The following is a 72,089-nucleotide window of genomic DNA, read 5'->3' as shown; positions in this document are numbered from 1 at the left end:
CTTGTAGATAGATTCTTAGTTTTGCTTAGTTTACCCATTTATCGATTATGAAGCTCTTTGAGATTTCCTGTTCTACAGAAGAGTCTAAATTCAACTTGAACCTTCTTGGGCCCAGGTCTCACATCCTTTCCCCAGGGAAGGTGTGAAAGCCCAGACTCTGTTTCGTAGAGTGGTGTTTTGTCCCACCCAGAGTAGTCATAGCCCCCTCAACAATGTGCTGACCAAACTGGTCTTTGCTCTTCCACATTCCTGGCACCAAGGGTCTTAATCTACTTTCATTTATTTGAGACTGGTCATTTAAAGAAATGTTAAAATTGTGTGTAACATTTCTAGATATTTGCAGTGGGAAGAACTTTTGGCTACCTATTGACAGGTTGCTGGAACCAGAAGTTTTTCTTTGGATATTATTTAATGGTTTTCTTTTGAGTTTCATTTTCTACATTAATTAGTCATTCAAGTTCATTGTTTCTTGGAGTAATTTTGGTAATATATGCTTTACAAGAAATCTTCCAATTTTTCAGAATTCTAATATCATCTGCCATCTTTAACATGGCATTGTTGTGGTTTACGGTGATGTTGATTTGATAATGTGTTTTTCTCATGCTTCTTGTCTTGTGTTATGACATGGCTACCACAGAGCAAGGAAACTCAAGAAGAGGAGAAATGTGAAGTCAGGTAGTCTTCTCTTGCTTCTATTTCTTTTAAAAGCAAAATATTTTTCTGGACGCCTTCCATAAGACATTTGCGTATACCTTATTTCCCAGAACTCTCATATAATCCATTCCAACTCAGAGGAGGTATAATATTGAACAGCAGGAAGAGAAGAGTAGAATTATCAAAAATGGTTTAAAGCATGGGTTGGCAAACGTTTTATGCAAAGGACCACAGAGTAGTATTTTAGGCTTTGCAAGCCACACAGTCTTCATTGCAACTACTCGGCTCTGCCTAGTGTAGTATGAATGCAGCTATAGATGTTATGTAAATGAATGATCATGGCTGCAATCCAACAACAATTTATTTATAAAAACATGTAATGGGTAGATGATTTGGCCTATACATTTTGCAATTAGGGCTAATTATGATTTTTTCCCCAGAGCAGGGCAAATTGTTGCTTCAAAAAGGCTAAAAGAGAACGAAGGACAGAAAAAAGGAAAGAAGATATTTCTGCTCTCAAGATCAGAGTGTTGGTGGCAAGGGATATGAACACAAGTACTAAATTTAAATAAATTTATTTTTAGTTTTGGTTCATTTATGGCAAAGGATTAAAGATGATACATTTTAGTTTCTCATTATGAGTAAACATTCTGTATAAAATTATTTTCTTTTATAGCTTTCCAGATTATTTATTTTCTAGTTTTATTTATTTTTGGTGTAAGTTATTGAGAATGGACTTTTCCATTTTCCAATTGTAGAATTCTTTGTTCTGCATCTTATTTAATTGGAATGTGTGATGGTCAGATAATGTGTCTTGTATATATTAGTTTTGGACATTTAAAAAAACATTTCATTGTATGTGAGTATATTAAATATTTAAATCATTTGTAAATGCTTCATAAGTCTGTACAAAAGAAAACTATACATTTTTACCTATGTGTGTCTATGTTTGTGTAGGTATATATAAAAATTTTATATGTATGTAAATATATTCTAGTAAATTTAAAATTTTTCTACTAAAATAGAATGTGTTTAAAATGAAACTTCATCTATATGATTTGATGAAAAACATCTTAAAATTAAGTGACCAAAAGGTTTTATGCAAGAAGCACATGTATACATGCCTGGGATATTATTTGTTTTACCTGTAATATATCCCACCTATTCTATTCTCCTCTGCTGTAGCAGTGACCAGAAAGGTATGAACGCATTTCCCCATCTCTTCTGTAGCTAGGAATAGCTACTATAAATACAGCACAGTGACAGAATTTGGGTGTCATATTCTTGCATTATATAATTTGTATAATGAAATGTGGAATATTATTGTGGAATCTAAAAAAATAAACAAAATGGGAATAGACTAGTAAATATGGAGTACAAACTGGTGGTTTCCCTAAGGCAGGAAGGATTGGGGAAATAGGGAGAGGACAAGGGTACAAACTTCCAGTTATAAAATAAATCAATAATGAGGATAAAAGGTACAGCATAGGGAATATAGTCAATAATATTGTAGTATCTTTGTATGGTGACAGATGGTAACTACAGTTGTTGTGGTGAGCATTTCCTTATGTATTTAATAGTTGAATCACTATGTGTACACCTGAACTAATAAAATACAGTGTATCAACTGTACCTCAAGGAAAACTTCTCAGTACATAATACGGCTCCTTATTCTGTTCAGTTCTTTATCTACTGATTTCTTTAAACTTGCATTTTCCTGGTCTCTTTCCTCAACTGTATCAGTCCTATTGCAATGCTGAAAACCATTGTATTTCAAGGGACTTTGGTGATTGACCACAGTCAGAAAAGCTAGGTGAGAGGAAGTCAAGTAACTACCACAAGAGCCTTATTTTCAAGGTTAATTGGCCCTCATGGTAATCTGGAATCTAGGAAACTAACTACTGCTGCTTCTACTCTCACCACTGTTCTTCACACTTACAATCCTGGTGTGTGGACACTGTAACTGAAGCCCAGGAACCAGAAATACAGCTATTAAAGTTTGATTGCCGGACACCACAGCTGCAGGAAGATGGCTCCTGCTGTACTTTCAATTTTTGTGTCATTTGTTCATAGAAACTATGTCACAACAGAACTTTAACTGCAAGAGAGGATGGGAAATGTGTTTTTACTCCTCCAGTCACTGCTGTACAGGAGGAAATGGAATAGATGGGATTTGGGGAGAGTGAAACAAGTAGTACGTAGTGCCCATGCTCCTTACATCCAGCTCTTTGGTATCACACAGTCTGGTTCTTGTAAATGTCATAACTGATGTTAATTTTTAACCTCAATCTGACAGTTTTTCTCATTTAATAGGAAAATTCAGTCTTTTCACTTTTGGAATGATATGGTAAATTGACATTATTTGTTTCATGTTATGTTGCAAATAAGATGAGTTATATGAACATGGTATTTTCTATTTCTCTTTGCCTTGTTATCAGTGATATATTCAAATTACTCTTCTTCTCAATCTGTGACTCATACTTATTTCATGTGAAGACACCAGCCATTTCCCTCACTAATCGTCTGTAGGCCTCCTCCCACAGTAAGGTGTGTCCCGTGTGAATGATGCTTCTCATGCTCCTTGTCTCCAAGGGAGACCTTTTAAGAGTTTAAAATTCTCTCAGCCTTATTCTCTTTGCCCTTTCATCTTCTACTTCATTTTCCTGTTTTCCTCCTACCCCTCCCTCTCTTTCCCCATCACCTCCAACTCCATGCTTTTTTTGAGATAGTGAAGTACTTTTAGCTCTAAAATAAGTGTTTAGCACTTACATTAGGCATTCCTAGAGTCTATTACTAATCATTTAGAGGAAGTAATACAGAGATTCTACTTTAAGAACCCCACTTGAAACTTATGTGATCCATTCATAGGGAGTATATTGTCCATTTAGATTTTATAATAGTTGGATGGATTGATAGCAGCACTCATTGACCATCACTGCTTCTCCTCTACATGCAAATTAGTAAATAGCTGACTATGAACATAAACAGCAAATTAAGTAAAGTTCAGTATACTGAGTCCACATAGGTACCAAAAACCAGATATTAGAATAGTTTAAATACACATATGAATCAAGAATTAAGGAATGAGAGAGTTGGGAGGAAAAGAATGATCAGTCTAGCAGGGGTAGGTCATAATTTGAGATCGTTATTGCCAGTGATATGCAGGTTAATGTGTGCCCCTGACAGAGGGTTGCTGAAATGGACTGGATATTAAATAACTTGGTGTGAGGAGACTATCAATACAATTATTTTAAAAAGGGTTTTGTAAATTGTAAAATGACATAATATACAAAACAATATTTAATCTTCCTCTCCTTTGCTCTTTTCTTCTCTATTTTCTAATCTTATTAGGATATTATTATTTAATTATTGTATTTCCAGAGCAAAATAACAATACCAATATTTAGTTATCAGTATTAATATCAGTGTGCTATTTGATAGTTTAATTAAATATTAAATGCCTTTTGCAAATAACTTATAAACATATTATAGAACACAAAGTAGAAGTGTAACTATGAAACATAAACTTTAGCATGCACTATCATTCTCATACAAATATTAACAGCAAAGTGCACACAATGTAAATTCCATGTAAATGAAAAACATTTCACCATAAAATGGTAAATGAGAAGATATTGTGTAACTGTATTGTGGTCCTTGGGTATAAATTTGTCATTTGTGTCATAATCAGATTTGGAGCATATTTTTTACTAATTTTCCAGCTGCCAAACAAGTTCTTTCTAACTCTACTCTAGAAGAGTCTTGATGATGAATTGGTTAAAATCTAATTCCAAATACTATCTCCTTGACTTCTTCATCTTCAAATAATCCCATCTTTTCCTTGATATTTTTTAGATACTCAGATTTATTTTGTACAGGTGGATATTTCAGAGTATTTCAGGTCTTGTAATTTACACTTTTTATCTTTTATTCTTCCTTTTGAAAATTCTGAAAATATAAGATAATGCACATTTGCTTGATACACAATTTTAGTGTGTACATATCGATTGGTAAATGTTTATGTTTCATATATTTGGAATAAGTAGATAGATATAATGAAATTTTATGCTACAAATTATGGGTACTATATAAACTGTAATGTGTGCTGGAACTTAGGATTTTTTAAAAATAGTACAATCATTATATTCACTACTGTGATCATCATTATTATTTGATATATTTATTGTTGATAAACAACAGGTGAAAGGGATCATGACTGAGATATACAGCTTTTCTGAAAGAGGAAAAAGTAGTCAAGAATTCAATTAGAAAAAAGGACTGTAAATATAGAGACAATAGGTCTTTACTAAAACAGATATTGATAATCTCTCTGTATCACAGATCATTTGCCTATCTATTTATCTATACTTATTTTTGCACCAATGTTTTCTCAGTCTTTGAAAATGAGACATGAGGAGACTATAAAACTTTTATTTTTATGATTTGGTATCATGTGAACATACATATAATGTATAATAGTAGGATTGCTACTTAACTGTGTGAAATAGGCACAAGACTTATGTTCATTTATTTCTCATGTCAAGATACCACCTGTACCCCTTTTATATACAGCTACACAGAACCACAAATACACACCCACACACACAATGTAAACTTTGGCAGCAACTTTTTGCTGGCTGATCTACCCACATTTATTACCTTCTTTTCCTTAATCATCTTTCAGCTAAGGATGGTCAGGTGACATATTTCTGGAAAATGAAATACAGGTGAACATCACACTCAGATTATTTTAATAGAAGTCAAATTTACCTATGTGTACTATTCCAGTGCATTTTCTGCATCACAGTTATTTTAAAGTTGTTAATCTGATTCTATCCACCTAAACCAAAAAGTGATATTGTAAATAAAATGAACTAAGTAGTATTGGTAGACATTTTTAAGGCAGGAACAAAAGCATGCAGTTACTAATTAGATAAAAATGTGGGGTGAGGATCAGGATCCAGATGGAGAGTGAACAGGCAAAGGCAAAATAAGGTTTTCTGATTTCGAACAACTCTCTCAATTGTGATTCCACAAGGTAAAATCAACAACTCAGAAGCAGAAATAATTTGGAGAAAAGATAATAACTTATGATTGGAATATGTTAAAATTTAACTTCGGGGGAACAAAACAGCAGCAGACTCACAGAACCCAAGAATGGACTAACAGTTACCAAAGGGAAAGGGACTGAGGAGGATGGGTGGGAAGGGAGGGATAAGGGGGAAAATGGGGCATTATGATTAGCAGACATACTGTAGGTAGGGGAGACAAGGGAAAAGCAATATATACAGAGAACACAAGTAATGATTCTATAGCATCTTACTATGCTGATGGACAGTGACTGTTAGGGGGTATGTGGGGGGACTTGATAATAGCGGGAGTCTAGTAACTATAATGTTGTTCAAGTAATTGTACATTAATGATATCAAAATAAAATTTAAAAAAATTTAACTTCAGGGAATCCAAAGACAGACCTATTAGGTAATTTTGTATACAGTCTAAATTTTCAGAATGAGGTTTGCATTTGGAATATACATTTAGAAATTGTGATAATTGAATACATAGGATTATGTATCTTCCTGATAAAGATGTGACATGGCATGAAGAGAAAACATAGTCTAAAGGAAAACCTGAACTGTAGCTACATATTTGAGATGTAAGGAAAAAACTGAGTCAGCAAAGAAGGATGAAGAGGAATGGCCAAAATTATAGGTGTCATGGAAGGAAGGGAAGTGATGGTTTCAGGAAAGAAGGAAATTATGAAGGTAATGAATGGTCCTCATTGGATATTGGGAACCAGAAGTAATTTGTGACCTTAGCAAGAAAATTGTGTATGAAGTAATAGGGTAGAAGAGTCTGTCAAGATTTGAGGGGTATCTGGGTAGCGGAAATTGAAAATAATGATAGTGGAGATGCCTTTTAGATTATTGAGTGTTAAAGTATGTTGGGTGCAGGAAAGGGAATGGAAGCAAACCAAGGATTTTGTGTTCACTTGTTTTTAAGATGTGACAAATGTGAACATCATTGAATGTATATGGAAACAAAAAGGAAAAGAAAAAAGATAATATAGAGAGAAGAAATTGGATAAAAAATATGCAATTGATAGAATGAGTAGCTAGAAAAAGTGGGAGGTTAAATGATCTAGAATAGCAAAGTTGGAGAGTTAAGACTTGGACAAATAGTGATATTTTTTCAACATTAAAGGAGTTGAAAATAAAATAGATGTGTCTATGTAAGAATATGCAGGGATATTTGTAGATTTGTGTGAAATAACTCCTGTCTTACAGCTTCTATTTTGTCTCAGATGGAAATAGTGCTCTCTGTGAATGGGAAATGGATGCCGTAGAAGGTCCAGGGGCTTGCATGTTTGATAGGCAATGTGGAGAATTGGGTGTGGATTGTAGGAACATAGTTGAATTTCCTGATATCAGGGAGAATCCATTTGAAGCTGCAGATTTTGACTTTAAATTGGTCCTATATTCAGTGTCATATGACTTTCCCCAAGTATGCTCAATAGTGCAAGGTTGAATAAGGCACAGACTTAGATCAAGGCTATTAATTTTTTTTTTATCTTTTGAGGGCCATTTCAAGTAAGATATCTGATATATAAGATATCAGATAAGAAATTATCTGATACATATCTTCACCTATACTAAAGTCATCATCTTCCTCTTTTTGTGTTTCCTTTACAGTCTGTATTTCATGCCATAGTCTTTTCTTAGTGGATTAGACATATTTCTTTATGTCCTACCTAAGCTGATAAAATAACAAGCCCTTATTCATGCCTGTAGTTCCAGTGTTCAGCACTTTTCCTTGCATTCTCCTTAGTGCTGGTTAAACATTGACAACCTGAAAGAAAATACTCCTGAAATTTTATCAAGATAGATTGTGTAAAGAAATGTTTTTTCAGACATCTGCTGGGTGCCTAAGGGAAAGCCTGGAGTGAATGTTTATGATGGATCACAACGAGAACATTTATATGGTGAATACTAGATACTACATTCACTGAGATATCTAAAATATAAAACTCTGCTGCCTAATACATTAGTCAGTAAGCCATATAATGGTAGTAAGCACTTGAAATACAGCTGTTTCAAATTAAGATGTGCTTTAAAAATAAGATAGTTTTTAAGAATTAGTTTTTAAAGATTAGTTTTTAAGACTAGTTCTTAAGAATTAGTATGAAGAAAAGGATCTTATGCACTTAATATTTTATGCTGATGACACATTAAATTATTTAGATATATTGAAATAAATAAATGTATCATTAAAATCAAATTCACCTCTTTCTGTGGCTATCAAGTGTATATTTGTATTAATAGAAAATAATACCAAACTAAAATTTATAGTTGTGCTGTTTTTTATAATACTGTTACTTTTCAATAATGGTATAAACTGTCTAATATCTTGGACAATTCGATTTATAATGGTGACTGAAGAGTTTCTGTATTCTTCATATGATATACCACAAAATATAGTTGGCCCTTGAACAATGCAGAGGTTGGGGTGCCAAACCCCATGTATCTGAGAGTCCAGACACCTTCGGACACCCTGAAACCTAAACTACTAATAGCTTATTGTTGGCCAGAAGCCTTACTGAAACACAAACAGTGATTAACACATATTTTATATGTTATATGTATCATATATTATGTTCTTATAATTAAGTGGAGAGAAGAAAATTGTTGCAAATCTCCAAAAAAATTTCCAATATATTTATTGAAAATAATACATGTGTAAGTGGACCTGTGCAGTTTAAACCCATGTGTTCAAGGCTCAACTGTAATTAAATTTCTACATGAAATTAATTTAAATAATTGCCAGAATTGCAATAAGAATATCATAGTAGGATTATCAATATCAGCATTTTGTTCCCTTAAGTCACTGAATTTCTAATTGCAATATAGAAAAAAATTGTGAATATTTAGCAACATAATATATAATTATATATAATATATAATACATTTAGTAGTATATAATGTATTTAGTAATATATAATGTATTCAGCAATAAGCAATATAATATAATTAATATAATATAATATAATATAATTAATATAATATAATTGATATAATTTACTCCTATTCAGGATAATAACTAAAATATCTTCTGCAACTGAATATTTTTAAAATTTAAATATGAAAATCCTGTAGTGGTTATCAGGTTTTACAATAAAATACACATTTATAAATCTTATGTATTAAATAGTAACAAGGCTAACATATATGACAGAAATAAAAATTATATGAATGCCAATATAAATTACAGGAGACCCTGTTTTCAATATTCTGCATTGATTCTCATGGACAGTTAAATATTAACAAGGTCTATCCTATAGCTTAATGCAATGTTAATGAAAAATGTTAGTTATTTTATGAAAGAATATCTTTGTCTTTATTTGTATTTACAAGGAATGAGCTGAATATTTAGCACTGCTACTGCTGCTATGAAAAACTTCATTTAGATATTTGGAAGCAATAATCTGAAATTCAGTTAGATTTTCATAATATTTCTTAAGCTTGGCTTTCATTTTTCCTTATACTTATCATTTGTCCATAATGTTATTAAATGTGTTCAAAGTACTCTGCTACCAGGAGAGAAACCACAAACACAACGTAGAAACAATTTATAGAAATGTTTTGGATGAAGAATTCATATATGTTTATATTCAAAGACCCTTGATTTCTTTGTATTTATACTTATAATTTTTATAAGAAAATGTTATGACATGGAAAATATTACTCAAATTGTCTATCCTAAAATATGTTATTAATCATACTGCATAGCCAATGAATTTTTATTTTATAGATACTTGTAATATTTCACCATAAGGAGTATAGTTTTGTATATATATGGTCAGTTGATAGCATATCAATAGAAAGAATGCAGATATTATTTAGTTAATAACAAATTATTTAGCAGAATCATACTTTATTCACTTTTAATATCAAGAGTAGATGCAACACATATAGTGCTTTAGGTTTTCTCTTATAAACTAGTGCAATCAGAACAAACAGATCCATGCAAACCAGAAATAGAAGCTCTGTTCTGTGGAGAAACAAGACATATAAAAATTCTAGAAAAATAGGCATTTGCAAATACCTGTTATAGTGATCATTTGCATCATTTGTGGTCATCCAATATTTGTGACTACTTAAACTTTTCATTGGTATTTCCTACATTTTGTGTTACAAGTGGTCAGAGAAACCAAGTTATACAGCTCAATAAAGAAATAGGCTTGGGGTTTATTAATGATTATGCATTGAGTGCCCTATACAGAATTTTATTGTTGTTAACAACCATTTGACCAATAAATATGAGAGATACCCTCTCAAAAAAAAAAAATCTCAGAAGTAGTTTTACCTGGAGAATTCTTGTACTATTTAGCATATCCAATTCAGCATGTCTAAAAACAACATTTGGGCAGACAATTCAATTTAAAAATTTTAAATCTCTGCTGTAAAATACATTTTATTTAGCATTCTAAACAAGGGTAAACATTTTGCTAATTGCTTTTACCAATGGATTCCAATTAGGAATTCAATGATTTGGAAGAGCAAAATGCAAATATTTGATTATATGAAATATATGGGAATTATTTTGTGAATAATATTATTCTGAAGATTATTGAATAATTGGTTTATGGCATCCTTATACATCCTAAAAATGTTTAAATAAATAACATGAGAACTAAGTTATATTATGTGCTATATCATATGGGAAATATAGAATCTTTTCAGTCACCTTTGTACATTGGATTATTAGAAAATTAACCTTTACCATTGAAAATAAATGTGACCATTAAAGAAAATAAGTATGAACAATAAAATGTAACTAACATAATTAAAACAAATTTTAATTCAGTATTATTCTCTATATCAGGACTGACCAATAGAAATAAAATGTGAGACACAATGTGAGTCGACTATGTAATTTTAAACTTTCTAAAAGCCACATTTAAGAGGCAAGAGGAATCAGATGATATTAACAATACATTTTAATATATCCAAAATATATTCATTTTAAAGTGTAATCAACATAAAATGTTAGAGATTGCACACTTTCTTTTGGTACTAGGACTTCTAAATATATGTTGTTGTTGTTTTTTAATACTGACAGTGCATCTCAATCCATGCTAGACTTATTTCAAGCTCAATAACACCATGGGGCTAGTGTCTGCTACTCTAGTCATGGCAGCTTTTGCTCAGAAAAGTACACCTTCATAATTATATATGTATGCGCCCATTCATATGTGTAGATTATATATTATTAATTCATGAAGCAAAGAGAAATGCTTCTGGAGAAAAAAAAATGTGCAAGGGTTTGAGGAAGATAGGAAGAAATGACCTTTGTTTCCTACAGAATCACATGGTTTTGTTTGGAGCCCATGCTAATTGGAGGAGTAGCTTCAGAAGCTGATGGAAATTCTTGGTGAAAATCAGGGCTCAATAATCAGCCCTGAAACAGAATTATGAAGGTGTGCTTTCTCTCTAGCTTTGCATAGAATTTGTTACTCTCTAAGACCTTGAAGAAATTAAGCTATGACAGAGTAAAGACATTACATCATAACCAAGCACAAAGCTTTCTTTTCAGGAAAGCCAGAGAGGTTTTGCAAGAAGTTTTACACAGACAACAGATATTAGAAAAATTAGACTGGAGTAGAAAAGGAGGAATAGGGCAGACATTTAGCGGAGACTCTAACTGACTTACGGTTGAGGAGCTATTAGTCAGGAATTCTTTGAGGCTTTCAAAAAAAGAAAGAAAGAAAGAAAAAGAAAGAAGGAAAGAAGGAAAGAAAGAAAGAAAGAAAGAAAGAAAGAAAGAAAGAAAGAAAGAAAGAAAGAAAGAAAGAAAGACATTTTGGTGTGGGAGTGAGGAAGGTAGAAATCTTGCTACTAAGAATGTGGGGAATATTAAGCACATAGATATTTATGCTATGTGTAGTTGAAATTAATAAAAAAATTTTATATTACTCACTTAACAGTAAATGCAGTGTTTGAAAATGGTCCCATATAACATATCTAATGTTGTGACCTTACATTTCTGTCACTAATTTACTAATGCATGATAACTCCATGGCCTATAAGACACTTTGTTGTTGCTGAAGTACCACTAATTTTTAAAATAATATGTATAAACAAATAACACAAAGCTAAAAAGTGTGTTACCAGCAAAAGTAGAGAAGTGAAAACAATGTCATATTCAAAAGTCCTCTTTTAAAAAGCCCTCCAATGGGGCTCCACCATTTTGGAGCAGTAACCCGAGCCAGGCCACGCACACAGCAACAGTGGAGACAAACACCATAGCAGCCGGGCAGGAATCAGAAGCCCTGTCTGCGTGCAGCTGCCCAGCACAAGCCACTAGAGGTTGCTGTTCTCCCAGGAGAGGAAGGCCACAAACCAACAAGAAGGAAAGTTCTTCCAGCTGTCACTCGTCACAGCTCTGCAAAATATTTCTATTAACATGAAAAGGCAAAATTACAGGCAAACCAAGATCACAGAGACAACACCAGAGAAGGAAGCAAACCTCTCCACTCTTCCTGAAAAAGAATTCAAAATAAAAATTGTAAACATGCTGACAGAGATGCAGAGAAATATGCAAGAAATAAGGGATGAAGTCCGGAGGGAGATCACAGATGCCAGGAAGGAGATTACAGAAGTGAAAAAAACTCTGGAAGATTTATAAGCAGAATGGATAACATGCAAGAGGCCATTGATGGAATAGAAACCAGAGAACAGGAATGCATATAAGCTGACATAGAGAGAGATAAAAGGATCTCCAGGAATGAAACAATATTAAGAGAACTGTGTGACCAATCCAAAAGGAACAATATCCATATTATAAGGGTACAAGAAGAAGAAGAGAGAGAAAAAGGGATAGAAAGTGTCTTTGAAGAAATAATTGCTGAAAACTTCCCCAAACTGGGGTAGAAAATAATTGAACAGACCACGGAAATACACAGAACTCCCAACAGAAAGGACCCAAGGAGGACAACACCAAGACACATAATAATTAAAATGGCAAAGATCAAGGACATGGAAAGAGTTTTAAAAGCAGCTAGAGAGAAAAAGATCACCTATAAAGGAAAACCCATCAGGCTATCATCAGACTTCTCGACAGAAACCCTACAGGCCAGAAGAGAATGTCATGATATATTTAATGCAATGAAACAGAAGGCCATGAACCAAGGATACTGTATCCAGCACAATTATCATTTAAATTTGATGGAGGGATTAAACAATTCCCAGACAAGCAAAAGTTGAGGGAATTAGCCTCCCACAAACCACCTCTACAGGGCATCTTACAGGAACTGCTCTAGATGGCAGAACTCCTAAGAAAAGCACAGAACAAAACACCCAACATATGAAGAATGGAGGAGGAGTAATAAGAAGGGAGAGAAGAAAAGAGTCTCCAGACAGTGAATATAACAGCTCAATAAGGGAGCTAAGTTAGGCAGTAAGATACTAAAGAGGCTAACATTGAACCTTTGGTAACCACGAATCTAAAGCCTGCAACGGCAATAAGTACATATCTTTCAATAGTCATCCTAAATGTAAATGGACTGAATGCACCAATCAAAAGACACAGAGTAATAGAATGGATAAAAAAGCAAGACCCATCTATATGCTGCTTACAAGAAACTCACCTTAAACCCAAAGATAAGCATAGACTAAAAGTCAAGGGATGGAAAAACATATTTCAGGCAAACAACAGTGAGAAGAAAGCAGGGGTTGCAGTACTAATATCAGATAAAATAGACTTCAAAACAAAGAAAGTACCAAGAGTAAAGAAGGACATTACATAAAGAAAAAAGGCTGAGTCCAACAAGAGGATATAACAATTCTAAATATATATGCACCCAACACAGGAGCACCAGCATATGTGAAACAAATACTAACAGAACTAAAGAGGGAAATAGACTGCAATGCATTCATTTTAGGAGACTTCTACACGCCACTCACCCAAAAGGATAGATCCACCAGGCAGAAAATAAGTAAGGACACAGAGGCACTGAAGAACACACTAGAACAGATGGACCTAATAAACATCTATAGAACTCAACAACCAAAAGCAACAGGACACACATTATTCTCAAGTGCACATGGAACATTCTACAGAATAGACAACATACTAGGCCACAAAAAGAGCCTCAGTAAATTCCAAAAGATTGACATTCTACCAACCAACTTTTCAGACCAAGAAGGTATAAAACTAGAAATAAATTCTACAAAGAAAAAAAAAGGCTCACAAACATATGCAGGCTTAACAACATGCTCCTAAATAATCAACAGATCAATGAAGAAATTAAAATAGAGATCAAGGAATATATGGAAACAAATAACAACAACAATACAAAGCCCCAACTTCTGTGGGATGCAGCAAAAGCAGTCTTAAGAGGAAAGTATATAGTGATCCAGGCACACTTGAAGAAGGAAGAACAATTCCAAATGAATAGACTAACATCACAATTATCAAAACTGGAAAAAGAAGAATGAGACCTAAACTCAGCAGATGGAAGAACATAATAAAGATCAGAGAAGAAATAAACAAAATTGAGAAGAATAAAACAATAGCAAAAATCAAATGAAACCAAGAGCTGGTTCTTTGAGAAAATAATCAAAATACATAAGCCTCTAGCCAAACTTATTAACAGAAAAAGAGAATCAACACAAATCAACAGAATCAGAAATGAGAATGGAATAATCACGACAGACTCCACAGAAATACAAAGAATTATTAGAGAGTACTATGAAAACCTATATGCCAACAAGCTGGAAAACCTAGAAGAAATGGACAACTTCCTAGAAAAATACAACCGTCCAAGACTGACCAAGGAAGAAACACAAAAGTTAAACAAACCAATTACGAGCAAAGAAATTGAAACGGTAATCAAAAAATCACCCAATAACAAAACCCCTGGGCAGGATGGTTTTACCTCGGAATTTTATCAGACACACAGAGAAGACATAATACCAATTCTCCTTAAAGTTTTCCAAAAAACAGAAGAGGAGGGAATACTCCCAAGCTCATTCTATGAAGCCAACATCACCGTAATACCAAAACCAGGCAAAGACCCCACCAAAAAAGAAAATTACAGACCAATATCCCTGATGAATGTGGATGCAAAAACACTCAATAAAATATTAGCAAACCGAATTCAAAAATATATCAAAAGGATCAAACAACATGACCAACTGGGATTCATCCCAGGGATACAAGGATGGTACAACATTCAAAAATCCATCAACATCATCCCCCACATCAACAAAAAGAAGGACAAAAACCACATGATCATCTCCATAGATTTTGAAAAAGCATTTGACAAAATTCAACATCCATTCATGAAAAAAACTCTGAACAAAATGGGTATAGAGGGCAAGTGCCTCAACATAATAAAGGCCATATATGATAAACCCACAGCCAACATCATACTGAACAGCAAGAAGCTGAAAGCTTTTCCTCTAAGATCGAGAACTAGACAGGAATGCCCACTCTCCCCACTGTTATTTAACAAAGTACTGGAGGTCCTAGCCACGGCAATCAGACAAAACAAAAAAATACAAGGAATCCAGATTGGTAAAGAAGAAATTAAACTGTCACTATTTGCAGATGACATGATACTGTACATAAAAAACCCTAAAGACTCCACCCCAAAACTGCTAGAACTGATATCGGAATACAGCAAAGTTGCAGGATACAAAATCAACACACAGAAATCTGTGGCTTTCCTATACACTGACAATGAACCAACAGAAAGAGAAATCAGGAAAACAACTCCATTCACAATTGTATCAAAAAAATGAAATAACTAGGAATAAACCTAACTAAAGAAGTGAAAGACTTATAATCTGAAAACTACAAGTCACTCTTAAGAGAAATCTAAGGGGACACTAACAGATGGAAACGCATCCCATACTCCTGGCTAGGAAGAATTAATATCGTCAAAATGGCCTTCCAGTCCAAGGCAATATACAGATTTGATGCAATCCCTATCAAATTACCAGCAACATTCTTCAATGAACTGGAACAAATAGTGCAAAAATTCATATGGAAACACCAAAGACCCCGAATAGCCAAAGCAATCCTGAGAAAGAAGAATAAATTCAGGGGGATCTCACTCCCCAACTTCAAGCTCTACTACAAAGCCATAGTAATCAATACAATTTGGTATTGGCACAAGAAGAGAGTCACAGATCAGTGGAACAGATTAGAGACTCCAGACATTAACCCAAACATATATGGTCAATTAATATTTGATAAAGGAGTCATGGACATACAATGGTGAAATGGCAGTCTCTTCAACAGATGGTGCTGGCAAAACTGGACAGCTACATGTAGGAGAATGAAACTGGACCATTGCCTAACCCCATAAACAAAAGTGAATTCAAAATGTATCAAAGACCAGATGTAAGTCATGAAACCATAAAACTCTAAGAAAAAAACATAGGCCAAAACCTCTTAGACATAAACATGAGTGACCTCTTCTTCAACATATCTCCCCAGGCAAGGAAAACAACAGCAAACATGAACAAGTGGGAATATATTAAGCTGAAAAGCTTCTGTACAGCAAAAGACACCATTAATAAAACAAAAAGGTACCCTACAGTCTGGGAGAATATATTTGTAAATGACAGATCCGATAAAGGCTTGACGTCCAAAATATATAAAGAGCTCACCCACGTCAACAAACAAAAAGCAAATAATCCAATTAAAAATTGGGCAGAGGAACTGAACAGACAGTTCTCCAAAAAAGAACTACCGATGGCCAACAGACACATGAAAAGATGCTCCACACCGCTAATTATTAGAGAAATGAAAATTAAAACCACAATGAGGTATCACCTCACACTGGTAAGGATGGCTACCATCCAAAAGACAAACAACAACAAATGTTGGCGAGGTTGTGGAGAAAGGGGAACCCTCCTACACTGCTGGTGGGAATGTAAATTAGTTCAACCATTGTGGAAAGCAGTATGGAGGTTCCTCAAAATGCTCAAAATAGACTTACCATTTGTCCCAGGAATTCCACTACTAGAAATTTACCCAGAATTCAGCAGCCCAGTTTGAGAAAGACATATACACCCCTATGTTTATCGTAGCGCTGTTTACAATAGCCAAGAAATGGAAGCAACCTAAGTGTCCATCAGTAGATGAATGGATAAAGAAGATGTGGTACATATACACAATGGAATATTACTCAGCCATAAGAAGAAAACAAATCCTACCATTTGCAACAACATGGATGGAGCTAGAGGGTATTATACTCAGTGAAAGAAGCCAAGCGGAGAAAGAGAAATACCAAATGATTTCACTCATGTGTGGAGTATAAGAACAAAGGAAAAACTGAAGGAACAAAACAGCAGCAGAATCACAGAACCCAACAATGGCCTAACAGTTACCAAAGGGAAAAGGACTGGGAAGGATGGGTGGGTAGGGAGGGATAAGGGGAGGGGAAGAAGAAATGGGGTATTATGATTAGCATCCATAATGGGGGGGTGGGAGAAAGGAGAGGGCTGTACAACACAGAGAAGACAAGTATTGATTCTACAACATTTGCTATGCTGATAGACAGTGACTGTAAAGGGGTTTGTGGGGGGGACCTGGTATAGGGGAGAGCCTAGGAAACATAATATTCTTCATGTAATTGTAGAATAATGATAACAAAAAAAAAAGAAAGAAAAGGGGGATTACTTCCTGTTAGGATAAAATTAACTGTAAATCAATGATTAATACATGCATTAAATATCCTTAATTTTGATCATTTAAAGGGTGTCAGATGATCAACTATGGAAATACACTTTTCTGATAATATTCCTTTCTCTTTAAAAAAAAAAAGCAGTTCCTGTGTGGTGATATCCAATAAGTTCTAAACAATGGTATAAAGGGCATATCAAAGTGTGGGCAAAGGGTTTGTTTGTGTTTATACAGAGGATCAAAGGCTAATTTTGCTACCCAGAAAACGAATTAAGTTACGATATGAAGTAGAACTTCCAACATCAATATTCTCTGGAAGAGTCATTCCAGAAGATGATCATCAAAAAATTTCAACAAAGATCCTGGCACTGTTGCAGTTGTACCTGCATTCATCCCACCGGTTGCTGTACTTGCCATTGGAATGAAGAAGGAGAAATCTAAGCTGGCCTGTGCATACAGTAAAACAACAAATTTGACTGGATCTATACTGTCAGAACTCAACCAGGAATTAGGAGAAGTGCAAGTTGCCACGCTCCAAAATCTTGCAACTATAGACTATCTACTGTTAAAAGAACATATGGTATAGAAACAGTTCCCAGGAATGTGTTGTTTTAATTTGTCTGATTTTTCTCAAACTATTCAAATTCAGTTAGACAATATCCATCATATCATTGATAAGTTTTCACAAATGCCTAGGGTGCCTAACTGGTTTTTCTGGTTTCACTGGAGATGGCTGGTAATTGTAGGTCTGCTTTGGTTATGTAGCTGTATTCCTATTATATTAATGTGTGTATGCAATTTAATTAGTAGTTTAGAACCTATACATGCTTATGTTACTCTACAAGAAGATATGTCAAAGAAATAATCAATCTTCCCATGTTTTCTTCCATCTGCTACCTCTATAGCTTTTCTTCTTCCTTCCTAATTACAACCCTTAAGTAGAATTCGTGCCTCATATCAAAATTACCGAGTATCAGAATTCTTCCAAGTGGTAAAGATACCTCAAGACAAATGCTGGGCATAGAAGCCACAGGGCATAAATCTGCAAAGAAGTAAAAAGCTAACCTTTTCAACCAATATTGCTTCTCTCTCACTTACCAACTTTACATTTCCCTGTATGGCCCCGGAAGATGACTGTTTAGCAGAGACAGGTAAGATTCCTCAAGGGAGGAACAACCTAAGACAGGCACAGTCGCAGGAGGGCCATCAGGTGAGAAATTGGGGATCAACAGAGGTGAGGCTTAGAACCTCACGCCCCCCCCCCTGTTTTGAGAGAAATCTTCTGCATCCGTGGATGTTTTGTTGCCCTTGTCTAGCTTGGATTAATACTTAGTCTATAGGCACAGACCTGATCATCTACATATGCCCTCTTACAGCACTAAACTATGTTTTCTACCTTTATCTTGCATCTACCTACCACTTCAGCATTTTATTAAAAATAATAATAGTAATAATAATAATAAGGGAGAAATGTGGGATTCACATATAAATCAAGTGTAAAAATCAAACAAATATTCATATTTAAACTGATTGTTTATAGTTCATAATGCGTGATCAAAATTGAAAGTTTCTGTGATGACTGCCCTTGCACTGTTCACCATGTAAGAACTTATTCACTATGTAAGAATTTGTTCACCATGTAAGAACTTGTTCGTTATGCTTTAGAAGATTGGAGACTGTTGAGTATTAGGTTTGGGGTTGATTAATGATTGTGCATTGAATCCCTTATACAGAATTTTATTGTTGTTAACAACCATTTGATCAATAAATATGAGATGCCCTCTCAAAAAATAAAAAAGAGAGAACATCATTAAGAAAAAATAAGGCCCCAATCAGGTTCAGAATTATCATTAATCAGTAGACAATGGTCTAGAGAAACAGTAGCTTCATATTGTGTAAGGAGAAGATTCAATATGAATTCTGTCCAAAAATATTCAAAACATGGCTTACAATACAGTGCAATAATCTTAAAGTGCTGAGGAACTACTTAAAAGAAACAAGTACAGACACCTCTTTGAATGCAGTGTATTGTACTCTGAGTAATCAACTGCAAATTAAAATGACATATTTTTAATAACATTTTCCTATAGAAAGAATACCAGAATATAGTTCCTGTCTTTATCCAAAACTTCATGAATGTCTAAGCACATAATATTTAATAACATAAATAAAAGAATGTACAATATGTAGTATTTCCAGTGACAAGCAAATAATTAAGTAGGAAAGTCAAGTAACTAATTATATGGGTTTTATTTAGTTCAAAGATAATTCGATGAGCACTCCTTATCTCCATGGCTCTGCACTAAGTTTTGTAAGGTAAATGAAAATGAATAAATGCATGATTGTACCTTCAAAGATCATACAGCATAGAATTAAATATATCTGATTAATAGTTTCATAAAATAAACTGTACAAGAAGTGAAAAGAATGGAAATGATGCATTTATATAAATCATAGCAAAGCAAAGCATAGCTAGTGCTTCTTTATTACAAGCCTGGCTAGGAACAATAAGGAAGGATGCTCCTCATGATATTGTAAGGATGCTGCCTCTCTGGTTTGCAGCTGCCAAGCTGGGAGAAAGACAGCTGTAGCTGGGACATCAAATACTGGTGCTGTGTTGCTTGCCAACTCACACCAGTCCATTAGTACTGACTTTCTGGTTCACTGGTACAGAGATGATAATAGGTAGAGCCAAGAGGAATAACCAGTTCTCTCTGACTCCAGAGCTGGGCACTGAAATAATGTGCAATCTGTCTCTGCTGTGGTCTAGTAGCATGAACATGTGCATATTATGAACTGACATGAAGAAAGTAGGAAATAAGTGGATAATTTTGCAATTGTAATAAAAGCAACAGGAAAGGATTCTGTGATGTGGTTGCTAAAGGAATAATATTTTATTCATATAGTACTATAATGCACTCTAACGTTTCAAGTTTACATTTTGTGCAATTTGTCTTTCTTGAAAAAATCCAGATATCAGAAATAAAATGGTTCTTTAATAAGTTTATTGAATTAAGAATAGCTTTCTTAAGGACACTTTGCCAAGCAGCTCCAGCAATACACCTGGGAAAACATTTACTCAATGGTTTTTTGAGAAAATGAAACAGAGCACATATTTTGTTCTCCTTTTATTCTCATTTTAGAAATCACTCCAGCAACTGGAAGTATTAATAGTAATTAAATAGATGTTCTTTTTTCTAAGTTCAATGTTGTGATATCTTTCTGTATATATTTTTGGGCAATCCATGTTAATTTATATTCTTGCTAAAAGAGTGGTTTTAGCAAATCCATAGGTATAATTGGATGAGCACTGTGTGGATCTCCCTAATTAGAATTTTTAGTAAGTTGAGCAGAACTGCTTCTATTCTGATATGCATGTGTAGTTTCCACTGAAGTGAGCAAGTATAACTAAGAAGAGTGTTTTCCCCTTTGAGCACTTTTAATTCTATGTGCTCCAGATGCTAGGGAGACTCATACGACTCTTCACTTATTCTGTTGATTTGTTATGGCAATGTAATTCCTTATGAAATCACTTTTGTTTGTTTAAATGAAGTTTTAGACCCCTCCAAAGTAATATAAGTTCTGGTTATGGAGGCTTTAACTTTTCAGTGATGGAGGAAATATTTGCTAAGTGAAATGAAAATATTTGTCAAGGCCATGATCCTTCTCATTTGATGATTCTGGACAGGATGCTGATACTCGCTGGCAGCAAGATATGAACATCCCTGCAGATTAAAATGCAAATTTTATTGCTGAAAACAGGAATGCACAGGAAAGCCACAGAGCCTTTCAGCTTTCTGACAGCAGCTTGCAGAATCAGTGCACTGAATCACTCAATATCTTTAAGTGTTTATCCTATTCTGGAACTCTCGTAAACATCTGCCTGAACTGTACCCAAGCCAAGTCTCAGTTTTAAGGATATACAAGCTTCAAGATTGAATAACTGTTTAGCTAAGAGCTTTCTCTAGAGTAGATTGTGATTGAATACATACTTAATTAAAGAAAGAAGTTGGGAAAAGTAAAAGGTGATAGTGCAGTATATAGAGATCTAGGTGCTGGATATGTAATTCCTATTCTAAAAAATCAGAATTTGAACTGATTTTTTTACTGAATTGGAATGTTATATTGCATGTAAGAAATAAAATACTTTAATTCTGCAATGGAAAGAAGAAACTCAAGGGTTTGTTCAACAAATAGTTACTAAATGATACCAAAGCCTCTAGTAGGTTGAGTGAATACAGAGAGAAGAGGGAAATAGTCTGCCCTTCAAACACTTAGAGTTCAGCAGGGACATAGCCCCATGAACAACTAACTCCAGGAAAATGTAATAATACTTTGCTTAAAGAGTGTCGCCTTTTGTCCTCAAGACTGATTTTGTTGTAATCACTCAATTTTGAGAAGCCAGTCTTCCCTAGTGGAAAAAAAAATTTGATTTTAAGTTGATCCTTGGTGGCACACATTGAGAAAAAATAGAGTATATTAGATGATCACAAAATCTAATGCTGTCATCATCTTATAATACCAATCATTCTTCAGAATAGAACTATTGAGAACAGCAAACTGCATCTTGGCCAATGTCGGAAACATGGTAATAAATTTGGGTCTCCTTTTTAGGCTTCATGTGTACTTTATTTGTGAGATAGTCAGTGAAGTTTAATAAGATGTTCATTAATAAAATTTTAGGGGGGGAAATATTTTTTTTCTAGAAATCACTGATCTCATTCTTTTCATTTCTGCAAATCAAATTCTTAAAAGAAGACTTTAATTTCAAACATGTAATATACCTGATCACTGCTCCGTGTACTTCAAATAAGGTCAGGTTTTTGCTTTTGCCTGAATTATGAAGAATACAATTGAAGCTGAGCCATATGTAGACATTTAGTATGTAACATTCTATATTCAGTGTTTTCCAATCAACCAATATAATTATAGGTTACTATAAATCATCCATCTATTAATTTAATATGGCTAGGGAAAGTACAACTATGACGGTATTATATATATATATATATATATATATATATATATATATATAATATATATTATATATATATTATATATATTATATATTATATATTATATATTATATATTATATTATATATTATATATAATATATTATATATATAATAATATATATATTATATATATATTTATATAAATTATATATAATATATATATAATATATAATATATAATAAATAAAATATATATATATATAATAATAATATATATAATAATATATTATATAATATATATAATATATTAATATATTATATATATTATATATATATATATATAATATATATAATAATATATATATATATATATATATATATATATATATATATATATAATACACTCTTTATAATATACAAAAGGTGACACTCTTTATATATATATATATATATATATATATATAAATGCTTGCATATATGTTTTATTCAAATTAAAATGATTAGGGAAGTTTTCATTTAGTTATTTACTTTTTAGTTTTATTCATACCTCTTTTTTTCTACATCACTTCCAATAATCTAGAGTTAATTGTATTTGCCTTTTTCTTAATTCCACTTTTGTGTGCTTTAATATTCCTTCTTTCTTCTAATATCTCTAACTTTATTTGTTTTATAACATTATTTTACTCAGCATAAATAAGAGTTTGTAAAGCATATCTCTGGCATTTTCTGAGAGTGCTCTTTGGGTCTAATATTTTCCTACTGTATTTCTACTGATTCTGAAGAGTATGAAACATGCATCGAATTTTACAAACCCATTTCTAGTTTACATGTAGCATAAATCATTCCATGCACTAAATAGCCCAGAGAGAGATTAGAAAACAAATACACAATATATGATTATTGTTTAATACCTAAGCCTGTGTAGATTCCCCTTACAGGTGGAAAGAGGTATTATGAAAGATAAGAGGGCTGAGTATGACCTTCTAATCTGAGGATAGAAAATGCCATGAAAGAATCATCACAAACCAAAGTTGATTCAATTTGTTCATTCTGTGGAGGAGTTTGAGTATTAGAGATTAAAAAATGCTAGCCTTAGGCACTAGAGACTATAGTAAAACAAACTATGCATGGATGTGCTAGATGGTTCCAGTATAGCCTTGCAGACTTAATAATTTTTTATAATTAAAACTGCTGAAAAGGGGAATAAATTTTCAAGTCGCCATGCATACGAGAGCTGTGAGAGCTGTGCTTAGTGCCACCAGCCAGAATTGATGGGAGAGAAAAGGTCTAAAAAAATAGTCTTTTTCTACAGATCCTTATATAAAGAATAGCTTGCTGAACACCAAGAATTAAACAAAGATAATTTTTAAACCAATTTTGGGGTTTCATATATCTCTGATATTTAAAAATGGTAATGTGTGGATGGAGAACCTGCACTCAGCTAATGACCTTTCCTTATGAAGCCAAACTCATGTCTCTTCAAATCTGTGAGTTGGAGAAAACACACACGTATACACTACAACATGTGTATTTAAATTCTAGTGGTCAGGGCTTCATTGAATATTTGTCCTCCCCCCACTTTTTATTGATTTTTTTACTTAGCCTTAATATTCTCATTTATCCAGCTGATCTGCTTGAAAAGAGGACAGTAGCCAAGCCTCCCACCACCAGAGAATTCATTGTTCCCAGACCCAGAAAAACCCTGGTCACATTTCAACAACTGTAACTCTAATCATGCAATTGTTACAAGTCGTTAACATAGCAACAGATGGCTGATATGTTTTGAATGATAATCTTTCCATTTCTGTCTTAAGGATCCAAAGGATGCTTACCGCCTCAGGCAAAGCTTTTCCTACAAAATTATGTGGCTTCACTATTCTATTTGAAAGTGTTATTACATATAAGACATGAAATACATTCCCTGTTTTCAAGGGAATTCAGTGGACAGAGGCACATATTTGATAAATTTGTGCACATATTTGATAAATTTTTTAGATACAATATTTAATAAAAATAATCTATAGTTGATTTAGGAAAATATGATGGATATGGGTATGAAAGATATATATTTATATAGTTTTTACAGAAAACAATTTGTCAAAAGACAATGCATGGAAGTCAAGTGGTGGTATATGAATGAATATGTGATGATACTATATATTATATTTATATACAATATTTAATGTATGGTACTTGCCACTATTTACTGTTTACTAGGCACTGGACTAAGATATTCATACTGTTCTAACTTTACAAAATCTTGTAAGTTATGTAATAAGTTCCATGAGTCCAGAATTTGGAGAGATTTTCCTGTGATGAATGGCCTAAAATTACTTGTGAAAGGTGGGTGGGAAATTTGAAATGTATCCTTAAATGTCTATTTACTAGTACTTGAAATTTCATCATCCTAAAGCCTAAAATAAGTGATAAATAAACAGCCTGCTTTGGGAAAAGGTGTGGCTACAGATCTGTGATGACATCATTTAGAAAATGATGACAAGATCAGTTCGGGGTTGGGAAATAGTGAACGCAATGTATGGGAATTGGTATAATTTTGGAATGAGGTTTTCAGAGGATTTTGTCCCTTTAGTTAAGACTGCTAATCTTATGAATTACTTAATACATGACCTATTGTGTGAAAGGCTGTACATGTAAGAAATAATAATGCATTTTATACCTGTAAGAGCCATATTAAATAAGTACTTTTATTATTTTCACTTTACCATTGACTTGCCCAAGGTCACACAAAGTGTAAGTGGCAAATGAATTTTCTCAGGTACCAAATGCTGAGACTTGGTATCTGATTAAGTTATATGGGAGAGGGAAGAATTAAAGAATAAGGACTACTGAGTTTTTGAGACTAGTCAAATGGGTAAATAATATTGTCACTGTCAAAATGGAAAGTCAAAAGGGTCTACAATAGTAAGGACTTATCTGAAATAAGTTTCTTCTGTCATTTTCAAGGTATGAAGGAACCAGGGTAAAATTCTCAAGGGTACTATTATGAAAATTGAATCAAAACTATTTTTTTTTATTTTACTTGACTCTCCCAAAGACAGAATCACCATAAGCATGTTAAACATCCTCAAAGGAATAGTTTTGGATGACGTATTTTTAGAAATTAATATCTGGTTTACATGTAAGTGTCAGACTTTGGTACAGAGCCAATTTATTTACATTTTCTCAAGTTATAAAGTGACAGCATGGTCTCAGGAGAAGAAAATCCTGATAGTAGATTACATTAAGAAGAATAATGCTAACCACAGGTCGTTTATGTATTATAGTCCAGTTGTTGGAAGGATTGCATGCTAGGGTGTTAGCAGAGGATCTGGCATTTCCTGTGGAGCAGCATCAAGGTTATGATTTATGGAGAGAAAATTCTTAACTTCAAATCTGGCTCAAGTACTTACTAATTTGACATCAGACACATATGTTTTAGAGTCTCAATATCTTCATTTTAAACACGTGAATAATTTAAAGGTTGCCAGAGTATTAATCAAATGAGATTGTACATGTAAATGTACTTTGTAAATTATTATATAATCGTGGAAAGTTTGTATTAAAAGTCAGTTTCTATGGGTGACTCACATAAATGGCAGTCAGATATCATTAATGGCAGGAGAGGATGACACACTGAAGTTCTCTTCATTGGATGAAGGAAACCGGTCTCATTATGACACTAAATTGCCTGGGTTTTGAGTTACATATTGTAGAATATAGGCAACATTAGGTAATCAACTTTAACAACTAATTAATACTGGTCAATCTGATTTAACTTTTGAGGAAATTGCCTGGATTATCCTGTGTTTTATTTTAAAGAAGAACAATTAAAAACAACTTATTTTCTACATTGCCCTAGCTATTGGGAAGAAAAAAAATGAAAGCAAAAACGTCTGTGTGTGTGTGATACTATGTGTGCCTACTGAATTTGTAGGTTGATCAAAATAAATAATAAATTGTTTCTGTAATCTCATTCTTTCAATCTGGTCCCCCATTTCCTCAATATTTTATTTCCTGGTTCTTCTAATAATTTTATTGCAGCATATTTACATTGGATTCGAATTTGAAAGTCATTTGACTATTTAGTATGATTTAAAATGTTTCATTATTTATTCATTTAATCTTAGTAGCCATCCAGAGCTTTCCAATTTGGAATCTCTATAGTTAAGAATTAATTATAAAAATGGTATTATAATGTTAGAACTTCAGTTTTAAAAAACATAATGACTAACCAGGTAGGAATGCCATTGGAGAAATCTCCTTGACAGCTACATTATCAGACAATATCAGCTGGGTTAGCAAAGTTTAAGACTGACAATTACCTCTGGATCCTGCTTAAATGTTTACTGTGCATCCTGGCATTTTTTTTTTCATTTTATTTCAAAGGAATGAGTTTAAGTATACAAAGTAATTACGTGAAGACTGAACAGATTGGATTGGACACTGCATCCTCATCAGAATTCATCAGCAGTGTAAAAGAATGAAAATGAGCACAAAATTGGAAGGAAATAAAAGATAAGCATAGAGAAAGAAAAAGAAAATCTGTTATTCCTTAATTGATACAAGGAAGAAAGGGAATTAGCATGATCTTAAATTTTGTTTTTCCATACCTTTTTAGGTGGGCAATAACTATAAAGTTACTTGATTTGAAGTTTTCTAGTTATCATTCATGAAACCTTAAAGAACCAAGTCTAGTCAGAAAGTAAGCAGATGGAGAGTGCACTGCCCTATACCCTTCTCTGAGCTTTTTCACTACATTGTCATTCAAAGCATAAATCCACAGAGTTAAAATAGCATCACAGAAAGGACGCACCACCCATCATAATTGAGCTAGATACACTGTGTCAAAAGCAGAGCAAAATTTTTTATAAAGAGCCTCAACATATTCTGTCAGGTGATTTTCATTAAAAAGATCTGAATGAATCCAGCTTATATTAAAAGAAAACAAATGTTTTATTTTGTATTTACTAATATGTGGATTGACACCTAATTTTACATGTGAGCCTGGATATAAATATGTACTGCCATTTGTTTCCCTGAATCAAAAAAAAATTTACAAGTAGAACAAGTAATAAATAGAACAATTCTTCTTTACAGAAAATTTGATACTGTCACCAATTTCTAAGCCTTGAAATCATCTGAATGGAGAACATTAAATGTAGTTGACCTTTGGGGGATAACTTCATGACTGAGCTATGGTGAATGGGTTTTTAGTGTCTGAAATTGTCCTTTGAATATACACATAGCCATAAGAGAAAAAAATCAGCTTGAGACATGTGATGGTTGTGAGACTAACCCAAGACAAGCAGTGTAAAACAGAGTAAGAAAATTATACTTCCTAAAGATGCATAGTACAGCCAGTTGCATAACAAATAATAGAGAGATATACATATATAAATTATTTGTAGTATTCTTGGTAATAGAATGAAATAAATATCCATGAATACAAGGTTGCTAAAAAATCTATAAGATTCCTATAAGATGAAGTAATATATAGTCCTGAAAAAGAAAAAAGACAGTGCATATACAGTTAACATAAAAGGTTTTTTATTATATATACATAATTTAGCATAGGATTTCTAGTATTTGTATATAAATAATAAAAATATATTTCTAAAATTAGTAACTAAAATTTTAAATATAAGTGTTAGAAGAAAAAGGCAGAGACTGCAATTACCTCTAGGAATCAACAAATAGGAATAGATATAGAGAGGACCTTCTAATATTTTCCTTATGGTCTTTTGTAAAGTTTGGAAATTTTAGCTGATAAAAGATGAATGATAAATTATTGCACGTATTATAATAAAACAAAATGTGTTTTTTAAAAAGATTACTGCTCCAACTCACTTCACCCCAATTGTGTTCATCTTTCATAATCTCTGGCTTCATAAATCCTTAGTCATTCAAAGAATCCAAAATACTCCTTGAGGATATATATCAAGGACTTCCTAGTGGTTTTTTTATGTTATACTGATAATAAACACTCTTTTTGAAGAAAATTTCTAAATTGAATTCACCTGATTAGAAAACTATTTCTGGGGAAAATTTTAGTGTTCCTGTTTTAAATCAATTAAAACATGGTAATTATGTACATTCAGTCTAAATCTCTCTCTTAGAAAACATGTCTAATGATTTTTTAATGCCTATTGTAAAAGCATTTTCAATATTTTAAATTATTTAGTTTAATATTTCTTCAAATTTAATTACCATTTTTTATTATCTATATTGTAGAATGCTGCATATACAATGGCATAAAGGAAATCGTTTATGTCTTAGATTAAATGTTTATCCAAATGGAGGTAATTGGTGACCATTGTACAACATGAATGGATTTCCCCTTGTAGATCAATCTTTAGTTTTCTTATTTATTTGTGTGATTATGTCTTCAAGTATTTACTAATGAGGCAATATTGCTTATTGAATAGGTTCTAAATCTAAATCTATATTACAGAGAAAGAGAAATATGTAGTTTTCAAACATTAAAAACAGCTTTGAAAAAACATATCAAGCTAGTGTCATCTTTCACTTATTTATGTTTCTCATAAGGACTGGGAGAACTCAGCAGAAGTTGTCACTCTGCACTCTTGCAAATTTCAGTCAAAGTTTCAGAGATATTAAAGTTGTTGAAACAAAATATTTGTGAACTAACTTAGGAGAGTCCTACCTCGTTCTTGCAATGAGATTTGTAGTGATACATTTACTGCAAATGATGAAGTTGAGGGAGATGGGTTTGAGGTTAATACTCTTTAGCTTGTCATTCTTTGCTTTTAAAGGCTGTGGACAAGTGGAGACATTTATTGAATATAAATAAGAAACAAAGAGTTGTAATTGAAGCTGAAAGAAAACTAGACTTGAGATGCATTTGCCGTCTTCAGTGAGTTTGGACCACCCAGGGTAAAATATGTAAAGGAAAAAGAGTAGAGGATGATGCTGAAATTTGCAAAGGAGCCCCAGAAAGGGACTAAGAGATAAGTGAGCTTGAATGAAGAAACCCTAGTAAGAGTTTCATAATGAAAAACAATTGTAGAATTTTTAAGGCAGGGTGCACAACAATGTTAAATGCAGCAGTGAATTATGGATAAAGACTAAAGATGCTTGTTTATGATATTTTTCTATAACCCTGATTTCCTGTCAATACTCTTTTACTGACTAATATTTGTGAAGCTCTTAAAACAGTGACTTATAAGTGCTAAACTCTGTGGGAGTGTTTGGTAGAGTCATAGTGCATTTAGAATTAGATCACAAGCGATCTCTATGCTAAACAGATTCAGTAGAAGTCAGATTTCAATACATTGAGAACGAAAAGTAGAGATAGCAAATGTACATTCTTCTTTCAAAAAGATTTCATATGAAACATAAAAGAAGAAGATATATTAGTAGGCTGACATTAAGATACTGGAGAATTAAGGGTTAATAAAAGTTTGGTGACAGAAGTTTGAGAGTTTATACATAATGGTCCTAATTTTATCAGTTAAATTGGATAAAAAGGTCATCTCCAGGGGCATCATGGGACTTGCATTTAGTGATAAAGATATGGAAACATTACTGGGTAGAATTAAGCTTTACAAAGGAAAAGTAAAAAATCTTCCTATGGCTGAAAAAGGCCTTAACATCATGCTTCTGTCCTCTGATTCTATCCTGAAACTTCTGCTGGCCCCGTGTAAGGTGGATGAAGGAGAAAATTCTCCTGTCCCAGGTGTAGGTATGCACAGTTGTACTAGCCTATCTCTGTTAAAATGGTAGTGCCCATGTGCTCAATTACCATTAAGAAAGTAAAAGGAGTCCAAAATATTTTAAATCTATGTATATGCCTCCAACAAATGCAAGGAGTAGTCTTATTTTCATGGCAGAAAAAAATAGGTAAAAGAGATTTAGTGTCTAATCTAAGCTCAAAGTTGCTGGCGATGTAGTTTCAGGACACAGGCCTTCAGGGTTTCCTAGTAGAATTTGCCACCTGCCACTGGTTATGTAGGTAAACATTTTGGTATGAAAATGAGTCACTTCAGCTTTTGTAAGACTTTTTGTTTGTTTGTTTTTATTATTCAATTGCCATGTTGATAAAGGAATACAAAGGTAGGTATTTAAAACACCTATGAAGTGATAATTAAAGACAGTTTAGTAGTCATGAGTTTTCTTGCACAAAATTTATTTATCCCGTTTTTAGATGCACTAAGAATTAATTATCTGCAACTCTTTATGATGAACATAGAAAATGAACTCTTCCAAATTATGACATATCAGAGAAAGATAGTATAGCATCACTTCCAACTGAGATGCAAGTGCTGGAATGCAAGCATCCTGTACCTGTGCTGATGGTTTGGTCAGAAATGACACAGTGCAACATAAGTAAGAGGGTAGAATTAATTTAGAAATAGTCAATAAAAGTCATAAATCACTTCATGAAAGGCTAGAATGAAATGCTCTATGCTGTTCCATGACAGAAAACATAGCGTGCCTCATTGCCACATTGAATACTGGAGAAGCTTCCTAAAAACACATCCTTCCTTCAGTAGATTATCTCATAGAGAAAAAAAAAAATCAACCTCTCCAAAACCCTGAACATGAAATGAGAAATCTTATTGAAAACAGCTGCAGCTGCTTTTTCATGACAGAGGAGGTGATGATGTGGTGACATATGTACCACTTCTCCCTCAGCGGCAAAGCATATTGGTGATTTCAAGTAGGGCTGGCATCTCAGAGAAAGCAATTTGGTTCTTTGTGAGTGATGGTGGTAAAGAAACCAGAGTAATTAGGACAGATTAAAGCAAAGAAAGATAAATTTCTTGCCCAAACAGAGGTCGAAGCTACATGACCACAACTACTTTGGCAGGAAACAGAGCAGTATGTGTGGTCACGGGCCGCAGTGCTATAATGTTCCAACTGTATACTTTATATAAAATGATTACTAAAAGCCTTTAATTTAATATGTCATATGTAGTCACATCAAGGAATTATATTTGGTGAAAATATTTGCTGATGGACTTTTAAAAGAGACTGTATAGGTATATTTCAAAGCTACTGTTTTTGAAAGGAACTGTTAAATTTTATACCATCAGGACACTTAGAACAGACTCTAGGAGATCAGTTAAGAGTTTGAAACTTTTCCTCTAATTTTTATAGATATAGTTGGATTCTAGAAAACATTTTATTTTCAGTACACTTGCTTATTTCTTCATTGTTACTACTCTGCTATGATGTAGGAAGTCCTGTATATTATTCGTGGGAGAATTACAGGTGTACAGGCAATTACATGTAAAATTATTTAGGTCAGGTATTGCAACCAAAATATACACCTAAAAGAGTGGCTTAGCCATAGGTTTTGTGTGTGTGTGTGTGTGTGTGTGTGTGTGTGTGTGTGTGTGTGTGTGTGTGTACATGGTCTTAAAACCAAAATTAAACATGATAGTGACTCTATATTTCTAAAATTAGAAAACTGAGGAGTTAAATATAGTTTGAGCTATTGTCAAAGGCACAGATTAATAAACCAGCCTCCTTCAACAGGAATTAAATTTTCATACTCTCTATCATGGCCTGCTTTATGTGGATATAAATAATTCTTATCTGTCAGAGAATTCCAGACCCTTCTCTGATAGCATGCCCCTTCCATCCCCACTGCTCAACATTGGTGAGTCATCGAGTTGGAGCTGAAGATTCTAGAATATGCTTAGTTAATCCAAGGATTTAGGAATTTATCCTGAAACTACTTAGGAAGAATAGACTAAAAATAAAGTGGAAAAGGCCATTTGTTTGTGCTGTTACTTTTATTAATTATTCTTATGACTCATTTTAAAATGGTTGCTCCACAAAATGGAGTTACTCAGGCTAAAATATAGTAGTTAAAATGCCATGCATATCAACCTGCCAAGAAGAAAGGTGTTAATGCACATGCTTCCTACTTGAACAACTGGACTAAGAGATCCTGCCTAAAATCTGACTGTCCAAAGGGTGTGGACATATTCTTGGACAGCCGAGAAACAAAGTGGATATACCTAAGCGTGAACATAAAACTGCACCGAAACTCAGAACCACGATATCTTGCAGCTTGCACCTCATTTGGAGGTTTCACTCTGCCTGGCACCGGCAGCCGGGGACTGCCTCAGTGAACAGCTATGCCCTGTAGTGCGACCTCCAAACATTGGATGTCTGGACGGAGGCAGAGATGCAAATACTGAATATACATCTTTATATCCAAGGATAAATAAGCATAAGAAAGCAAATAAAAAATACACCACATAGCTAATAAAATGATAATATATCACAAGGAAAAAGCAACATTGCTTGAAAATTCAGAGGAAAACCATATAATTTTTTCTTTTTTTTTTCTTCTTGGTAGTAAAAACAAAAAAGCATAAAAGCCATGTGCCTGGTATCTACAAAGAGAAGCATAATCGAATGACTTCAGTAAAACAAGAAAAAATGTAATAGTGAGAGAAAAAATTTAAAACAGATACATTTCTACTTTCTAAGACAATAGAAAATATTAAAACATAAACAATCACTGCAGCTAAAGGAGAGTGAACCATAAATAAAGTACAAAATCACACATTGATATGTCATAAAATAAGACTATACAAGGATTATTTATTTTTATTTGTGTACTCACTCATACATTTAATAAATATATGAAAAAATATGTGTGAAGAGATTAATTAAACACTAAAGATATGATAAATGAGTAAAAAAAGGATTCTTAAGTCTAAAATCTAAAGACAGAGGTTTATTTTAATCAATCAATGACAGATTAAGTTAAGCATTAAAACTGTCACTGGTTTTGGACAAGAGCAACACACGGTGACCTGATGGCATGAAACATGGAGATTTGATTTGGTTTAGAAAGGTTTCCCCAGAGTGATGATACTGCTGAGAGCTGAAAGTTTAATGAGGCACGAACAAAAAGGGAAGGGGCACAAGCTAAGAGAAATAGCATTTGCAAAAACAAAAATAGCATTTGCACAAGAAAAAAGAAAGTAATGACTAGATAGCATGTACTCAGGAATGAAGTTATTCAACACTCAGCATCAAAAATTATGATACAAAACTACAAAAAAATTAAACAAATGAAAATGTAATGATTAATAAATAAATAAAACACAAACATATCTCCTGGCTATTATACTTTGAGAAACCCAGTCAAAAATTTTATCTTTGTTTTTTATAGACATGACACATAATACATTGTGACTGCACATTTAGCTTGAAACATAACTTGCTCCCCTCCTAAATCCATCCTTTTTATTGTAAGCTGTAATATAGTAAACTGTGAAGCATTCAATTCTGGGAAGATCTCCTGGTCCTGAAACTTGTAATTATTTTAATGTATTTTGTGGATTTTACTTTTCTTATTACATTTGTTTGTGTTGGCTTTGATTCGTTTTCCTGCCTATTCAAATTTTTAATGTTCCCAGGTCTGTATTCACAAATTCAATTAGTGTTTCTTGGATGTTCCCATTCTGGTTTTAAGTTTTAGGAAAAAATATTGACCCTCATATTAATAGACCAGAAAACCTTCCAGGTGTTTCTCTAGAGCTTTATTTCATATGCCTGCAAAGTTCAGTGCTAAAATTATTGATCAAAGTTTTAAAAGATCGTACTAAATAAAAGCTGGGATAATCAAAAAAAGTTTTCAGAAGAAAGTAGAATTTGAGTTGTGCTTCCACATCTTGCAAAATGTTGGAATGGATTTTCATGCTGGGCATGAAAATTCTCTCTGAACTGTATTGTAAATTGTGCTGAAGACTTGTTTCCTCTCTCTTTCTCTCACCTCCACCCCCCCATCCCCTCTCTTTTCAATCATGGAAAATTAAACTTGAAAACAAACTGAGCACATTTCAGTTAAAAAATAGTCAGAAAACATGCCTCTGTGTACATCTGATTTTTTAGAGAAAATGAAGTCTAATATATAAAGATAGATTTACAGCTTAGTTTAAATTATTTTTACTTTTATTTTTTTAACATTTACTTCAGCTAGGAAGGCATGAGGAAGAAACAGAGAGGATCAAATATTCAAGGAAGTGAAGACAACTCCTTGGGACCCCCTTATTCCTCAAGGGGGCGCTTCTGAAATTCAATGGTCTTAGCAGCTAACGTGCAGAGAGGCTCTGGGAAAGATGAACCCAGAAATGCATGCTACCTGCTGTCTTCTTTTACATTTATGCCCTGTTCAGGGTGGGGCACTTGCCAGCATATCTAACACAGGCATAATATCTGAGGTTTATAATTTCTTACTGTTCCAGTCTCAAAACCCAGCTTGAAAAGGTTTACAAAGTATGTATTCCCCAACTACTTCTGGACTATATATTTTATTCCTTGCTGCACCACACACTTATTTTCTGATTCGGTGTAGCAGGACTCTGCTGCCTATTGCAGACTGGCATCAAGATCTTTCTCCTTCAAACAAGAACTCTGAGGTTGAGAAAGACTATAGAATTGACCTAAAGCTAGCAATTATTGAAGTCTGATATAAACCAAAGGTCCAAGCCAGTGATTCTTTTATAATTCCTGTTGTAGCTTATATAATTCGAATACTTTATGTGCTAGTAATTTTTTCACTAGAATTAAGTTTAAAAGTCCTTTCACAAAGCCTTTCTTAAAAGAGGTGATTGTGTTCAAATGGAACTAATGATTACTTCACAACTATATTGCTCCTATTAGATATTTTTAAGTCTGCATCTGATTTAATAAGGGTGAAGAACTTTTTATACAATCTCAAAAGAAATGCTTTTATAATAATTATTTATTTATCATTATTATTATTATTAACTAATTAAATTCAATTAGCAAAGCATGTATTAACACAATTGGAGAAAATGGTAAGCTAAATAATTTGATTTTATTTTAATTTACTCTGCTTATGTAATATGGCTTGGATTTTAGTAAATTTGTCATCGCTCATAAAACAAAATTAGTGGAGAGATTAGTTGATATTCTTTTTCTTTAATATCAGTCAAAGTTCAAGTTAATAGATAAAAATATTTATATTTTGAGAAAATTATCTTTTTCAGTCCCGTTTCATTTAGATGTTCAGATACACAAGTAAAAGACAATTTTTGTTTGGGTATCTGCTTATAGAGCTGCCTTGCCAGTGCTAGAAGGTCTCTATTGCTGGAGCTAGCACGCATAAAATGAAACATAGTCGACAAAAGAATAGCAAGTCCAAAGCGTAGATTATGTTCTCAGAAAAAACAGCATGTAGAAGAGATAAGGCAAGGAAAATAGAAGTGGATATCTAGATTCAGTGGCTGGTGCTGCATTATGAATTCTTAAGAGCTGTTGCTGAACATATTAAAGGCATTACAGGCTTTCAATTTGTGAAAAAGGGAAAATTATGATGTTATCTTCAAGGAAGGAGGCTTAAAGTCTTGTAGGCTTAATTTCCAATTGTTTTTCTTTAGATCTTGTTAAAGATAATGTTTTATCACTTGCATCTCCTAATAGTCCTTAAGCGATATATATTTTTTTGAGTTGTTGAAACACTACCAGTGAAAAGATGACACATAGAGCTGATAAATAAGTTGAAAAATTCCTGCCTTTTCTTAGCCACTGACTTTGCAGTTTGAACAAGTAGTTTCTCCCACCCCCATTCATTTGGAGCAGACATTCAATATTATGTAGCAGGGGCCTCATATTGCAAGAAAAATAAGTTACATAGAATACCTGAAATTGTGTTTTTGCTATAATTATTTTTACTTTTCTGAAATATACAATTATAAGCTTATGATTTATATCATTCCACACAGAGTTCCAGCTTGGTTGTTTAATTGTCCATACATTACATAGACAAATCTGGGCCTAAGCCTATTGAAATGTTTGTATCTCTGCACATTTTTACTGTACTCTTTCCCCATATTAAAAAATGCTTAGAATTCCATTTATCTCTTACTCTATACTTATCCTTCTATATTCTCTTTCCATTAGTTTTTGTATGTTTTTCCATACTAAATTCAGAAGGGATTAATCAAAAAAGGACTGAAAGTTTTCCTGATCCATCTAATAAGACACCCTTATTTACTCCTCCCACTGGCCCTCTTCTTAGCATAAATCTTTAAGTTAAATATTAGTTCATTTCCATATATGGTATGATGTTACAAAAGTGATATTCTAAAATGTCTATGAATGGAAAATAACATGAAAAGGAAAATGATCTGCTATTTTATTCATTAATCTAGTATCAATAACAAAACCAAAAACCCAACACAGTATTCAATTCCATAAGCATATATACACAGTAAAAAGCTGGCCTCTACAGATATTCACCATTATCACATGCTAGATGAGACAATTACCCAAAAAACTGTCTAAAATACTGACAAGATGTTGGTAAATTTTTTATAGTACGACAAAATTTTGTTCTTGTCTAGTTAGTTTTTATCAATTTTTTTATTAATTTCACTATTCAAATTATAACAGATAAGAACAGTCTATGGAAACATGCAAAATCCATGTAGGAAGTGAAATGACATTATATATTTCTACTTGCTTTCATTTTATTACATACTGCCTTTTAAGTGCAATAATATATAAAAGGGGCTCTGAAAGGGATGCAAAATCAATAGTCCAAGCAGGTTTATTGCTGAACCTGAGAGGAACCCCTCTGTCCTGGCCAGCAGAACAAAGGTGGAGAGTCTCTAACAGGTCAAGAGGCTTTTTATGGCCAGGGCTTTGGTGAGCTCTTTGAGGGGAGGGGTCAGGAGAAAGGTAGGCTTGTGGCTTGCTGATGTGTCCTCCGGAGAATGCTTATATCCTAGGTAAGATGACATCTAGGTCTTTCTGAGATGGTGGGTGGGCTTATTTGAAAGGTGGTACTCAGGTCCAGATTCTATCAGGCTCTTTTAACTAATAAAATAAAAAAGAGAAGACAAATTACATTCCAAATTAGCAATACTTATTTTTCCCTTAGGTCCTATGTATAATGTTTATTCTCTTTTGTAGTGTAGCACAATTTTGGAAAGTACAAAAATTACAGAGCTGTTATTAATAACATTCTTCTGTTCTTCTAAACACTGCTGAAGGTAACCTTATCCATTACTGTCTGGATGTTAAATACACATCTAAAATGTTCCTTTCACTTTAAGGCAACAAAGTGTGTTTTAGATTTTGGAGTTAGCTGTGAGGTTCCAAAAAAAAATTTATACTCAAGTTACTCAGTCTATTATCATAAGTTGGAACCAAGTCAGTCTTCCCTACTCTGAGGGTTGCTGATCCTTTTTTGACAATATTGTAATCAATGAGTATCTCAAATTACTCTTACAACAAATGTTTGCTAAGACCCTACAATGTGCCCTATTCTAAAACTTGGGAATGTAGCACTGAAAAGAGAACTACATAAGAGGAGAAAGCTTATAATTCAATAACTATATAAATACCTGCAAAGAAATTGGACCAGATATTCAAGTGCTATATGGAAAGCAAATTAGGGTGATGTGATAAAATAAAAGAGTGGCCCCAGTAGGTTGTCTGTCTGAGAGGGTAAAACACATTCCCTAAATTAGAATTATTCATGGGAAGATAAAGTAGAATGATATTCCAAGGAAAGACTTGAAAATAAAAATGTGCTTCATGCATTCAAGAAACCAAAAGAAGGGCAATGTGACTGGACCACAGAAGCAAAACATTATAGGGTAAGATCATCTTTCAGAACTTGTGAAGAAGGCAGATGCCATGGAGCTGTTTTAGCCATAAGAAAGTCTGGAGTTTATTTCAAGTGCCAGTGGAAGATAATTTGAATAATTTTATGCAACTTTGGAGAGTAGTTTGTAGTGGTAAAATCTGATAGTGGATGGAACACATAAGCCAACTAATTATTCCAAATAGAAATTATGGTGGTTAGCTCAGTGATAGTTGAGCTATTAGACATGAAGACAGATTTTGAACATAGGAAAGACTAAGAGTTACTTAGGATGAAAAGAATGTAGCAATCAAAGACCATTCCTCAATTTGTGACTTGAGCAACATTGGAAGTCATGATCTGTATTGAGCTGGGGAAGATTAAAAGAGAGTGGGTGGGATATTGGAGCGTCAGGAACAGGAATCGAGACATTGTTCCCCTGTTAACTTAGAGATTGCTCTAAGAGATCTATATGAGCATGTTGAATAAGATGTCTTGAGACTCAGGAAATTCAGATATAGAAAGACCATTTATAAGGATCACTGACATACCAACCATATTGAAAAGCCAGTTGAAATGGAGAAACTGATAATCTAGGAGAGTGTAGGAACAACTTTTTGAAAAAGGGAGAGGCAGGAGTCCAGAGTGAAGGGACTAACCTTTTAAGTGCAGGGATATATCACCCATTGTATCAAGACGGAAGGCAGAGAATGAACATCAATGTGCGTTTCCTTTAGATAACATGAGATAGTCCATTCAGATTGTTTCCGTTTGCTCAATGAAGCATGAGCCAAGGCCATTAGCTGAGAATGAGTAAAGCACAGGTAAAAAGAAAAAAAGTGATATGGAAAATAAGCAATAGAGACTTTGGGTGGTAAGAAATTAATGAAAATTAAAAATGAACTCAGATTTATGAGTAGTACAAAGTGATCATTTGAAATCTGTAGTCTTGAATATAAGGTAAGATAAGTCTGGTGTGATGTGAGTAGTGATGGAGAAGGCAGAAAATTGAGTTTAATTAAGTATCAGATAAAACAGATGGAGAAGGGGAAAGGGAGTTAAAAGTGTTTGCAAGGGTGTTGTTACAATTATGAAACAGAGAATCTATGTTGAATAGGAAATGAAATGAGGACAGGGGCTGGAAAAAGAATAGTTCCTAGAAAAAAATCAATTGGAGTTTTCTATAAGGCCAAAATACTGGTAGAAAAAAACTGGATTAGAATGATAGGAAACATGTTCAGAGAATGGTATTTTGTTTTCTTTTTTCTTTTCTTTTACTTATCTCTGAGTTCTAATTTAAGTGGTGATTAAAGAAAAACAAAACGAAAACAAAAATATGTTCATTTGATAGGGTTTTAGAGATAGCAGTGTTGTCAGGATACATCTGTGTTTCTGTTATAAAGGGGTAGATACGAATGAAGAAATAGTTTGAACACATGAAGAAATTTGCTGATTGTAGACTGTAGCTCCAGGGGGAAGGGTGTTGCCACTCCAGGCAAAATCCCCTATGAAACCAAAATAAGTTGAGGGAAAGGGTAGGGGGAGAGAAACTGTTTTTATTGCTCACAGCTTACTCGAATTCACTGGCCAGGTTTTGCACTGTGCATGTCCTCTGGCCATGGCTCACCCTGTCCAGCCACAATGCTCTCTACTTCCCATGCACCCTTTCTGGGAGGAACTCCATTGGCACGTCCATGGTGAATGGCAGATGCCAGGCCAGTTATGTACCAGGAATGGAGGGGAGGAATGAATGGATGTTTTCTCTCCACCTCTTACCCCAGATTGATGGAAGGCTCTGGAGCAGTCAACTCCCTATTGATACGTAAATAAATTAAGGCTAGACATGACATTCTGGAAATTCTGTCATTTACCCCACAATCCACCCCTCCAGAACTCTTGCTTCCCAATCTATGTACCCTCAATCTTCTGCAATGGCTCCTGTGTGAGAAAATTGGAGTACTGCAACCAGAAAAATGTACAATAACAGGAATCGTGATGCAGATAGTAATAATATCATGATAATCCTCAAGTCTGAAGATCCAGCTGGATTCAAAGTCCTACTCAGATTAAGTCCATAGCTAACCCATGCCACAGGAGGAGAGCAGCTGAACCAGTAGGGAGCCACATGTTCACTCAGCAAGCAGCAGCTGAGGCTAGGAGGTTGGACCAATCTGCAAGGACTATAGAAGAAAATAACCTTAAGGGTGATAAGATATGTATTTTAATAACAACAAGATAAGCAAATCCTGTCCATCAGGTAGGATACATGCAAGAGACTGGTCCTGTGATAGGACCATGGCAGGAATGAAGTCTCATCCTGGTCTAGCATACTAGACCTTCACCTCTCTCCCTGTGGGAGTTACGGATGAGTCAATATATAGGACTATGGGAGGTACATGCACTGTCCATAAAGATAAAACAAAACTTTCCCATAAGATACCTTTACCTCCTGGCCATTTAGGCATACTACCATGATCTTTGGGGGTCACTCTGCTGTTACTCCAGGAACACACAGGAGGCCACCTTCCAGGCCTTTTCCTCAATGTTCTAGAAGGGCCAACCATTGCTGGTACATGTGTCAAAATGTCTAGAACCATGTTCACCCAACAGAGTTTCCAGGGTTTAGCAAGGATGGTGCAGGCAGCAGGATGCTGCTCTGCTAGCCATATCCTGGCTTCAATAATTCCTTTTTGGTTTGCATACACAGCTGTATAGGAGACATAGCAATGTGTTTTAGCCTTTCCACAGAGCTCAGTGTCCCCCTCCAGGGGTTCTCATTTAAACACCATAGTACTGTCTATAAGCAGACTGACCAGCTCCATAGACTATTGGTGTATGACTTTAGGCCAGATTTTAAGAAACCATTGTATGTCTCTATCATTCCTGCCCCAGTAGAGTTATATGGTGCATGAAACATACACTTTATTCCTACTTGTTGCACTGATCCGATTCTTGAAATGAATATCCAGTAAAGTGGGTGCCTTGATTGCTCTCAATCACCTGCAGCTGGCCATAGGCTGCAAAGAGATGCTCTAGGCTCCTCTTGGTGGTTTGCTGATCTGCACATTATGCAGGAAAAGAAACCAACAGTCCATTAGCCGTGTCCACACAAGTCATGGCATACTGATACCCTTCTGATATGGGCAGAGGCCCAATATAGTCTATCTGCCACCTGACAAGGGGTATCAGTCCCTTTAGTATTTTCCCATGTTGCTTAAGGTCTTGGTGTAAGTGCCTCTTAGAGCACACAAGGCACTCCCAGCATGCTCTGCTGACTTCTTCAAAGGAAGCCCCCCTGATGAGCTGCAGCCCACATTGTCTTTTGCCCCACATGCAACCAATCCTGGTGTAACCATTGGGCCACATAAGAGGCAGGCTTTCCTTCTAGACAGCACACCTGGGCCAGTGTGTCTGCTTCATCATTCCCTGGGGATGCCAAAGGCAAATGGCCAGTCACATGATATACAGTTAACAGTCTTAGTCTGACCAGAGGCTCATAGGTCTTGCCAAACTCTTGACTCCAAAGGGGCCAGTGACCAATCATCCAGTGGTATGGTACCATGTTGATAGTCTCAGGGTCAAACTCCAATAGGCAGCCCAGTTGTCCATAGAGACAACTATTGGGGAGGGTTACTGGGCAATCATGAGCCATACGGCCTTCAACTCTGTCTGTTGAGTGCTCTTCCCCTCCCCACCCTCCATCCCTATTGTCTCAATCCTAGGATGAAAACACACATCCCTCCACTCCAGGGGCTGCCCACGACTAGAGTTATCTATATATCAAGCATCGTCAGGCACAGGGGCTCTTCCCTCCTAACAAGAGCTCCCTCTTACTAATCGCTCAAATGCAAGTTCTTCCTGCTTTCCACTGGTGTTTGTCACTGGCCCCTGCAAGCACTGGATTTCTCCACTAAAGTGCTCATGGAGAGAGTGCTACACTAGTGCAAATATGCACCCCATTTGGCTAATGTGGACATATTTTTCACAACACTCTGTGCCCTTGGGGCCAGTCTCGCACCCACCATGGGTTGGGATGGCAGGCTATTACCTTGGTTGGCACTGTTCTGGTGATGGGCTCCATAGCCAGCAAGGTGTGGTACACAGCTGCAAGTTGCTCTCTATCAAGATATACTAGACCTCTGATCCTCTCCAGGTGTTGTGACCAGAATCCAATAAGTTGTTGGGTCCATTCAAGTTGTTGCCAGTGGCCCCATCCATAACCATCTTTGGTTACATAAACATCTAGCTCACAGAACTTTGAAGGGTCCATTACACTCAAGGCCTGCACAGCTTTGACTGCTCACTTAGCAGCAGAAATAGCAGCTGCACATGTTTCACCCCAGTGCCACCTGATGCCCTTTCATGCCAACCAGTAAAAAGACCTCAGAGTTTGTGCTAAGTGCAGGATCAACACTCTCCAGTCACCCAAAAGATCCAAAAAATTGTGTAATGCCGCCAGAGTGGTAGGGATAGGGATAGCCTGGGCTTTATCTAAGACTGCTTCTGGGATAACTTTAGTCTTACCTGACCAAACAACCCCCAAGAACTTTACTGACAATCCAGGTCCCTGAACCTTGGTGCTGTTCACAGTTGATCCTTTCTCCTGCACACCTACTAGATCTGTAAAAGAACCAGATGTGGGCATAATGTCATCAGTATAATGGTTCAGCCACATCATAGGTGGTTTCTCCTATGCTGCCAAGTCCTGGGCTACAAGTCCATGACAGATGATGGGACTGTGGAGGTATCCCAGTGAAAGGACAGTGAATCTCCACTGCTGGCCTCCCCACATGAAGACAAACAGTTCCTCACTCTCCTGTGCTATGCCAATAGAGGCAAAAGCATTAGCAAGGTCTATAACATAACGATATGTCCCTAGTTCATGACTGAGGGTATCCATAAGGACTGCTAGAGAGGAGATGGCAGCATGCAGAGGGGGTGTGACTTTATTCATTTCTCTGTAATTCACAGTCATATTTCAGGAGTCATTCTACTTTTTCACTGGCCACATCCGGGAATTAAAAGGACTATGAGAAGGTTTTATGTTTTCCACCTTCTCCAGTTCCTGTAGAGTTTCTCCAATTTCCTTGTGCCCCCAGGCGATTTATATTGTTTGTTGTTTGTCACCCACAGACGTACGGGCAGAGCTACAGGTGGGTGCTTAACATGTCCCCTCAGAATTGTTTTTGCCACACATATCTTCAGTCTGAACTCACCTGCAGTAGTCTATAACCACAGGCCCTACAGAATATCGACCCCCAAAATATATTCATGGATGGGAGAAATATACACATACTAATTTGGGAGTAAACATTGTATTCTTTTTTTTCTTTTTGGTATCATTAATCTACAATTACATGAAGGACATTATGTTTACTAGGCTCCCCCCCTTTACAAAGTCCCCCCCACATCCCCGTTCACAGTTACTGTCCATCAACATAGTAAGATGCTGTAAAATCACTACTAGTCACCAAGTTCACAGTCACTGTCCTTCAACATAGTAAGATGCTGTAAAATCACTACTTGTCTTCTCTGTGTTGCACAGCCCTCCCGGTGCACCCTCAACACTATACATGCTAATCGTAATGCCCCCTTTCTTTTCTTCCCGCCTTTATCCCTCCCTTCCCACCCGCCCTCCCCAGTCCCTTTCCCTTTGGTAACTATTAGTCCATTCTTGGATTCTGTGCTTCTGCTGCTGTTCTGTTCCTTTAGTTTTCTTTTGTTCTTATACTCCACATATGAGTGAAATCATTTGGCACTTGTCTTTCTCTGCCTGGCTTATTTCAATGAGCATAATGCCCTCTAGCTCCATCCATGTTGTTGCGAATGGTAGGATTTGCTTTTTTCCTATGGCTACGTAATGTTCCATTGCATATATGTACCACATCTTCTTTATCCATTCATCTACTGATGGACATTTAGGTTGCTTCCATATCTTGGCTATTGTAAATAGTGCAGCGATAAACATAGGGGTGCATCTGTCTTTTTCAAACTGGAATGCTGCATTCTTAGGGTAAATTCCTAGAAGTGGAATTCCTGGGTCAAATGGTATTTCTATTTTGAGGAACCTCCATACTGCTTTCCATAATGGTTGAACTAATTTACATTCCCACCAGCAGTGTAGGAGGGTTCCCCTTTCTCCACAACCTCGCCAACATTTGTTGTTGTTTGTCTTTTGGATGGTAGCCATCCTTACTGGTAAGAGATGATATTTCATTGCGGTTTTAATTTGCATTTCTCTGATGACAAGCGATGTGGAGCATCTATTCATGTGTCTGTTGGCCATCTGAATTTCTTCTTTAGAGAACTGTCTATTCAGCTCCACTGCCCATTTCTTAATTGGATTATTTGCTTTTTGTTTGTTGAGGTGTGTGACCTCTTTATATATTCTGGATGTCAAGCCTTTATCAGATCTGTCATTTTCAAATATATTCTCCCATACTGTAGGGTTCCTTTTTGTTCTATTGATGGTGTCTTTTGCTGTACAGAAGCCTTTCAGCTTGATATAGTCCCATTTGTTCATCTTTGCTTTTGTTTCCCTTGCCCGGGGAGATATGTTCAAGAAGAAGTCACTCATGTTTATGATTAAGAGATTTTTGCCTATGTTTTTCTCTAAGAGTTTTATGGTTTCATGACTTACATTCAAGTCTTTGATCCATTTCAAATTTACTTTTGTGTATGGGGTTAGACAGTGATCCAGTTTCATTCTCTTACATGTAGCTGTCCAGTTTTGCCAGTACCATCTCTTGAGGAGACTGTCATTTCCCCATTGTATGACCATGGCCCCTTTATCAAATATTAGTTGACCATATATGTTTGGGTTAATTTCTGGAGTCTCTATTCTGTTCCATTGGTCTGTGGCTCTGTTCTTGTGCCAGTACCAAATTGTCTTGATTACTGTGGCTTTTTAGTAGAGCTTGAAGTTGGGGAGTGAGATCCCCCCAACTTTATTCGTCCTTCTCAGGATTGCTTTAGCTATTCGGGGTCTTTGGTCTTACCATATGAATTTTTAAACTATTTGTTCCAGTTCATTGAATAAAGCTGTTGGTAATTTGATAGGGATTGTATCAAATCTGTATATTGCTTTGGGCAGGATGGCCATTTTGACTATATTAATTCTTCCTTGCCAAGAGCATGGGATGAGTTTCCATTTGTTAGTGTCCTCTTTAATTTCTCTTAAGAGTGTCTTATAGTTTTCAGAGTATAGGTCTTTCACTTCCTTGGTTAGGTTTATTTCTAGGTATTTTATTCTTTTTGATGCTATTGTGAATGGAATTGTCTTCCTGATTTCTCTTTCTATTAGTTTATTGTTAGTGTATATATAGGAAAGCCACAGATTTCTGTGTGTTAATTTTGTATGCTGCAACTTTGCTGAATTCGATATTAGCTGTAATAGTTTCGGAGTGGAGTCTTTAGGGTTTTTTATGTACAATATCATGTCGTCTGCAAATAGTGACAATTTAACTTCTTCTTTACCAATCTAGATTCCTTGTATTTCTTTGTTTTGTCTAATTGCCGTGGCTAGGACCTCCAGTACTATGTTGAATAACAATGGGGATAGTGGGCATCGATGTGTTGTTCCTGATCGCAGAGGAAAAGCTTTCACCTTCTCGCTGTTAAGTATGTTGTTGGCTGTGTGTTTATTATATATGGCCTTTATTCTGTTGAGGTACTTGCCCTCTATACCCATTTTGCTGAGAGTTTTTATCATGAATGGTTGTTGAATTTTGTCGAATGCTTTTTAAGCATCTGTGGAGATGATCATGTGGTTTTGTCTTTCTTTTTGTTGATGTGGTGGATGATGTTGATGGATTTTCGAATGTTGTATTATCCTTGCATCCCTGGGATGAATCCCACTTGGTCATGGTGTATGATCCTTTTGATGTGTTTTTGAATTCGGTTTGTAATATTTTGTTGAGTATTTTTGCATCTATGTTCATCAGGGATACTGGTCTGTAGTTTTCTTTTTTGGTGGGGTCTTTGTGTGGTTTTGGTATTACAGTGATGTTGGCTTCATAGAATGGGTTTGGGAGTATTCCCTCCTCTTCTATTTTTTGGAAAACTTTAAGGAGAATGGGTATTATGTCTTCTCTGTAAGTCTGATAAATTCTGAGGTAAATCCATCTGGCCCAGGGGTTTTGTTCTTTGGTAGTTTTTTGATTACTGCTTCAATTTCATTGCTGATAATTGGTCTGTTTAGATTTTCTGATTCTTTCTGGGTTAGTCTTGGAAGGTTGTATTTTTCTAGGAAGTTGTCCATTTCTCCTAGGTTTCCCAGCTTGTTAGCATATAGGTTTTCATAGTACTCTCTAATAATTCTTTGTATTTCTGTGGGGTCCGTTGTGATTTTTCCTTTCTTGTTTCTGATTCTGTTGATTTGTGTTGACTCTCTTTTCCTCTTAATAAGTCTGGCTAGAGGCTTATCTATTTTGTTTATTTTCTCAAAGAAACAGCTCTTGGTTTCATTGATTTTTGCTATTGTTTTATTCTTCTCAATTTTATTTATTTCTTCTCTGATCTTTATTATGTCCCTCCTTCTGCTGACCTGAGGCCTCTTTTGTTCTTCTTTTTCCAATTTCAATAATTGTGACATTAGACCATTCATTTGGGATTTTTCTTCCTTCTTTAAATATGCCTGGATTGCTATATACTTTCCTCTGAAGACTGCTTTTGCTGTATCCCATAGTAGTTGGGGTTTTGTGCATTGTTGTTGTTTGTTTCCATATATTGCTGGATCTCCATTTTGATTTGATCATTGATCCATTGACTACTTAGGAGCATGTTGTTAAGCTTCCATGTGTTTGTGAGCCTTTTTGCTTTCTTTGTACAGTTTTTTTCTAGTTTTATGCCTTTGTGGTCTGAAAAGTTGGTTGGTAGGATTTCAATCTTTTGGAATTTACTAGGCTCTTTTTGTGGCCTAGTATGTCATCTATTCTGGAGAATGTTCCAGGGACACCCGTGAAGACACAACTCAGGTTCACTGGATCCTGCTGACTCATGCTAGATGTAGCTCCTGCAGGGAAGGGTGTCCCTGGCCCAGGGCGAGTCCCGCTATGAAACTAGTAAAACTGAAAGAATCAAGGGAAAGGATAGGCCGGCAGAAATGATTTTTATTGCTCACAGCCTGCTCAGATTTGCTGGCCAGACTCAGCACCGTCCGTCTCCTCCAGCTGCAGCTTGCCCTCTCCAGCCACAGTGCACTCTCTACCTCCCTTACTACCTTCTGGGGAGGAACCTCATTGACAGGTCCTGGTAACTGGCAGATGCCAGACCAATTATGTGCTAGGAGCAGAGGGGAAGACACAATGGCTTTTTTCTCTCTACACTTTGCCCCAGATGGATGGGAGGCTCTGCAGTGGTAAACACCTACTGATATGTAAATAAACCAAGGCTTAGAGGGAGATTCTGGAAATTCTGTCATTTATCCCACATAGATCTTGTCAAAATATATCATAGGACAGTTTTGAGGGTTGTATAAGTCTAAGACATTATGCCATATTAATGGGTGTGTATAATGGGAAGCAGCCCAGAGGCTTGGTTTTCTCATGGTGTATGAGGTACATGAGGTGTCTGCACTGTGTGAGTCTCTAATGGTGCAGTGGGCTGGTTGAGGATCATGAGGTTCATCATAGAAGCCACCTGAGGAGAGGCAGGAAACCAGCTCAGTATCGACAGTGTGGGACCTGAGCAATTTTTATTTTAGTTCTAGGGGACTGGTACCCAAGGTGATGAGTGTGACTAAGGGCTCACTCAAGGCATGGCTTCTTTAGGCCACCAGTTCTTCTGAGGACTTTTTTTATCCAACAACCCTACTCTATGGGACACAGCCATTCATCCAGTAAGAGCTAAGGAACTTTCTCTTTTCTAAAGCAGCAGAGCATTGTTGTGGCTGGACTGATGGGCGGGGGAGCAGGGCTGAGTTGCTGCTGCTTCTCTTTACAACAATGCTGTGAAGAGTAATATATAATAGTTTTTTCCCAACAAATAGCATGCCATATAAGCTTTTCAGAACATGGATATGCCATTTCGGAGATCACTCAGTATATTCACAGTTTAAGAAACCCACTATCAAAATAATGTTGAACTAATTCAGAATTAGATTTCAATATTCTAGTATATTCAAATTATGTAATAAAAAGATATATTTCATTTTTGTGAAAAATCTTAGGACAATTCTCTAACTCACAAAACAGAGTAGAATGAACCTATGCAATGTAATATATGTATTTTTATGGAGATTAAGCTTATTTTCAGCCTTTTGAAGTCTGGTTTTTGAATGTACTGTTTAATATAGAATATCTTTGTTTGCCTGTGACTGCTATCAGAGTTAACATGTATGCAATTTAAATGTTTTCAAATGCTCTAGTTTCTATCTGTAAACATAGATCTAACACGTGTCATAGTATAGAATCTTCTCTGATTCTTCTAAGTCTTCATATTCATTCTCCTTTTTTATCTCCATTGTCCCTACTTGATTTAAAAGCCAGTCATCTCATATTCTGTTTGCTTCAATAGCTTTCTTTTCTACCTACCCACACTCTTTCTCCTTTGACCCATCTGTGACCCATTACCACATTTCTACTCTAAACTTAGTTCGTATACTCTAGTTCTTAATACCTGATTACTAAGGTGCTGCTGATAGTTATTACATTGAATTCTAATCCTCAGCAAACGTTTAGAGTACTCAAAACCTTTTCAAAAATCACTTGGTTTTCTATTATCAATTTCATCTTCCTCTGTATACAAACATAGGGACTTTATTCCAAAAGTTTCAATCTCCTATTTTACCCATTTTATTTATTATTATATATCTTGTTCGATTTGACCATTCAGATTTCTTTTATGAGTCAATCTGTTTATTATGGTGAAAAAAAAATTTCCCCAAGTTTCTCTTTAAGAAAGCAATATAATTATTTGTAAGAAATAAGCTTACGTGAGAGAAGAACCATGAGCATGCTCAAAGACACAAAGATGAACTCTAAAACTGTACTCAATGGAGGACAGAGCCCATAAAATGGAAGCACTTTTGTTTGGTGCAAACTTAGTGGTAAGACATGGGCTCAGGATAAGGTGTTCTGTATAACAGGAGATTTGAATGGCTCTGGGAAGTCCAGAAGAAAGAAAAAAATTTTCTGGCAAAGTTACTGCTCTATAGGAAATATATAAGAAAAACATCCGAGTAAGGATATTGGATATTAGAAAATAGATATGTCTAAGGAGATTTCCTATTAATTTATGTTGTAGATATGTACAAAATAAATGTTTTCCTCTATACACCTGTTTTAGCAAAATATGTGTATGTCTTTATAAAAGAAAGGATGAAAGCTTCACTGGAATCTTAGCTAGACAAAATTTTCCTGTGAAGTCCATCTTAGGTACCATCTCTTAAAAGTATCCTTCCTTTATCCTTCCACCTTAAAATGCTCCTTTTTTTTCTAACTTTCCTATGTAATTATTGTTTAAGTAAATAGTATAGCACTTGTTTATGTACCAACATATATATTACTCCAATTATGCTATTTTATACATCTTGTTTTATCCATTATGCTACAAAAAGTTTAAAGGCAAGAAAATGCAATCTATATTTTCTTTAATGCTTCAGAGGCAAACATTTTGACACTGAACCTTTTATAACACTAGTGTGTTAGAGGCTAATAACTGAATGTATTTGCATAGTGTTTTTTCATTGATGTATCATTTATAAGAAATAGCTTTGTTTATTAAATAGTAAAAATATTTAAACAATAAATCTCAACATTGATCACTTGTTATTTTATGCTTTATTCTTTATATTTAAATAAAATTGATAGAAGAGTGTGCACATTACATGCAAGACATATTACTAAAGAAACTAAAACTTTGCATTGTCTTCATTTATATTTTAAGCTTGTATTTTACAAGTTTTTGACAACACAAAAAATCATCAAATAAGGATCCTGAGGATAATTTGCTGTGGACAGGTTCATAAATGTTAACATAACAATTTGAAGAATTCAACAGGGTTCATAGTTGGTAGTAATACCCCCATCCCATCATCAGAAAGTTTTGTGTATCAGAAAATGTCATCACAATTAAACAAAGACCATTGTCTAAATCCTGGCCACCAATGTTATCACTGTGATTGCAACATCCTAATTAACTTTTTGGGTATTGTTTGAATTGCTTGACTTCACTCATTGTTTCTTTCCCTCCACTTCTTTTCTAAAAGTGAAGGTGAAACTAAACTAAACAATTCATTAAGTTTAATTGTGAAAAGAAGAAACAAATGTATAAGCATAAATGACACAATCAATTACACTTGGTTAAGAAAAATATACCAAAATCTCTTCTTTACTACGTTAAAGATTAGTGAATATATACTAACAAATCAAGTTGCCAAGGACAGGTAATAGATATTAGAATTATGTAGAGGATCTATCTTCAAAGAATGAACTATATTATGAAATTTTAGGCAAGTTTTTCAGTTTTATATTTTTATTTCACAGTAAAATATATAGGGACAATGCTTAAAAATTAGTGAACTTTTTATTGATATTAAAATTTTGCTGCAGTGGAAAATCAACTCATTTCCAGGTTATCATCATTCATTAAGAACAGGAATTCTAGACCTCTCATTACTAATATTAGTTATTTTTATTTTCTAGTATGTAACTGTACAAAAAGAATAAAATTTAATAATATATTGAATAATTGACTAAATATTGTTTATAACATAAACTGTCAAGCACCACAAATGAACCATTGACTAGAATGTATGGGACCATATGATAGCTCAGTATTAGTTAATTAATGTATGAAAATCTGCAATGAACCTAAGCAATGGTCTTAAGGGTTCATAAACTGAAGGGAAATCTTTGAAAGTAGAATTAAAATGCCAAGAAAAATATATATTGATAATAATGAACCATACTGTTTCTCATCAATTTATCCCAACATTTGTTGAACTTTCTCAAGCAGTTAAGTGGTTTTACCGATAAACTTCAAACACATTTTGCTACCCAATTTACCACCTAATTGGTTTTATTTAGCAATTGTGTCATATTTTTTGTTGAAAATGTATGACTTTGATCATCAGAATCTTGCGGATTCTTTATATAGTAATATTATTTCAGACAAATATTTTCCCAAATGCAGAAAAGTAATAGAGGTCATGAGTAAAACACTAGCCACCGTCATTTTTATTTCTGTTTTTGAATTCATTAAACAATGATAAAGAGGATTATAGAAGTAGCAACCAGGTTCTAAAACTGCCAGAAGGAACATAAATGCCTACTAATGAGCCTGTAACTACTGGATGGATTGCTGTATTCCATTACTTGATTTTACTCTTTTCCTTTCTCCCAAGTTGCTATATAATTACAGTTTCCAGGAATGAGTTTAAAATGGATTAACATTCTTCTTAAATATATTGCCAATATAAACTGGCAGCCTTTTTTTTTTGGATTTAGATGACATCTTTTAAAATGAAACATTAATGATTTCATATTTAAACTAAATTATAGTTATTTGAGAGTCACAATTTGGTTTAGAAGAGAAATTGATCACATTCTTAGAAAATGGTGATATATCATAGATCTAATAATTGTCCAATAAATAAAAAATGAGTAGTACACAGAGACAGACATAATGAGCACACTCACCAGTATAGATATATTTACTATAAAAATACCTATGTTATTTTTAAGTTTTCTCTATATCTAATAAGAGGACATAAAGCTCTTGAATTACTGACCAGTGATTTTTTTATGGCATTTTAATGATTTTGATTAAAAGGATGTTTATCCCTTCCATCAAACTTCTTTATAACTGTAGACTTTTTGTGAAAGATTCATGTTTATATTTATCATTTATCTATGTGTCTAATCAGTAATGTTTATTTTCAAAAGTGATAGAAAAATGAGTTGAATATGATACTCATTACTGGAATAATTGCTCCACCATTCAAAAAAATTTAGAGTCTTTTAGGAAAAACAAACAATTATTTTGAAATACTATTTACTGATTTTGAAATAAAATAAATTGAAAAAATATTAAATTGCTCTACATATCAATATAAGATAAAGCCCTTAATGCAACTAATATGAAACACTGCTGATTTTGGTTGTAAAGTTTTTATAAACAGGCCTGAAACAAACTGTAGATACCCAAGATTGATATGGATGGAATAACCTTGACACAGGTAGTAGCAGTGCCACAGATCAAACAAATCATCCAACATTTTTCAATGGACAGGCCGCCTGAAGCAGCGTATTAAAAAGACCTCAGTGCTACTTAATACTTTGAAATGTTAACAGTTCCATAGTCTTTACCACATTGCTTACTTCTTCCTAACAATGCTTTTAATATTAGATGATTAGGCTATTTTCAGCACTACACACTTTATGGCTCTAGTACTGCTATATTACTCACTAAAAGCATTTACATTTGGAAATATTCATGTTGGCTGTATTTTAAGTTTATGGTGAGAAATTACCTCAGATTAGTTTTACCTTCATTGCTTTGTGACCTTGTTAAATATACCAGGTCTCACCTCTTCCTCACTAAACAACCAGTTCCTGTGTCATTAGTGCAATTCCACATGTCCAAACTCCTTAGCAAAAGCTGCTGCCCATGAGCCTCTAATGTTTTAGATAATAGAAAAAGAGCTTCTATAAAAATTCCATCCTTCAATTATACTTATGGTACATTCTCATTGCCATTTTTGAGTTAATGGCTTCTCTGTTAATAAATGCTGTATGTCTTTACAAGTATCTTGGGCTTCCTGTCCTTTAAACTCACAACAAATATATAGCAGTCTTCTCCAAACTCTTATACGCAAGTCATATTAATCAATTAATTGAATTAAAACTTTTTGACAAAAACTTACTAAGTACCTAGTACAGTTTTAGTATGGAAATCATAAATAAAACTAAAATAACTCCCAAATCTATATTTATAATACTAACCAAACAAGGTATTTTTTAATATTTATTTTGAATTGGCAGACATGCAAATCCTTCAACCAATGATTAACCACAAAGAAAACAGAATATAAGATCCAGTCATCCAACATCAAAGTATTAGGCAAGCTGTGTTATGTCTGCCATGATAATAATTCATTTTCAGAAATTCAAAAGCTTCAACTATAATATATTTTAGAGATAAGGATGTGCTACACACTGCTTGGGTGACCTTATTTTAGAAATATGCCCTTGCTTTACTTTCAAACAGGAAAATCCTGCTGTATTATTTTATATTATTTGCCTTAGCACAAATAAATTTAATAAGTTGAATGAGGCTTTTGTTGTCTTTTAGTGTTTGTTAGGTTAAACTCTTATAAGCTGAATTATTTTCTTCTCATTCATTCACCTTTTCAACGACTACCTGTTGAGTGCCTATAGTGTGAAATTTTGTTAGAAGTTGTTTGAAATATTTATAATGTGGATCATTATCCTTGCCATCTGGGAGATTTAGGGTAATAAGAGCAAGCAATACTGCAAAAATAATCATAGAAAGTTAATAGACAATAAATCAGTATACATCTAGTCTCTTCAAAACTACCAATTAGATATTAAGCATGGGTAAACTTAATCCTTCTGACTCTTTCTCACCTAATATATCAAAATAAGTTAGATTAAGTTATTAGCAACCATGCAGGCACAGTCACAAGGCATGCTCTTAGCTAGTTCCATGAGCTGAGCTCTCCAGTATGGATCATTTGATTACAGCTTTCTCTTTCATAATTAAGAAGACAGGGCTGACCTTTCTTACCCTAAGTAGCTACAATCCTAAGGCATCTTATGACCACAACAGAATAATTTGTTGTAGAAAGGAGGACACAAAGTATGCCTTTTTACCAAGGACTGCATTTAAGATATCTAGATATGACTAGCTTTTATTTTAAGTTAAATATGTAGAGAGGTCTTGAATTTTATTCTATCACTGTCAGATAAAATCTTTAGTTGTAAAATTGTCCTGAAAAAAATTTTTTGCTTTATAATCTTGTCAATTAATTACTAGTAAATGGGGTCTTTGTTATGACAATTTGGGAATCTAATTTTTGAAACACTGATTGATAACACACTCATCTATCAATCATCATTTAAAACATTGTATAGCCAAGAATTTCTCAAGCTTTGTGTTACATTTATACTTTTTTAATCTTGATATTCCAAACCTATATCCTTTTCAGCAGATACCTTCCTGGGAGTCTTCAGCACAAATAATTATAATGACCTTAGACTGGTCATATATAAATGCTTAGAGGAGTTGGTATTTCAATTTACACATAGATATGGATACAGATACAGGTGTGGACAGACAGGTTATTTTCACATTTATTGCCCCAGGTCAATTAAAGTCCTTGGGGCTTTTCCCTCAGGATGCATTCTAATGTAGCTCATCAGAGCTATTTCCAGAAATGGTGATCTTCTCCCCAACTCCACACTCTTGTTTTTCAGGAAATTCCCAGATGGTAGTGTATCAGACATATCCTAAGGTGTTCTCTAGTGAGTTGCACTTTTGTGTAATTCCATCCCCTTGCATGCAAGTATAATCTGTTATTTGCTTTTAACCTGTAGAAAATGGAAAAGGTGAAGATATTTTTAGAATGTACTTAAGATAACAGATCAGCTGACTATAAGTCATTTAAAAGGGATGAAAATATAGCGAAGAGATTATAGTCAATATCTTTTTAGGTTGACAGTAACTACCCTAATTTGGGTAAGCATTTAATAATATACATTACTATTGAATTACTTCCTTGTATACTTGAACCCAATAAAATATTGTATATTAACTATATTTCAATTTTTAGAAAGTGGGGAATGTTCAGTGTAGGCCTCACTTCATCAGATTAAAGCCCATAAAAGAGGGACTGGTTCTTCCTTGAGATCAGAGAGATTCTTCTTCTGGACTTGAAGAAGCAAATAGCCATGTTTGAAATTGCTAGGGAATGGGACACATGGTATCCCTAAGGACATGTGCTGGCTGAAAGACAGAAGGAAAATTGGAACCACAGTAAATTCTGTCAACAATCTGCAGGAGCTGGTCAGGAGTGGATCCCTCTAGGGTCAAGCCTCTAGTGAGCTCTCAACCTCAACTGATACCTGGAGGAAAAACCCTGGGAAGGCTGAACATAAAACCCAGCTAATACAGCTCATAATCCACAGAAACTGTGAGACTACCAATGGGTTCAATTTAAGGTGCTAAGTCTGGTAAATTTGTTATATAGCAATAGAAAACAAATAGGGGTAGTATCTGTGGAGACCAGCTCCACAAAACAGCTGAACCTGAGAGGAGTGGGTGGAATTTTAAGAAAAACACAGAGATAGCAAGAAAGACACTAAAGCCAAAGCTTAAGTGCCATAGCTGCAGTAACAGTGGTGATGAGAGTAGAAATAGCAGCTACTAATCCAGCAGTTAGGAGTCCAATAGCTCTCTGGCTCCTGGAGAGCTCATTTCTCATTTCTATAAGGGCCTGTGTCCCAGGATCATCATGCCATGGTTCAGATAGATTGGAGGGCAGCATATATATGGTGGTTGGGAAAGGACTAGGACATTCTTTCCTTTGTTTCAGATAGATGCACTTGTGGTTGGGTTGCAGTTTACGCAGGTAATGTGATACAGGTTTTTCTGAAAAGATGCTAAAAAGTCCTACAAGTAACACATACAGAGCTCTAGAGGGAGCTTCCAAGCAGCAGCACAGCAGCAGCAGCTTTTACTCCATAGTGATGTACAAGATTTGGATTATATGTTGAGGAGGAGGAAAAGTTAACATAGTCTGTGGCAGCCCAAGTGCACCACAACTAGCACTGCATCGTATGCTGCGAGCTGGTGAGGACGGATGATACGTATCCTCCAGGTGTAATCCAGCCTTGAGTGGGCCCAGTTAAGCGATGGGACCAATCGAACATGAGTCTGAAGAATGACTAAGAGTGTGTTGGGTGGCCAGAGGGTGAGCACAGTCTACCCAATGGATGAATTTTTCCAATTCTATATTGGTGCCATTTGTGCAACAGGGTAAGGGAGGATGAGTTGGGGCCACAACAGTTCTGGTATTAGGTAGCCCAATAAAAGAGACAGTGGATATGTATTTGCCAATATCCCAAGGCCCACTAATGGTTGCTACTTGGGCACCTCCTGCAGCAGTTTTATCAATTCATCCTAGCAACAAGCATCCGTCCATGGGTTGTTGAACTCCACACAAAGGAGGGTCTACCGCCCGTCCAGAGTAACTGAATAGTGCTGATTGCTGCCGACGTGACTCATCTGATCCTGGGTGTCCTCCCAGAATCCAGGAGTTATTAACAGACACCAGGACCAATTCATCACCCCATGTAACTGGGTGTAACACTGGGGGATTTGGATAAAATGTCCAATAGGCCTCTCCTTGTATTAATCCCACCCGGACGGTGACAGTGGCTAGTATCACCAGGAACGGCTACATATCAGGTGTTAGAGTCAAATCCTGTTGTTTGACCATCTCCTCTCCCTCCTGAGTCAGCCTCTTGAGTTGTCTCTGCATCAGAGGATGGGCTCTCCACATTTGTTGTGATGTTGGATGTTGAGGGATGTGGACTTACAGGGTGGTCCTCATCCTCGTCCTGCGAGTTGACTGCTGTATGATGTTTGACCAGCCGTTCAGGGAGCCAATGAGGATCTGCAGCAGACTTAGGGAAAAGAGAAACAAGGCCTCCCCCAGATAAGCACTGGCTCAGGTCCTTTCCAAAGACCTGTGTGGGGTATTTTTAAAGGATAGAATGTGGGTAATGTCCATTTGCCAGATTTGATTTGGAACTAGGCCTCAAGGGCTGACAACAAGGGGTGCTGTAGGCATCAAGGAGTGGCAGCTTTGGCATGTATGAGCTATCTGTCTAGCTTGTTTCTAAGTGATTCCAAATTGTTTTTTAAGAGTTCTGGAATTTTGGTGAAGTGATTGGTGAGAGTGTTGAGCTGCTGAGACTGGAGAGTCTGGGATTGAAACCCTCTAGAGGGAGCTTCCAAGCAGCAGCACAGCAGCAGCAGCAGCCGCATTGCCGGGATCCAGAGGTCCAGGAAGACTGGTGTGTGCACGGAGATGTCCAACATGCACTGGAGGGGTCCTTCACCTGAGAGCTACCTGAGCTTTATAAAAAAACATGAAGGACCTCTTTGGCATTGGCATTAGAAATAATGGCCGTTTCCACAGCATGAAATACTGTGAACATATATTTACTATCAGTGTAAGTATTAAGAGATTGTTCTGGGTACAACTCGAATGCCCAAAGCACTGCCTCTGGCTCTACCTTTGGGTGGAGCAGTGATGAGTGCAGCGGGAGTGAGTGCTGTCAGGGATGTGAACAGAAGCAGTACCCGACCTGGATCCATCACTGTAGATGGTGACTACTGCACTGGACATAGGTTTGTTGCATATAATTCTACGAAAGATTACAGGAGTGTCTTTAAGAAATTGTAAGAGCTTATTAGACAGATAGTGACAATCAATCTTCCCAGGGAAACTAGTGAAGGCTAGTTGCCTTTCCTCAGAAATGGACCACAGCCAAGCCTATTGCTGGGTGCTATACAGAATAAGGATGAAAGAAGTTTCAGAAGCCATAAGCTGTCTAAACCAAGCTCCGGCTTTATGAACCACATCACACACCAGGACATGATAAGGAGTAAGATGTTGGTTGAGGAGGAGAATTTGGCATAAAACACCTGTAGGAGTTGGACTGGTGGTACAAACAATAATTGAGACAGGTTCTAACTGCCCTGTGGTAAGTTTTAAGAATGGTCTTAGTCAACTGAGGTCTCCAAGTAGTTTTTGGAAATCATTCAGGGTATGTAAATGTCCAGTTTTTATTTCTACCTTTTGGGGCTGAACAATTCTTTTTAATATATAAGTTCCCAAATAGGAGAATGGAGCTTGTGTTTCCACCTTTTCAAGAGCAACGTGAAGCTGATAGGTATCCAGTTGTATTTTAAGCAGCTTGTAAAGCTGAGATAAAACTTGTGGGTCTGCGTGAGAACAAAGAATGTCATCCATATAATGGATAACGTATGCTTTTGGATATTTATTGCATACTACTTGAATAGCCTGTGCCATAAATGTTTGACACAAGGTGGGGCTATTAGCCATTCCTTGAGGAAGAACTTTCCAGTGGTCTCTTCAAGGGTTCCTTAAAGCTAACGGAAGGCAAAGCATTCTCTATCCTCTGGATGTAAAGGGATAGAGAAGAAAACAATCTTTCAAGTCAATAACAATGAGGGAACCTTTCCAAGGGATCAGAGTGGGGGAGGCTGTTCCATTTGGGGTTCTCCCATGGTAACCATGGTTGTATTATCTTGCAGAGGTCCTTTAGGAGCCTCCAGCGACCAAACTGTTTCTTTATCACAAGATGGGAGTATTCCAAGGACTACGGAATTTTTTTAATAGGTATGGTGTCCAGTTGTTTGGACACAAGCTGGTGGGCAATATTTAGTTCTTCTTGTGTCAGGTCCATTGGTCCACCCAGATGGGCTCGTCAGTTAGAGGTTGTCAATGTTGGGGAAAAAGGAGATACCAAGGCCCATAGAGTAAATTTGGATGATACCCCAGTCCAGATCAATTTTTTTTGGTATCATTAATGTACGATTACATGAGCAACATTATGGTTACCAGACTCCACCCATTACCAAGTCCTCACCACATACCCCATTACAGTCACTATCCATCAGTGTAGTAAGATCCTATAGAATCACTACTTGTCTTTGTGTTACACTGCTCTCCCCTGCTACATCATGTGTGCTACTCTTAATGCCACTTTTACCCCTTGTCCCTCCCTCCCACCCATCCTCCCCAGAACCTTTCCCTTTGGTAACTGTTAGTCCATTCTTGGGTTCTGTGAGTCGGCTTCTATTTAGTTCCTTCTTTTTTTGCATTGTTCTTATACTCCACAGATAAGTGAAATCATTTAATACTTGTCTTTCTCTGCCTGACTTATTTCACTGAGCATAATGCCCTCTAACTCCATCCATGTTGTTGCAAATAGTAGGATTTGTTTTCTTCTTCTGGCTGAATAATATTCCATTGTGTATATGCACCGCATCTTCTTTATCCTTTCATCTACTGATGGACACTTAGGTTGCTTCCATTTCTTGGCTGTTGTAAATAGTGCTATGATAAACATATGGGTGCATATGTCTTTTTCAAACTGGGGTGCTGCATTCTTAGGATAAATTCCTAGAAGTGGAATTCCTGGCTCAAATGGTATTTCTATTTTTAGTTTTTTGAGGAACATCCACAGTGGCTTTCCACAATGGTTGAACTAATTTACATTCTCACCAGCAGTGTAGGAGGGTTCCCCTTTCTCCACATCCTTGCCAACATTTGTTGTTCTTTATCTTTTGGATGGTGACCAACCTTATTGGTGTGAGGTGATATCTCATTGTGGTTTTAATTTGCATTTCTCTGTTGATTAGCAATGTGAAGCATCTTTTCATGTGTCTGTTGGCCATCTAAATTTCTTCTTTGGAGAAGTGTCTGTTCAGATCCTGTGCCCATTTTTTTAATTGGATTATTTGTTCTTTGTTTGTTGAGGTGCATGAGCTCTTTATATATTTTGGATGTCAATCCTTTATCAGATATGTCATTTATGAATATATTCTCCCATACTGTAGGATGCCTTTTTCATCTATTGGTGGTGTCCTTTACTGTACAGAAGCTTTTTAGCTTTATATAGTCCCACTTGTTCATTTTTGCTTTTGTTTCCCTTGCCTGGGGAGATATGTTCATGAAGAAGTTTCTCATGTTTATGTGCAGGAGACTTTTGCCTATATTTTTTTCTAAGAGTTTTATGGTTTCATGACTTACATTCAGGTCTTTGATCCATGTTAAATTTACTTTTGTGTATGGGATTAGACAGTGATCCAGTTTCATTCTCATACATGTAGCTGTCCAGTTTTGCCAACACCAGCTGTTGAAGAGACTGTCATTTCCCCATTATATATCCATGGCTCCTTTACAGTATATTAATTGACCATATGTGTTTGGGTTAATATTTGGACTCTCTGTTCTGTTCCACTGGTCTGTGGGTCTGTTCTTGTGCCAATACCAAATTGTCTTGATTACTGTGGCTTTGTAGTAGAGCTTGATGTCAGGGAGCGTAATTCCTCCTGCTTTATTCTTCCTTCTCATGATTGCTTTGGCTATTTGGGGTCTTTTGTGGTTCCATATGAATTTTAGAATGATTTGTTCCAGTTCATTGAAGAATGCTGTTGGTATTTTGTCAGGGATTGGATTGAGTCTGTAGATTGCTTTAGGCAGGATGGCCATTTTCACAATATTAATTCTTCCTACCCAAGAGCATGGAATGAGTTTCTATTTGTTAGTGTCCTTTTTAATTTCTCTTAGGAGTGTCTTGTAGTTTCAGGGTAAAGGTCTTTCACTTCCTTGGTTAGGTTTATTTCTAAGTATTTTATTCTTTTTGATGCAATTGTGAATGGAATTGTTTTCCTGATTACTCTTTCTGCTAGTTCATTGTTAGTGTATAAGAAAGCAACATGTTTCTGTGTATCAATTTTGTATCCTGCAACTTTGCTGTATTCAGATATTCTAGTAGTTTTGGAGTGGATTCTTTAGGATTTTTTATGTACAATATCATGTCATTAGCAAATAGTGACAGTTTGACCTCTTCCTTACCAATCTGGATGCCTTTTATTTCTTTGTTTTGTCTGAATGAAGTGGCTAGGATCTCCAGTACTATGTTGAATAAAAGTGGGGAGAGTTGGCATCCCTGCCTTGTTACTGATCTTAGGTGAAAAGCTTTCCGCTTCTTGCTGTTATGCATGATGCTGTCTGTGGATTTGTCATATGTGACCTTTATTATGTTGAGTTACTTGCTTCTGTATCCATTTTGTTGAGAGTTTTTATCATGAATGAATGTTGAGTTTTTTCAAATGCTTTTTCAGCATCTGTGGAGATGATCCTGTGGTTTTTGTCCTTTTTATTGATGTGGTGAATGATGTTGATGGATTTTCGATTGTTGTTCCATCCTTGCATCCCTGAGTTGAATCCCACTTGATCACTGTGTATGATCCTCTTGATGTATTTTTGAGTTTGGTTTGCTAATATTTTGTTGAGTATTTTTTCATCTATGTTCATTAGGAATATTGGTCTGTAATTTTCATTTTTGGGGGGTCTCTGCCTGGTTTTGGTATTAATTAAAGTGATACTGGCTTCAGAGAATGAGTTTGGGAGTGTTCCCTCCTCTTTTATCTTTTGGAAAACTTTAAGGAGAATGGGTATTATGTATTTTCTAATTGTCTGATAAAATTCAGTGGTGATTCAGTCTGGCCTGGAGGTTTTATTCTTGTGTAGGTTTTTGATTACTGGTTCAATTTCTTTGCTGGTAATTGGGCTGTTTAGATTTTCTATTTCTTCCTTGGTCAGTCTTGGAAGGTTGTATTTTTCTAGAAAGTTGTCCATTTCTTCTTGGTTATCCAGTTTGTTAGCATATAGATTTTCATAGTATTCTTTAATAATTCTTTGTATTTCTTTAGGGTCCGTCATGATTTTTTCTTTCTCATTTCTGATTCTGTTCATGTGTGTAGATTCTCTTTTTCTCTTAATAAGTCGGACTAGGGGTTTTTCTATATTGTTTATTTTCTCAAAGAACCAGCTCTGGGTTTCATTGATTTTTTGTATTGCTTTATTCTTCTCAATTTTATTTGTTTCTTCTCTGATCTTTATTATGTCCCTCCTTCTGCTGACTTTAGGCCTCATTTGTTCTTCTTTCTCCAGTTTCAGTAATAGTGGTTTTAGATGGTTCATTTGAATTGTTCTTCATTCCTTAAATAATCCTGGATTGCTATATACTTTCCTCTTAGAAGTGCCTTCAGTGTGTCCCACAGAAGTTGGGGCTTTGTGCTGTTTTCTTCATTTGTCTCCATATATTGCTCAATCTCTGTTTTAATTTGCTCATTGATACATTGATTATTCAGCAGCATGTTCTTAAGCCTCCATGTGTTTGTGAGCCTTTTTGTTTTCTTTGTACAATTTATTTCTAGTTTTATACCTTTGTGGTGTGAGAAGTTGGTTGGTAGAATTTCAATCTTTTAGAATTTACTGAGGCTCTTTTTGTGACATAGTATGTGGTCTCTTTTGGAAAGTGTTCCATGTGCACTTGGGAAGTACATGTATCCTGCTGCTTTTGGGTGTAGAGTTCTGTAGATGTGCATTAGGTCCATCTGCTCTAGTTTGTTTTTCAGTGCCTCTGTGTTCTTACTTAGTTTCTGTCTGGTAGATCTGTACTTTGGAAAGAGTGGTGTGTTGAAGTCTCCTGAAATGAATGCATTGCATTCTATTTCCTCCTTTAATTCTGTTAGTATTTGTTTCACATATGTCGGTGATCCTGATTTGGGTGCATATATATTTATAGTACCTCTTGTTGGAATGAGCCCTTTATCATTATGTAATGTCCTTCTTTCTCTCTTATTTTCTTTGTTTTGAAGTGGATTTTGTCTGATACAAGTACTTCAACACCTGTTTTTTTCTCCCTACTGTTTAAATGAAATATCTTTTTTCATCCCTTCACTTTTAGTCTGTGTATGTCTTTGGTTTGAGGTGAGTCTCTTGTAAGCAGCATATAGATGGGTCTTGATTTTTTTAATTCATTTTATTATACTTAATCTAAAAATTACATGAAGAACATTATGGTTACTAGACTCCCCTCTTCAGCAAGACCCCACCACAAACCCAATTACAGTCACTGTCCATCAGCGTAATAAGATGCTGTAGACTCACAACTTGTCTTCTCTGTGTTGCACATCCCTCCCTATGCCTCCTCCCACATCATACATTCTAATGGTAAGGCCCCCTTTCTTTTTCCCTGCCCTTATCCCTCCCAGCCCACCCATCATCCCTGTCCCTTTCCCTTTGGTAACCGTTAGTCCATTCTTGGGTTCTGAGATTCTGCTGCTGTTTTTTTCCTTCAGTTTATCTTTGTTCTTATACTCCATATACAAGTGAAATCATTTGGTACTTGTCTTTCTCCACCTGCCTTATTTCACTGAGCATAATACCCTCTAGCTCCATCCATGTTGTTGCAAATGGTAGGATTTGTTTCCTTCTTATGGCTGACTAATATTCCATTGTGTATATGTACCACATCTTCTTTATCCGTTCATCTACTGATGGACATTTAGGTTGCTTCCATATCTTGGCTATTGTAAATAGTGCAGCGATAAACATAGGGGTGCATCTGTCATTTTCAAACTGGAGTGCTGCATTCTTGGCATAAATTCCTAGAAGTGGAATTCCTGGGTCAAATGGTATTTCTATTTTGAGCTTTTTGAGGAACCTCCATACTGCTTTCCACAATGGTTGAACTAATTTGCATTCCCACCAGCAGTGTAGGAGGGTTCCACTTTCTCCGCAACCTCACCAACATTTGTTGTTGTTTGTCTTTTGGATGGTGGCGATCTTACTGGGGTGAGGTGATATCTCATTGTGGTTTTAATTTGCATTTCTCTGATGACAAGTGATGTGGAGCACCTTTTCATGTGTCTGTTGGCCATCTGAATTTCTTCTTTGGAGAACTGTCTATTCAGCTCCTTTGCCCATTTTTTAATTGGCTTATTTGCTTTTTGTTCACTGAGGTGCATGAGCTCTTAATATATTTTGGATATCAACTCTTTATCAGATCTATCATTTATGAATATATTCTCCCATACTGTAAGGTACCTTTTTGTTCTATTGATGGTGTTGTTTGCTCTACAGAAGCTTTTCAGCTTGATATTGTCCCACTTGTTCATTTTTGCATTTGTTTCCCTTGCCCAGGGAGATACATTCATGAAGAAGTTGCTCATGTTTATGTCCAAAAGATTTTTGCCTATGTTTTTTTCTAAGAGTTTTATGGTTTCATGACTTACTTTCAAATCTTAGATCCATTTTGAATTTACTTTTGTATATGCAGATAGACAGTGATCCATTTCCATTCTCTTATATGTAGCTGCCCAGTTTTGCCAGCACGATCTGTTGAGAGACTGTCATTTCCCCATTCTATGTCCATGGCTCCTTTATCATATATTAAATGACCATATATGTTTGGGTTAATATGTGGTGTCTCTATTCTCTTCCACTGGTCTGTGGCTCTGTTCTTATGCCAGAACCAAACTGTCTTGATTACTGTGGCTTTGTAGTAGAGCTTGAAGTTGGGGAACAGATCCCCACCACTTTATTCTTCTTTCTCAAGATTGCTTTGGCTATTTGGGGTCTTTGGTGTTTCCATATGAATTTTTGAACTATTTGTTCTATTTCATTTAAGAATGTTTTTGGTAATTTGATAGTGATTGCATCAAATCCGTGTATTGTTTTGGCCAGGATGGCCATTTTGATGATATTAATTCTTCCTAGCCAAGAGCATTTGATGAGTTTCCATTTGTTAGTGTCCTCTTTAATTTCTCTTAAGAGTGTCTTATAGTTTTCTAGGTATAGGTCTTTCACTTCCTTGATAAGGTTTATTCCTAACTATTTTATTCTTTTTGATGCAATTGTGAATGGTACTGTTTTCCTGATTTCTCCTATTAGTAGTTCATTGTTAGTGTATAGGAAAGCCACAGATTTCTGTGTGTTAATTTTGTATCCTGCAACATTGCTGCATTCCGATATCAGTTGTAGTAGCTTTGGCGTGGAGTCTTTAGGGCTTTTTATGTACAATATCATGTCATTTTCAAATAGTGACAATTTAACTTCTTCTTTACAAATTTGCATTTCTTGTATTTCTTTGTTTTGTCTAATAGCCATGGCAGGACCTCCAGTACTATGTTGTATAACAGTGGGGAGAGTGAGCATCCCTGTCTTCTTCCCAATCTCAGAGAAAAATCTTTCAGCTTTTTACTGTTCAGTATGGTGTTGGCTGTGGGTTTATCATATATGGCCTTTATTATGTTGAGGTACTTGCCCTCTATACCCATTTTGTTGAGAGTTTTTATCATGAATGGATGTTGAATTTTGTCGAATGCTTTTCAGTGTCTATGGAAATGCGCATGTGGTTTTTGCCTTTCTTTTTGTTGATGTGGTGGATGATGTTGATGGATTTTCGAATGTTGTACCATCCTTGCATCCCTGGGATGAATCCCACTTGGTCATGGTGTATGATCCTTTTGATGTATTTTTGAATTCAGTTTGCTAATATTTTGTTGAGTATTTTTGCATCTACATTCATCAGGGATATTGATATTTAATTTTTTTGGTGGGGTCTTTGCCTGGTTTCAGTATTAGGGTGATGTTGGCTTCATAGAATGTGTTTGGGAGTATTCCCTCCTCTTCTATTTTTCAGAAAACTTCAAGGAAAATGGGCGTTATATTTTCTCTGAATGTCTGATAAAATTCAGAGGTAAATCCATCTGGCCCTGGGGTTTTGTTCTTAGGTAGTTTTTTGATTACCACTTCAATTTCTTTGCTCATAATTGGTTTGTTTAACTTTTGTGTTTCTTCTTTGGTCAGTCTTGGAAGGTTGTATTTTTCTAGGAAGTTGTCCATTTCTTCTAGGGTTTCCAGCTTGTTAGCATATAGGTTTTCATAGTAGTCTCTAATAATTCTTTGTATTTCTGTTGGGTCCATCGTGATGTTTCCTTTCTCATTTCTGATTCTGTTGATGTGCGTTACTTCTCTTTTTCTCTTAATAAGTCTGGCTATAGGCTTACCTATTTTGTTTATTTTCTCAAATAACCAGCTCTTGGTTTCATTGATTTTTTCTATTGATTTTTTCTTCTCAATTTTGTTTATTTCTTCTCTGATCTTTATTATGACCCTCCTTCTACTGACTTTAGGCCTTATTCTTCTTTTTCCAATTTTGATAATTGTGATGTTAGACTATTCATTTGGGTTTGTTTTTCCTTCTTTAAATATGCCTGGATTGCTATATGCTTTCCTCTTAAGACTGCTTTCACTGAGTCCCACAGAAGTTGGGGCTTTGTGTTGTTGTTGTCATTTATTTCCATATATTTCTGGATCTCCATTTTAATTTGGTTGTTTATCCATTGACTATTTAGGAGCATGTTGTTAAGCCTGCATGTGTTAGTGAGCCGTTTTGCTTTCTTTGTACAGTTTATTTCTAGTTTTATGACCTTTGTGGTCTGAAAAGTTGGTTGGTAGAGTTTCAATGTTTTTGAATTTACTGAGGCTCTTTTTGTGGCCTAGTATGTGGTCTATTCTTGGGAATGTTCCATGTGCACTTGAGAAGAATGTGTACCCTGTTGCTTTTGGGTATAGAGTTCTATAGATGTCTATTAGGTCCATCTGTTCTAGTGTGTTGTTCAGTGCCTCTGTGTCCTTACTTATTTTCTGTCTGGTAGATCTATCCTTTGGAGTCAGTGGCGTGTTGAAGTCTCCTAAAATGAATGCATTGCATTCTTTTTCGTCCTTTAGTTCTGTTAGTATTTGTTTCATATATGCTGGTGCTCCTGTACTGGTTACACATATATTTATTATGGTTATATCCTCTTTTTGGTCTGATCCCTATATTGTTATGTAATGTCCTTCTTTATTTCCAGTTACTTTCTTTGTTTTGAAGTCTATTTTGTCTGATACTAGTATTAGAACACCTGCTTTTTTCTCTTTGTTGTTTGCATGAAATATCTTTTTCCATCCCTTGACTTTTAATCTGTGCATGTCTTTGGGTTTGAGGTGAGTCTCTTGTAAGCAGCATATAGATGGGTCTTGCTTTTTTATCCATTCTATTACTCTGTGTCTTTTGATTGGTACATTCAATCCATTTACATTTAGGCTGGTTATTGAAAGATATGTACTTATTGTCATTGCAGGCTTTAGATTCGTGGTTACCACAGGATCAAGGTAAGCTTCTTTAGTATCTTACTGCCTAACTTAACTCGCATTATAGACGCTGTCTCGTGATTCTTTACTTCTCTCCTTTCTTATTCCTCCTCCTCCACTCTTTATAATTTGGGTGTTTTATTCTGTACTCTTTTGTGTTTCCTTTAACTGCTTTTGTGGGGAGTTGATTTTATTTTTTGCCTTTAGTTAGTATTTGGTGGTTCTGCTTTCTTTGCTGTGATTTTATTTTCTCTGGTGACATCTGTTTAGCCTTAGGAGTTCTCCCATTTAGAGCAGTCCCTCTAAGATACCCTGTAGAAGTGGTTTGTGGGAGGCAAATTCCTTGTCTGGGAATTGTTTAATCCCTTCTTCATATTTAAATGATAATCGTACTGGATACAGTTTCCTTGGTTCAAGGCCCTTCTGTTTCATTGCATTGAATATATCATGCCATTCTCTTCTGGCCTGTAAGGTTTCTGCTGAGAAGTCTGATGATAGCCTGATGGGTTTTCCTTTGTAGGTGACCTTTTTCCTCTCTATAATTGCCTTTAAAACTCTGTCCTTGTCTTTGATCTTTGCCATTTTAATTATTATGTGTCTTGTTTTTGTCCTCTTGGGTCCTTTCTGTTGGGAGTTCTGTGTGCTTCTGTGGTCTGAGTGTCTATTTCCTCCCCCAGTTTGAGGAAATTTTCAGCAATTATTTCTTCAAATACACTTTCCCTTTTTCTCTCTCTTCTTTTTCTGCTACCCCTATAATGCAAATGTTGTTCATTTGGAATGGTCCCACAGTTCTCTTGATATTGTTTCATTTCTGGAGGTCCTTTTATCTCTCTCTGCATCAGCTTCTATGCGTTCCTTTTCTCTGGTTTCTATTCCATTAATGGCCTCTTGCATCTCATTCATTCTTCTTTTAAGTCCTTCCAGAGTTTGTTTTATTTCTGTAATTTCCCTCCCTACTTTGTTGGTTAGCTCTTGCATTTTTCTCTGCAGCTCTATCAGCATGGTTATGACCTTTATTTTGAATTCTTTTTCAGGAAGATTGGTTAGGTCTATCTCCCCAGGTTCCCTCTCAGGGGAGGATGTATGTGTGATTCTGGTCTGGATCAAATTCTTCTGCCTTTTCATGGTGATATAGGTAGTTGTGGGGAGTTGGCACATGTGTCAGCTGGGAGAGCATCCCTTCTTGCTGGTTTGTGCATTTCCTCTCCTGGGAGAACAGCAACCCCTAGCAGCTTTTACTGGAGAGCTGTCTGCAGACAGGGTCTCTGTTTCTTGCCAGGGTTGCTGTGGCCACTTTCAAGCTGCTACTCCGCTATGGCAGGGCTGCTCCAGAGGGGGAACGGTCGAGAGGCTGTTTATCGCTGCAAGGGGCCGCTGAGCTTCCCTGTGCTCAGTGTATTAGGAATGTTTCTCTCCAGCCTTGAGGCCTGTGTCCCTTTAAGACTTTCAAAAAGCAATCGCTTTTCTTTTGTCCCAGGAGCACCAGCTGCAGGAACCGTTTGCAAGTTTTTCTGTCCCTTTTCCCTAGGTTGTAGCACACCATGCACTGTGTGTCTGCGCTACTGTGCAGATGGCTAGGGCTGGGTATTTAGCATTCCTGGACTCCCTCTCCCTCCCTGCTCCAACTCCTCTCCTCCCACTGGGAGCTGGGGTGAGGAGCGCTTGGGTCCCACCAGGCTGCATCTTGTATCTTACCCCCTTCGCAAGGCGCTGGGTTCTCACAGGTATGGATGTAGTCTGGCTGTTGTTCTGTATCTTCTGGTCTCTCTTTTAGGAGTAGCTGTATTTATTGTATTTTCAAAAATTTATATGGTTTTGGGAGGAGATTTCTGCTACTCTACTCACACCACCATCTTGGCTCCTCCCTCTGGGTAACTGTTTTTATCAGTAAAGCATTTTTTAATTATGATGCATACATCATTTTATAGACATAATTCTATTACATATTTAATAGATTATGATATAGTGTAAACCTAACTATCATATCCACTGGGAAACAAAAAAACTTAGTTGACTCACTTGATTGTGATAAATAGCGACTGGCTTTACTGCAGTGTTCTGGAACTATGTCTCCAAAGCATGCCTGCATCAAAAGCATGTCCTCCACCACCACACCCAGCTCTGAGTTGTCATCATAATGAAAGGTAAAATATTCAATCATATTAGTAGTTGGTTTCAAATTTAAAGATTAAATATTTCAAACATAGTAACACAAAGTTATAGTACTGCCTTGATAACAGTGAGGACTTCCCTATTCCTTTACTCTTACAGCAAAGAAGTGTGTCAATTATTCTCTGAAAGAAACTTTTGAAAAATAGTGTTATTAAGACTACAGCCCAATAATAAGAAGTGCCCTTGCCAAAAAGCTCCTACTTAAAAAGTGTGGGATTTGAATTCTCTCAGTCATGATTTTTAATTTCTTAGAAATTAAAACTTTCTTCAGAAAGTTTCTTACCTGAAAACAAAATTTGATCAGGTGATATAAACCAGTACATTAAAAAATTTAATGTGCATACAAATTACCAGCAGGTGATATGAAAATGCAAATTGTGTTTCCATAAGGTCGGGTGGAGTATGATTTTTCACTTCTATTGAGTAGACTGGTAATGTTGATGTTGCTAATCCATGGGTTATAACTTGAATACTAAACATAAAGTTTCCTTGAGTTGAAAAATTATGCTTTATTGCCCTTTGATGACTTAAATTTAGTCTGTTTTGAGGCAACATTGAAGTATTACATTTATAGGATTCTTGCTTTTGTAAGATTTAGGATTATTATAGTCTAAAGGTCAGTAAATAAAGAGGGTAATCATAGGTTTCTAATAATGCTAAAGAGAACATACATGTGTGTGTGTATGTGTGTGTGTATATATATATATATATATATATATGTTATAAATTACAATATAGTAATTGAATTATCAATACATGTGGAAAATTAAGTTTACCATCTGAGGATCCCTGCAGGCATTCAGTGATTACTCCATGAATCCCACCTTCCCTTTCTTGTCCCACATCCACTATATTAGGTTCCAATGCTACTGTAACAAGTTATGACAACCTTAGTGGCTAAAAAATGCAAAGTTATTCTCTTACAGGTCTGGAAGTCAGAACCCTAAAATGGGTACACTAGGGAAGCATACTTATGGAAACGGGAGAATCCAGTCACTTGCCTTTTGCATGTACTAGAGGCTTCCTTCATTTTTGGCTTGTGGCTCTTTCCTCAATATTCAAAGACAGCAGTGAGGAATCTTCCTATTTCTGACTTGCTTTCTTTTCCTGAGACTGCATTGCCATTGCTTAACACTTACCCTTCTGTTTGCCTTTATTTATTTAACAATCCTTGGACTACATTGGATCCACCCAGATAATTCAAGATCATCTTCCCATAGCCTGGGTCTTAATGGAATCACTTTTGGAAAGTCCCTTTGAGCATGTAAGGTAATATGCACATGGCTTCTGAGGATTAGCCCTTAGTTCCCCACCATATTGGCTGTATCTTCCAGCATTTTGGTAGAAGTAATTCATTCTGAATATGTTCAGCTGAAAATTAAATCGTGTCTTTCAAGCTGTTGTCATCTCTGGTAGTTGCTGAAAAGGTCATTACATTTGGCCACTCATCTATTTATTTATTAACACATTCCAGAATGATTTATTGAGCACCTATTATATGGTAGGATCTGTGCTGTGTGCTAGAAAAGCAATGATGACCAAGACATCATGTTTCATTCAACTGGTATTTCTTTCATGCTTCCTTGTGTCAATCACTGATCTAGTTGCTGGGATCACAGAAGTGACCAAGATAATTAAGGCTCCTTTTCATTTCATTGTAGTGTGATAAAATAGATAGATAACAGAGAAATAAATTATCAGTTTTTCAGAGTGATGACTTCTACAAAAATAGTGAAACTATGATGAAGTGTAATAGATACTCACATAGGCATTGTTGGGTACATGGCAGGGAAGACTTCCCTGAGCTCATGACATTTAAGCTAGGAAATGGATGTCATTAATGACCCAGCCATGCAAATATCATGATTCAGAGGAACAGCTTTGCAAAACTCTTCAGAGAGACAAGTTTGGCCTTTTCCTCCTAAGCACCAAAGGACATAAAAGGTAATGTCATTATTTTTTATTAAGGTACCATTGAAATATACTCTTATGAAGGTTTCACATGAAAAACACTATGGTTACTACATTCAACCATATTATCAAGTCTCCCCCACACCCCATCACATTCACTCTGTCAGTGTAGTAAGATGCCACAGAGTCACTACTTGTCTTCTCTGTGCTACACTGTCTTCCCCATGACCATCCCACACACCATGTGTGCCAATCGTAATGCCGCTCAACCCACTTCTTCCTCCCTCCCTATCCGCCCTCCTCAGCCCTTTCCCTTTGGTAACTACTAGTCCCTTCTTGGAGTCTGTGAGTCTGTTGCTGTTTTGTTCCTTCTGTTTTGCTTTGTTGCTATACTCCACAGATGAGGGAAATCATTTGGTATTTGTCTTTCTCCACCTGGCTTATTTCACTGAGCATAATACCCTCTATAGTTTCATCCACACTGTTGCAAGTGGTAGGATTTGTTTTCTTCTTATGGCTGAATAATATTCCATTGTGTATATGTACCACATCTTCTTTATCCATTCATCTACTGATGGACACTTAGGTTGCTTCCATTTCCTGGCTATTGTAAATAGTGCTGCAGTAAACCTTTGGGTGCATATGTCTTTTTGAATCTGAGATCTTGTTTTTCTTTGGGTAAATTTCTAGGAGTAAAATTCCTGGGTCAAATGATATTTCTATTTTTAGTTTTTTGAGGAACATCCATATTGATTTCCACAATGGTTGAACTAATTTACATTCCCACCAGCAGTGTAAGAGGGTTTCCCTTTTTGTTAATGTCATTTTAAGTAAATATGGTAAGTGCAACATGTAAGGAAGTGTCCAGTTCAAAGGGAGCACTAAGCCTGTCTGTGTGGCCAGGGAGGCTGCTCGCCTGCACTGCATCACATTGCTCTGCTTGCCCTATTACATCCCATGTCCACACAGCCTTGTCACTGTGCCACCTTTCACAATGATCCAGTTCTTCTCCATCTTTGACATGCACATAGGATCAACATGGTTTCCCATAAAAAAATATTAGTCTTTCATCCCACATATCTATTCCTCAATGTCAAACTGCTCTATTCCTCATGCCATGTCTAGACTGCTACCTACTGCTCTGACTTGTGTCATATAACCATGTCATCCCAATTCATCTTTCTCAATAACCATCACTAACTTCAGTTCCTTTGATTACTCAGTTCCTTATCCATGTGTTAGATGTAGAATGTGTCCCCCACTCCCAATTCATATGTGAAAGTTCTAATCCCAGTACTTCAGAGCTTACTTTATTTGGAAATAG

Source organism: Manis javanica, chromosome 3, assembly GCF_040802235.1.
Source record: "Manis javanica isolate MJ-LG chromosome 3, MJ_LKY, whole genome shotgun sequence".
In the NCBI taxonomy this organism is placed as follows: domain Eukaryota; kingdom Metazoa; phylum Chordata; class Mammalia; order Pholidota; family Manidae; genus Manis; species Manis javanica.
The sequence above is the reverse complement of the archived record's forward strand: the minus strand, read 5'-3'. Positions refer to the sequence as shown.